The 72,089-nt window shown below is 37.6% G+C and overlaps 3 protein-coding genes across 3 annotated transcripts; 2 read left to right on the forward strand and 1 right to left on the reverse strand.

Annotated features, from left to right (window-relative positions):
• Positions 1-31,168: 31,168 nt before the first annotated feature.
• LOC142180784 (uncharacterized) lies at positions 31,169-36,089 on the reverse strand. The gene is made up of 11 exons (XM_075252855.1): positions 35,826-36,089; positions 34,658-35,332; positions 33,863-34,243; positions 33,637-33,780; positions 33,044-33,287; positions 32,814-32,958; positions 32,601-32,733; positions 32,309-32,376; positions 32,091-32,103; positions 31,490-32,019; positions 31,169-31,400 (listed from the first exon to the last, which is right to left on the reverse strand). Exons 1-11 carry the CDS (start codon positions 36,087-36,089, stop codon positions 31,169-31,171), a joined length of 2,829 nt encoding a protein of 942 aa, XP_075108956.1.
• A 1,077-nt stretch (positions 36,090-37,166) lies between these two features.
• On the forward strand, positions 37,167-40,019 carry LOC107784562 (small ribosomal subunit protein uS10y). The gene is made up of 3 exons (XM_016605709.2): positions 37,167-37,381; positions 38,094-38,207; positions 39,695-40,019. Exons 1-3 carry the CDS (start codon positions 37,270-37,272, stop codon positions 39,835-39,837), a joined length of 369 nt encoding a protein of 122 aa, XP_016461195.1. The 5' UTR covers positions 37,167-37,269; the 3' UTR covers positions 39,838-40,019.
• A 13,181-nt stretch (positions 40,020-53,200) lies between these two features.
• On the forward strand, positions 53,201-54,110 carry LOC107784561 (protein MIZU-KUSSEI 1-like). The gene has a single exon (XM_016605708.2). The coding sequence runs from the start codon at positions 53,209-53,211 to the stop codon at positions 53,926-53,928; it is 720 nt and encodes a 239-aa protein (XP_016461194.1). The 5' UTR covers positions 53,201-53,208; the 3' UTR covers positions 53,929-54,110.
• The last annotated feature ends 17,979 nt before the right edge of the window (positions 54,111-72,089 follow it).

The raw sequence follows: 72,089 nt of genomic DNA on the forward strand, positions 1-72,089 counted from the left end.
AAAGAGAGTGAATTATGAAAATAAAGCAAGTAGGGCACAGTTATGTTTTCTTTCACATTTTTGTTAAGAAAAGACAAGAAAAAAAATTGAAAAATTGAAAAAAAAAATTTGCACTTTTTCATCATTTTCCAAAAATCAAAAGATCAAAAAAAAGGGGAAAGAAAAATCCAAAAAGAGTTTACATGTTTCATCATTTTTCAAAAAAAAAAAAGACAGGCATATTTTTCTCTAAATTAGTTTTTTTTTTAATTCTCGCCCGTATCCAATCTGCCCAAACTATGCATGCCTGATTCTCGTCTTTCGGGGCATGATACGTAGGCAATCCACATAGGGTCCGGTCTTCCTAGTGAGTCTTAGGTTCTTGGCTTCGCGGGGTCTTAGCCAAATCTTGCATTTTTAGCCACTTTTAGACACATAGGTTAATTTTAGAAAAATAGTCACAATCATGTCTTGCATGTGTCTAGTAGGGAATGTTATTGTCTCACATAGTGTTGGTTTCAGTTTTCTCATATAGGTGTGGATCTACCTACCGAAGTTTGAGCATGACAGATACCCCAGACCCACTACATTCAGGGGCTGCCTGAGGAGCCTTTATGTTTTTGAGTCTATTGTTCATGTTTTACTTTCTAGTCTTGTATAGTAGTATTCAGTCATTTAGTTGATGCTAGAATCTGTCATAGTCTAGTTAAGTTCGTCGAGTCTTTTGTTATTATTTCATATTTTGTATTTGAAAAAATGTGTTATAAATCAAAAATTCAAAAAAAAAGAAGAGATGTTGCATGTTATATTTCCGTTAGAAGTTTTCTTTAGAATACTATTTCTAGGAATAAAAAAATCATTTGAGGTGGTTTTCCTTTATTGAATTAATATCTAGAAATAAAAAAATTGCTTTTATATTTCCTTTTAGTACATTAAGACTAAAATTTCAAAAAAAAGAAAGAGAATTTTCTTTTGATATCTCTTTACAAGTTTTCTTTAAGATATTAATTCCAAAAGCCAAAAAGATTTTCCTTTGAGGTTCTTCTTTCGAAAATTAATAAAACAAAAACAAAAAATATTCTTTCTATTTTCACTAGAACTTTAGGACATTGCACATAGAAGGGAAAAAAACATACTTTATCTTTTGTTTATCATTAGAATTTCTCCTTTAGGCAATCAAATTGAAATCCAAAAATATTTTGTTTTATCTTTTTCATTGCTTGTTTCGAAATCTTACGTCAGGATATCAAATGAAAATTCAAAATATTTTCTTTGGTTTATTGTTTAGATTTCCTTCCTAAAAAAAAGAATCAAAAATATTTTTTCTCTTCTAGGGGTTTTTTCCTTAATAATTTCTCATCAGAGTATTCATTAAGGTAAAAACAAAAAGAAAAAAAATAGAGAACGTTAGTTTGTTTACTTTATTCTTGATCTTCCCGAACTACGCAAAGATCTGATTCATGCGGCATCATGATACGTAGGCAACCTACATAGGGTTCGATCGAATTTTTATTTTATTTTATTAAAAGTAAAAGGAAAAGAAGGAAATAAAAAAAGTGTGAAGTTATGGGATGTGAGAAATGAGAAGAAAGAAAAGAATGATAATTAGAAAAAAGGGGGAAGAAAAATGAGCAAGCCAAGAAGTGCCAGAAAAGAAAAGAAAGGAGAGGATTGAAATGAACAAAATGGGATGATGCTAACTGACCTCTGTACCCTCGAAGTCATTTTATAACCGATAACTGTGGCTAGGTGTATTGCACATAAAGTGAGATTATCTTATGTTAAATTCCCTAACGCTAACGTGATGACTTCATCATCATAGCATAAAGGTGGTTGGTTTGTAGTTCTTAAAGTGGTAACTCTTCTCTAAAGGTCGAAAGGCAATGGCAGACGGCAATGGAATCGAGTCGCTTGTTACTGGTGCCCAAAAGCAATTGGTTGAACAGGGAAATGGGTTGATTGAAGAGGTAAGGATATTAAGACAACACATAGCAAACATGTATCATGCTTGGATTACTGGGAAGGCACCACCCCCGCCACCACCTAGCTTCTTAGATGTTACCCTTACCCAAACTCCGGTCATAGTGCTAGATGATTTCCCATACTCTCCAGATCCACCCACTTATCACAGTTTTCCCAACTACCTTAGTAGCTCCGTCACTCATCCTCCAATTACCTCTCCCCAAAATTGCGTTGTTGTCATATCCACTACCCCCGTGATCACAACTTATCAACAATCTTCCCTTCATAGATCCAACAATGAACACCCACTCAAAGCTCATGATGCCCAATATTACCCCTTAGAGGTTGCCCACAAGGTTCCTGACTCATACAAGCAGAGCTCTCGGGATGAGCCTCATGTTGAAAATGAAAAGTTCACAGAAAAAAAAGGGCGAGATGAGATGTCCAGGAAGCTGAAAGGTATAGAACAGTCCTTAAGGAGCATGCAAGGGATGGAAAATTAGATTAACATGTTCCCTGATGTTCGTCTGCCTGCGGGGTTTAAAATGCCAAAGTTTAACTTGTATGATGGGCGTGGAGATCCAGTTGCCCATCTAAGGGGTTATTACAGTGAAATAAGAAGTGTTGGCGGGAAAGATGAGTTGCTGAGGACATATTTCAGTGAGAGCCTGACTGGGCAACTTTGGAATAGCATACTCATCCAGATGTCGGTAAGTGGCAAACATGGGATGACATGGCTCAAGATTTTGTGCGACACTTTCAATACAATATAGTCATTATCCCAGACCGTTCCTCCTTATCTAATATGGAAAAGAAATCGGAGGAAGGTTTTAGGGAGCTTTAGTTCATATGGAACAAACAAATTGCTCGGGACAGTCTTCCCGTTGATAGAAAAGATGTTGCTGAGCCTCGCCAACGACAGGATCCAGTGGGCATTCCCGCTCAACGCTTTCAGCCTCAATATCGACCTCATGGATATCCTTGTGCTCCAAATATTTCTCCCCAATGCTACTTCTCTCCACAAAATCCCCAAAGTCATACCTTACCTACCCAGTACCCTATCCACAATGCGCCGCCATATGCTCCACACCCACGAGACCTGTCGATGCCCCCTTTCTCTATGGGTCGAAATCGGGTATACGACATTGGGAGGACAACTCTATTCCCTTTTGAGAATTGGGTTTTGGAATTTTGAAGAGTCGCCACCTAATGATTATAGTGCATTAGGACACTTTAAGAAAGGTTTGAGTTGGAAAAACCAGAGTTAGGGTAAGGGCTAGAAATTGTCTCTAGGGGAAGGTGTTAGGCACCCCTCAAGATCCACTAGTGTGGTCTCGGCCATGTTACAATTGTGACTTTACAAGTAAACATCAAGGCTAAAATAAGGACTTGCATACAACATTGCAATTAGGTTGAAAACTTTTAAAGGTAAGTAGAGAGGACAGAAATTTATGAAAAAAAGATTTGAATGGTTTCACGAGAAGAGATAAAAGCAAATAAGAGGAGGGGGATCCTAGGTTTACGATTAATATGGATCACTTCAATGCAATACCCAGCAATCACTCCTCAAAAAAGAGGGATCGCACGTGATATTAGCGCATCGGTCATCATCTCCATATCTACCCTTCCCACCCCGTTAAGGTATTAAAGCGTGGAATAGTATCGTTACTTATTACATGCTATTACCCGTACCAATCCTATCAGTCCCAGAGGCATATGGGACTACTAATCCTAAAGGGGAGGGAGCTGGGGCTTTTGCAGTTTTTTAAAAAGGATAAAATTCTAAGGCGACATTCAAAACATATACAGCAAGTATTGGGAAAGCAAGCAAGCAGATATGGCTCAAATAAACCTCCTTAAATCAGAGAAAATCATATAGTTTAGCATGTCTTACACGTACTGATTAGGTCTGAATTAAACTTAAACATTAAGGCAGGCTGATTTATCACATATTTTCAGATAAGAAGTCTGAATTAGGCCTGCCTGCTGGTTGTAATTATCAAAGACTGATGCAATTATAGTTTTTACCCTAAAGCTTGCCTAGGTGTTAAACGGAACCTATAGGCATGATATTTATTAGTTTCAGAAATAAAGAAGTAAACTGATTGCAGAAAAGAGAATTGTCAATTACAGGGACATAAGATCTGCAGGCGTTAAACATTATTGCTACTGATTTTGGGCTTATAAGCGAGTTGACGATTCAGGTTTGGTTGACAGCTCCTATAGGCATGCTTTCTAGGCGTTACTGATTTTAAGCGTTGTTATTGTCATGCAGAAATCCTATAGGCAGGTCATCTATATGCAGTTAGTTATTTAAATCTTATAAACAGGTTTGCCTAGTGACAGATGCATATGCAAAATGCAGGAAGTCCTATAGGCATATTACCTATATGATATGCAGAATTTCAAAAATGACTTATAGACATGGTATCTATATGAAGTGCAGAATTTCAAAAGTATAGTAATTCCCTATGAACATGGTATGTACATGAGATGCAGAATTTCAGAAGTATAGTAATTCCCTATGAACATGGTATCTACATGAGATGCAGAATTTCAGAAGTATAGTAATTCCCTATGAACATGGTATCTACCCCTTTGCATGCAAGACTGACCCTCCCTTTTTCACAAACACCCCAGCAATTTATTACAAGATTATTACAGACCAGAATGAATAAGAAAAAGATAAAAATATATCAGAAATTAAAAATTCCAACCAAGGAGAGCCTAATTCAGACCCCAGGTCTGAAATATGAAATAAACCAACTTCCAAAGATCAGATTTCCAAAGCCTTTGTCTTATTTGGGATGTGTCAAAGTTCCAAGGAGCTTCAAGAACTCCAGGCAATGCTTACACCCCCAAATATCATTGCGGAATCAGATTATAGTGTAGTGTGGAAGGGTCAGCCCTCAAATGTCCAAGCTTAGAGGGAACTCAAAGTCCCAAGGCAAGGCTCATATGAGGGGCAGAACTTAGAGGCTAGGAGTAAGTGCAAGTGCAATAGAGGGGAATTAGGGGAATTCCAGGGTAGCTGGTGGTCATACCCAACAATAAAGAGTGTTGGAACACCCTAACCAGTCTACTAGGCCACATTTTGGGAGTTAAGATCCATTGAGTATCAGGTTCAGAACTGAGTAGCAATTTGGATACTGCCAGGCCATAAACCTTAACTCAAACACATAGAAGGGAGTAGGGGTATGGGGAATTCACAACAAATAGCAGATGCAAAGAAAGAGTAACATATTCAATACAGAACATGAACAGGAAAGTAGCCAAGAGTGTAGCAACTGTAAAGTAGACACATAGGGATGATGATGGAATCAAAATTAGGACATACCAGTTTCAGGGAAACAAATAAGTGAAAGCAGAAGTCTTGTAAGCCAAATTGCAAGCAAGCAGTACAAAAGATCTCAGAAGAGAGTAGAGAATTGAAAGAGTATTGTAATTGAGAGTGTGTGTGTAAGAGTATGCAATTCAAAGTGTGTTCAAGTGCAGAAGGGTAGTCCCCTTTTATAGTGCAGAAAACAAGTAAGAAAAGGTAAGGAAATAGTTTGCAATCAATCACATAAAGTCTCCCTTTGGTTAAGGGATTCTGATTTCGAACGGGCATAAGACAATTAAGGAAAGAATTTTATTAAAACCTTTTCCAAAGTAACATAATAAGGGTAAAAACACAGGGTTTATTTAAGGCAAAAGTCCAATGGTACATGGTTTGTGAAAAATAAGGAAAGGGAATCAATCAAACAGCCAGTAAAATCAAAGGTGCAAGCTTTGTTCAAATGAACCAAGTCAGAAAAAGGGTAAAGAAAGGTTCAATTAGGGAAAATCAGTAACAATCAAGTAAACACCATTAAAGAAATTCGGAATCAATTAGTAGTTGGCAAAACCTTTTGAAAGAAGAGTTCTCATATATAAAGCACACAAATATGTGAATCAAGAAGAGGTTGTCAAATTATTTAGAAGAGAGTTTAATCGAAAAGAAGTTCAGAATCATAAGCAAAAAGATACAGGTTCAATTTGCAGACTCATAGTGAGTCTGAGAGTTCAGGGTCCCAAAGTGGAGCCTTAACTCGAACATAAAAATCAAAATCGTCAAAGGAAACCCCCCAAATCCTAGGGTTTCAAAATTGAATCAGACATGGAAGTGAGAAAGCAAGTCATTTGTTTTAGAGTCACAACAAAACAGATATGATAGCATGTTTGAATGACAAAGGAAGAAAAATCATGAAGAACATATTTGAGAAAACTCGGAAGCTAAACAAGTTCAAAAGAAGGAGATAATACGAACGTGAACACAAGTAGATGAAGCATGTAAGAACATGAAAAGATTCTAATAAATAAGGTCAAATAACTTAACGGTAAACACACATAGTAAAAGAGTAAAGAAAACTAAGCAGGGATTAACATGCATAGCAGAAAAGAAAAGGAAGAAGACAGTACATGTGTAATAAAGAGTAATCACACTAGCAGGGTATGAACAAACACACATAAAGTAAAGAAGAAGAAAAATCAGAAAGATTTTTCCCAAAAAATCCTTTCAGAAACCCTAAAATCGAAGAGGAACGATTTTGAAAAGAAACTTTTGGGTAAAATACTTTAGATGGCAAGAAAAGCATAGATACAGTATAGATCTAAGCAAATAACAGTGAAAGGACCTTGAATAGCTTAGGGTTTCGGAGAAAACCTAGAAATGAGAAAGGCTTGGAAACATGTCCGATCTTAAGTCGGAGAGGTCAAGAATCAGGCTCCTAAGTCTTGAATATGCCGGAGCGAGGAGCCATGAAATCAAAGGTCTGAGAAGATCGGAGAGGGAATCATCGAGGTCAGGCCTCGAAGCTTCGAACAACCCTGGCTTACTAGTGAAGATAGGTGAGTACCAACTATCCATGGCCTGAGAAGCCATGGATTCCGGTGACCGGTGGTTGAAAAAAGGGGGGTAGGAGGAGGCTAGGGTTTCGGAGAGTTTTTGAGAGGATTTAAGAGAGTTTGGGATTCAAAGGCGGCGGGCCAGGTGAGAATGAGGGATTAGGGTAGTCACCTGTGTTTAATTATGGTAGGGCGAATAGTGGTCGTTGATCCGAATGATCAACGGCCTAGATTTAAGTAGGTAGGTGGGGAACCGGGTTGGGTCGTTTGAGTTGGGTTAGGGGTTGGGTCAAAAGGAATTGGGCTGGTCCGAATTTGAGTTTGAAATTGGGTCAATTTTAGGCTAAAATCGAAATGTAATGGGGCTACAATTGAAACGAACTGAGGCCAAAATTTAAATAGCCAGTTTTCCCTTTTTATTTTATAAAAATAGTAAAATATGATTTTGAAAGCAAATTAAAAGCACTGGATCCGTTAATAGTATATAAATATTAATTTAAAAATATTGGAACCAGTTTCATAATTATAAAATGCTATTAAATCTTAAAGCAGGCTAAAATTACAATTATATGCAATTTAGCTTTTAAAATACCAAATTAATTTGTAAAAATATATGAAAAGTAACCTACCTATATTTTGGTATAAATATGAGAATAAAATAAGTTATTCACCAAAGAGATAATTTTGGGAATAATTATTGAGCAATAAATCAATTTAAAAATCTTTTAAAAATTTGGAAAAATACTAAAACACTTGGGCATACTTATATATGTATGTATATGATATTTGAAAGTATTTGCATGTAAAAGAAATACATAGGGAAAAATTGGGTATCAACAGCTGCCCCTCTTTACCTGGGAAGGATGAAAGAGTTGTCGGGTAAAGATATGATGGCCAATTTTGACCGAAAGAGATGATTTGCAAAGAATTCTGATCGAGCTCTGGCTCTTGAGCTGCCAACATATCCCTAGTCTTACAGGAATCAGGCCATATGTAGTTCAGGATCCATCAACGGAGTATCTCGATAGAGTTATTGAAATGAACGGACGTGATGCCTTAGTTGAGAAGGATAGATGAAGTCTGATAGGCTGCGAGAACCGGAGCGGGATCGCTACTACTGAGACGGTCGTTTGCTAGCCGGTGTACCTGCAAGTGGGCAATACAGCATAGATTGTACATAAATTTAAACGTGATGCAAGTTCCCATTGGACCATGAATGCTGTCTTTGGACGGTTAGGATAACGTCCTTGGACCATGACGTCCTGGGCTATGAAGAGCGTAAATAAAAATTCGCAGGCCATGAAATGATGTTCTCGGGCCATGTAGATGGTGCCTCCGAACTATGATGCCTTTGAATAGGTTGGCGATCTTTCAACCCATGAAATGCAAAAGTTGGCGATCTTTCAACCGGTACAGAACTTAAATAAAGGTGGCGATGTTGCAGCCGTGCGAGAAAAGTAAAGAGGCGATATTTCAGCCATGTAGGATGAAGACAATGCTTAGTCTCGAAAGGCAGATAGAGTAGCCTTATGCAGATGGAGACAGGGCTTAGTCTCGAAAGGCAGATAATTAGCCTTATGGAGATGATGATGGAGGTAGAGCTTAACCTCGGAAGGCAGAAAAGTAGCCTTATGCAAAATGCAGATGGAGGTAGAGCTTAACCTCGGAAGGCAGAAAAGTAGCCTTATGCAAAATGCAGATGGAGACAGGGCTTAGTCTCGAAAGGCAGAAAAGTAGCCTTATGCAAAATGCAAATGGAGACATGGCTTAGTCTCGAAAGGCATATAAGTAGCCTTATGCAGATGATGATGGAGGTAGATCTTAACCTCAGAAGGCAGAAAAGTAGCCTTATGCAAAATGCAGATGGAGACAGGGCTTAGTCTCGAAAAGCAGATAAGTAGCCTTATGCAGATGATGATGGAGGTAGAGCTTAACCTCGGAAGGCAAAAAAGTAGCCTTATGCAAAATGCAGATGGAGACAGAGCTTAGTCTCGAAAGGCAGATAAGTAGCCTTCTGCAGATGATGATGGAGGTAGAGCTTAACCTCGGAAGGCAGAAAAGTAGCCTTATGCAAAATGCAGATGGAGACAGAGCTTAGTCTCGAAAGGCAGATAAGTAGCCTTATGCAGTGCAAGAATGAAAAGGACGATTAGTAGTAAGATCTCTTAGCTGATAGCCGATTACGACAATATGACTGTTGGGGAGATTGTGTACGGATAGCAATTGCGGGCCAGTGATGATTCTAAGAAGTTGCATTCTTGGGAAAGTATGCATACATAAATATACTTAACGATACTGCAAGTCGAGTGCCTGCATCCAAAGAAAAATTATGAGTTCTGTAAGGGGAAAAGGTTAGTTCATCTTCCCCGGGCTCTTGACATTGTGTGTCATTGGGGTAGCGTCACTAAACAACAACAATTCGGATAATAGTTATGCATGATTTAGTAAATATAACATAAGTATATAATCGAAAATAGTTTTCTTTAGATGAACCAACGACTGCGACGTGGTTCAAGACATTGCAACCTCTTTCGCTCCGGAATTTTGATGGTCCTCCTCAAAATTCTGCCCTGGTTTGCTGAGCGGACATTTCTGACTGCTGTGCTGAATGACTAAAAAAATTGTCTTCGGAATTTTGAGGGTCCTCCTCAAAATTCTGTCCCAATTTACTGGGCTGGCGCTTCTGGCGATGCATGGACTAAAATCAACTTCGGAATTTTGAGGGTCCTCCTCAAAATTCTACCCCAGTTCCAATAGCGGGGAAAATGGAATTTTTATTAAATTGTGACCGAACCCATAGGGCTGCCCACGTATCCCCTCTTAAACGGGAATCAGGTCAGGCGTAGTTCAAATTACATTATAGAGGGAATCATAAGTGGTTACACATAATATAGTTTTACTGCATCTGAATTGATCGACTTTGGCCAGACTTCTCCGTCCATTTCTGCAAGAATAAGGGCTCCTTCAGTTAGAACCCGGTGAACCATGTACAGACCCTGCCAATTGGGAAAGAACTTCCCCTTGGCTTCATCTTGATGTGGGAATATTTTCTTCAATACCAGCTGCCCCGGTGTAAACTTCCTTGGCTTAACTCTTTTGTTGAAGGCTCTGGACTCGGCTGGTCAACTTTTTGAGTTTTGCTGCCAAGTTTCTGATAAGAGAGTCCTTGTCATCAGACTCAAGTGCACTTGAGATTGGTTGAGTGTAGTGGGGTACGGTATCTACGTAGATGGGAGTGTTGTGGAGGTGGTCGTTTATGGTGTTCCGTGGTTCAGGAATGAGTAGTGGAGTGTTGTTTGGAGTGTGGCATGTGTTGCAGTGTTGAGCATGAGTGGGTTGCATCTGTGGTTGTGGGGTGTTCTGTGGAGGTGCGGGATTTTGAGCATTTGGAAAGTTGACATCAGGAGCGGTGAGAGAGAATGATAAATTTGCCAAGTTCCGAACTTGGTCTAGTTCTTCTCGAAACTTCAATAATTTCTGCTCAAGTTGGGCAGCAGTTTCCTTAGAAATCGGAGTACCCTGAGGAATCTCAATTCTTTCAATTTCCTTTCTGGCTCTTGAATATCCCATTCTACCTTTGTTCTTGTTCCGGATAGGACTCGGAGGAGGAGGTTGTGGAGGGCCCTTGGATCTTGTACTGTATGATGATGGTGCCAGAATGCACAAACTAACCTTTGGGGAGGGGAATAATAAAAGAAAAGAAAAACAAAAAAAGGTAACAAGTTAGTGCGGATTATGAGGAAAAAATGTTGCAATATTTAAACATATTGTGCAAGAATATAAATCGTTTCCTAATTTGAGTGCCTTGTTGTGCCCGAGGTAGGCCTAGAGACAAGTTAATTTGGAGAACTTATAATGCTAAATGCCTCATTTTATTGACAAAAATAAGACGAATCCCAAAATAACACTAAAATAGTGGAAAGTAAAAATGTCACTAATGGCCATTGGCCTTATTACATTAAAAGCGAAAAGAAAGACTCCTAACTACTTGGTCCCAGAAGGACCTTCTTCAGGTTGAATGTTCTTGTTGATCAAGTCCTCCAGCTCGCGCAGATTTTCCAGTAAAAATGCTATCGCCAGATGTTCTCGCCTTCCTCAGCATTTTGACAGTCGATGACTCTTTTCCTCACTTTCCCTTCCAATTCCAGCAAGTTGTACTCCAGGTATTCTAGCTTCTCACTAGCCTTGGTGACTCTCTCTTTCCATTCGTTGATTTGGTTGCTCGATGGGAGGTTTCTCCACCAAGGCTGCAAGAGTGAAGGTATGTTTACCATACCGAAGTCAGGAACTTTGTCATTCATTTTCTGCAAAACAAAAGGGTTAAGACCTCACCCCCACCAGACTCGACTATTTAATACCAATAATCAGCATAAAAAGCATTTAGTTCTCCAAATAAATGTATAGAATATGGTGGTGTCCGTTTGGGTTTCAAGAAAACCCAGTGGACTTCGGACAAGGCTGTCTTAATGAGTCATTATGTGGACAACATAACTGACTCGGCTAGGTTTGACCATGATGCATGCACAGTTAAACAGAGTAAGGTTTCTATTGGGGTATTAGACAGGTACCCTTGAGCAGACAACTCAAGAGGGAAAGGCACGGAACCGTCGACTGCACCGCTGATCGACTGGTTTTACCGCAAATACGCCTTTGCCAACTTTAAAGGGTGATAATATTGGAAGAGCGCAACCACTCATTATAAGCGTCGCTATGGTATTTGTTTGGCATGAGTGGAATATGATGTTGAAGATGCCGTTTACAAGAATGAAACAAATTGACATGTATTTCCACGTTCATAAGATAAAATGATTACAATAATTGTAGTAATCACAACAGTATTGAAATAACGCAGTAAAGAAAAGCAGTTAAAGGAAAGAAAAGACATGAAGAGCCAAGTCAGTTTCGTAGTGAAAGAATAAAAGACAGTAAATAAAGCAATTAATGAGATAGTAAAGTCACAAGCAACATGCAATGGTAAAAGCCTAAAGAAGTTCCCCAGTAGAGTCGCCATGCTGTCGGCGCCCCCTTTTTCTATCGGTCGAAATCGGGTATACGACATTGGGAGGACAACTCTATTCCCTTTCGAGAATTGGGTTTTGGAATTTTGAAGAGTCGCCACCTAATGATTATAGTGCATTAGGACACTTTAAGAAAGGTTTGTGTTGGAAAAACCAGAGTTCGGGTAAGGGCTAGAAATTATCTCGAGGGGAAGGTGTTAGGCACCCCTCAAGATCCACTAGTGTGGTCCCGACCATGTTACAATTGTGACTTTACAAGTAAACAATCAAGGCTCAAATAAGGACTTGCATACAACATTGCAATTAGGTTGAAAACTTTTGAAGGTAAGTAGAGAGGACAGAAATTTATGAAAAAAAGATTTGAATGGTTTCACGAGAAGAGATGAAAGCAAATAAGAGGAGGGGGTCCTAGGTTTACGATTAATATGGATCACTTCAATGCAATACCCAGCAATCACTCCTCAAAAAAGAGGGGTCGTACGTGATATTAACGCATCGGTCATCATCTTTATATCTACCTTTCCCACCCCGTTAAGGTATTAAAGCGTGGAATAGTATCGTTACTTATTGCATGCTATTACCCGTCCCAATCCTATCAGTCCCGGAGGCATATGGGACTACTAATCCTAAAGGGGAGGGAGCTGGGGCTTTTGCAGTTTTTTAAAAAGGATAAAATTCTAAGGCGACATTCAAAACATATACAGCAAGTATTGGGAAAGCAAGTAAGCAGATATGGCTCAAATAAACCTCCTTAAATCAGAGAAAATCATATAGTTTAGCATGTCTTACACGTACTGATTAGGTCTGAATTAAACTTAAACATTAAGGCAGGCTGGTTTATCACATATTTTTAGATAAGAAGTCCGAATTAGACCTGCATGCTGGTTGTAATTATCAAAGACTGATGCAATTATAGTTTTTACCCTAAAGCTTGCCTAGGCGTTAAACGGAACCTATAGGCATGATATCTATTAGTTTCAGAAATAAAGAAGTAAACTGATTGCAGAAAAAAGAATTGTCAATTACAGGGACATAAGATCTGCAGGCGTTAAACATTATTGCTACTGATTTTGGGCTTATAAGCGAGTTGATGATTCAGGTTTGGTTGACAGCTCCTATAGGCATGCTTTCTAGGCGTTACTGATTTTAAGCGCTTTTATTGTCATGCAAAAATCCTATAGGCAGGTCATCTATATACAGTTAGTTATTTAAATCTTATAAACAGGTTTGCCTAGTGACAGATGCATATGCAAAATGCAGGAAGTCCTATAGGCATATTACCTATATGATATGTAGAATTTAAAAAACGACTTATAGACATGGTATCTATATGAAGTGCAGAATTTCAGAAGTATAGTAATTCCCTATGAACATGGTATCTACATGAGATGCAGAATTTCAAAAGTATAGTAATTCCCTATGAACATGGTATCTACCCCTTTGCATGTAGGACTGACCCTCCCTTTTTCACAAACACTCCAGCAGTTTATTACAAGATTATTACCGACCGGAATGAATAAGAAAAAGATAAAAATATATCAGAAATTAAAAATTCCAACCAAGGAGAGCCTAATTCAGACCCCAGGTCTGAAATATGAAATAAACCAACTTCCAAAGATCAGATTTCCAAAGCCTTTGTCTTATTTGGGATGTGTCAAAGTTCCAAGGAGCTTCAAGAACTCCAGGCAATGCTTACACCCCCAAATATCATTGCGGAATCAGATTATAGTGTAGTGTGGAAGGGTCAGCCCTCAAATGTCCAAGCTTAGAGGGAACTCAAAGTCCCAAGCCAAGGCTTATAGGAGGGGCAGAACTTAGAGGCTAGGAGTAAGTGCAAGTGCAATAGAGGGGAATTAGGGGAAGTCCAGGGTAGACTGGTGGTCATACCCAACAATAAAGAGTGCTGGCACATCCTAACTAGTCTACTAGGCCACATTTTGGGAGTTAAGATCCATTGAGGATCAGGTTCAGACCTGAGTAGCAATTTGGATACTGCCAGGCCATAAACCTTAACTCAAACACATAGAAGGGAGTAGGGGTATGGGGAATTCACAACAAATAGCAGATGCAAAGAAAGAGTAACATATTCAATACAGAACATGAACAGGAAAGTAGCCAAGAGTGTAGCAACTGTAAAGTAGACACATAGGGATGATGATGGAATCAAAATTAGGACATACCAGTTTCAGGGAAACAAATAAGTGAAAGCAGAAGTCTTGTAAGCCAAATTGCAAGCAAGCAGTACAAAAGATCTCAGAAGAAAGTAGAGAATTGAAAGAGTATTATAATTGAGAGTGTGTGTGTAAGAGTATGCTATTCAAAGTGTGTTCAAGTGCAGAAGGGTAGTCCCCTTTTATAGTGCAGAAAACAAGTAAGAAAAGGTAAGGAAATAGTTTGCAATCAATCACATAAAGTCTCCCTTTGGTTAAGGGATTCTGATTTCGAACGGGCATAAGACAATTAAGGAAAGAATTTGATTAAAACCTTTTCCAAAGTAACATAATAAGGGTAAATACACAGGGTTTATTTAAGGCAAAAGTCCAATGGTACATGGTTTGTGAAAAATAAGGAAATGGAATCAATCAAACAGCCAGTAAAATCAAAGTTGCAAGCTTTGTTCGAATGAACCAAGTCAGAAAAAGGGTAAAGAAAGGTTCAATTGGGGAAAATCAGTAACAATCAAGTAAACACCATTAAAGAAATTCAGAATCAATTAGTAGTTGGCAAAACCTTTTGAAAGAAGAGTTCTCATATATAAAGCACACAAATATGTGAATCAAAAAGAGGCTGTCAAATTATTTAGAAGAGAGTTTAATCGAAGAGAAGTTCAGAATCATAAGCAAAAAGATACAGGTTCAATTTGCAAACTCATAGTGAGTCTGAGAGTTCAGGGTCCCAAAGTAGAGCCTTAACTCAAACACAAAAATCAAAATCGTCAAAGGAAACCCCCCAAATCCTAGGGTTTCAAAATTGAATCAGACATGGAAATGAGAAAGCAAGTCATTTGTTTTAGAGTCTCAACAAAACAGATATGATAGCATGTTTGAATGACAAAGGAAGAAAAATCATGAAGAACATATTTGAGAAAACTCGGAAGCTAAACAAGTTCAGAAGAAGGAGATAATACGAACGTGAACACAAATAGATGAAGCAAGTAAGAGCATGAATAGAGTCCAGTAAACAAGATCAAATAACTTAACGGTAAACACACATAATAAAAGAGTAAAGAAAACTAAGCAGGGATTAACATGCATAGCAGAAAAGAAAAGGTAGAAGACAGTACATGCGTAATAAAGAGTAATCACACCAGCAGGGTATGGAGAAACACACATAAAGTAAAGAAGAAGAAAAATCAGAAAGATTTTTCCCAAAAAATCCTTTCAGAAACCCTAAAATCGAAGAGGAACGATTTTGAAAAGAAACTTTTGGGGAAAACGCTTTAGATGGCAAGAAAAACATAGATACAGTATAGATCTAAGCAAATAACGGTGAAAGGACCTTGAATAGCTTAGGGTTTCAGAGAAACCCTAGAAATGAGAAAGGCTTGGAAACAGGTCCGATCTTGAGTCGGAGAGGTCAAGAATCAGGCTCCTGAGTCTTGAATATGCCGGAGCATGGCTGGAGGAGCCATGAAATCAAAGGTCTGAGAAGATCGGAGAGGGAATCATCGAGGTCAGGCCTCGAAGCTTCGAACAACCCTGGCTTACTAGTGAAGATAGGTGAGTACCAACTATCCATGGCCTGAGAAGCCATGGATTCCGGTGACCGGTGGTTGAAAAAAGGGGGGGTAGGAGGAGGCTAGGGTTTCGGAGAGTTTTTCAGAGGATTTGAGAGAGTTTGGGATTCAAAGGCGGCGGGTCAGGTGAGAATGAAGGATTAGGGTAGTCACCTGTGTTTAATTATGGTAGGGCGAATAGTGGTCGTTGATCCGAATGATCAATGGCCTAGATTTAAGAAGGTAGGTGGGGAACCAGGTTGGGTCGTTTGAGTTGGGTTAGGGGTTGGGTCAAAAGGAATTGGGCTGGTCCGAATTTGAGTTTGAAATTTGGTCAATTTTAGGCTAAAATCGAAATGTAATGGGGCTACAATTGAAACGAACTGAGACCAAAATTTAAATAGCCAGTTTTCCCTTTTTATTTTATAAAAATAGTAAAAAATGATTTTGAAAGCAAATTAAAAGCACTGGATCCGTTAATAGTATATAAATATTAATTTAAAAATATTGGAACCAGTTTCATAATCATAAAATGCTATTAAATCTTAAAGCAGGCTAAAATTGCAATTATATGCAATTTAGCTTTTAAAATACCAAATTAATTTGTAAAAATATATGAAAAGTAACCTACCTATATTTTGGTATAATATGAGAATAAAATAAGTTATTCACCAAAGTGATAATTTTGGGAATAATTATTGAGCAATAAATCAATTTAAAAATCTTTTAAAAAATTGGAAAAATACTAAAACACTTGGGCATACTTATATATGTATGTATATGATATTTGAAAGTATTTGCATGTAAAAGAAATACATAGGGAAAAATTGGGTATCAACAAGACCTGCGATGGCCTGCACCATTTCCGCAAATATCTTACCCGCCTCCTCAAGCATATCAACCACCTACCCGCAAAAGGTTTCAACCGAGGTCAAAGTACAAAATGAGAAGGCAAGCAAAGGAAAAAGTCTTTCACTCCTATTGGAGAATCATATGCCAGTCTGTTCCAAAGGCTGAGGCAATTGGACATGTTGAAGCCGATTCAGATAAAAATACCAAACCCTCTTCCAAAGAATTTTGATTTTTCTCAAATGTACGCATATTGCTCTAATGCCCCGGGGTATGACATAGAAAAGTGTTGGCATCTGAAAGGAGCAGTCCAGAAGCTTATTGATGCAGGTGACATTACCGTGCAAAATTCAAATGCAACAGATACTAGCCAAAGTCCATTGCTTGTTCATAATGAGACGCATATGGTGGACATGATTTGTGTGGAAAAGGAATATGAGAACTCTTCTGAGATCCTCGGAGGGCCACTTGCCGCAAAGCTTTCAGCGTTATCACTCTTGGTTCCGGAAGTTGATCCTAAGAACGAGCCTGCCAAAGGGACCCAAAAGCAATTTGCTAAGGACAATTCGATGAAGACTTGTGAAGTTTCTAGTAATGTTGATGCAGAACACAGTGGCTAAGATGTTGTGCTTGGTAGTTGGAAAGACGCTCCATCTCTTGGCTAGCCGGAGAGGAGTCTTGGTGGTTTATTTTGTTGTCATTTTTGTTGTCCGGGTTATTTTCAGGGTTGTAATCCGGATATTGTCTTGTGACTCAAACTCTTCTGTCCTTTTATTTTGCTTAGTTTGTTTAGTCGTAGTAGCTCATTTAGTGTTGTCTAGTTTTGTTCCAGGGTTGTGATCCCAGCTTATTTTACTTGTTTTATTGTCCAAACTCTTTTAACATCTGTCTAATGCAATTTCTTATTTTCTGTTATTCCTAGTCAGTGTCGGTTATAGTTCTCTTCTCCTTCTATAGTTCTTTTCCTGCTGACTCTAGTAACATTACATGCACACATAATTCTAGACCTAGTCTTAAAAGTTAGTTTAATCATGAATCAATAAAACAATTTTGAAGATGATAGGGACATTTGAGGGAAATAAGTAAAGGCATTTTGAGATCATTTGAAGCCCGAACTGTGTGAAACTGGGGCAAATAGTTCGGAAAGTTAATAGAGTGACAAGAATTCGTTAAAGGAAAGTGCATCCCAGACAATTTGAAGTGAGCAGTTTTGAGTTCAAGTGCACCTCAAGTAGCAAGATAAATCCAAGGGAGTTTGCTTTGAACTGAAGGAAGGTATCCATTGTGAAAAGAAAATCACCCAACGAGGGTTTTGTACTTGACAAGGCACTAAACAAAAGTGGAAGGCATATCAGTGATACCAATGTCGATGCTGCAAAAGAAATATTGTGCATGATTTGTATTTTTCATTTTTAAGTTGCATGTATTGTACTTGGCATTTTTAGGTATGAGGAGGCCCTCTTTCAGCTACCCAAATACTTATACCATTTGATACCCTTTTGAGCATGTACTAATTTCTTTGACCTCCCCTCTTTTAGAATCAAGTTAGAGTCATGCGGAAAAAAAGTTTATGTCCCCATAGGTTTATTTTGAAAGGTTCATTCCAAAAGGGAAATTCAAAAAAAGAAGAAGAGAAAAATAGAGATAAAAAAAAAGAAAAAAAGGAAAAAAGGGAAAAATAAAGAAAGAAAAAGAAAAAGGAAAATAGTAACAAAAAGTAGTTTTGTGAACTACGTCTGACCTGATTCTTGTCACCATAAGATACGTAGGCAGCCTTACGGTTCAGTCGCACCAAATAAAATATTTCATAATCCCACGAAGTCGTGAGTGGGACAGTCTTTCGTAGAAATACCATCTCAAAAAGAAAAAGAAAAAGGAAAAAAAGAGAGAATCAAATTCTCTTGTTTTAGAAATTGGGGCAAAGTTTTTAGAATGGATTCCAAAAGTTGTAAATAAATTGACCCCATTGTCTTAGTTATTTTGAGCCTTTATGATATTATTTCCTTTTAACCCTGTCCAAAAGCCATATTACAGTCCAAAAAAAGACCTCCTAAATAATCTTTGAGAGTGCTGAGTTTAGACATACCAAGAGTATATGATGTTTTTACCATGATTACTTCTTATTTCATCTGATTCTGTAGATGACAAGGCATTAATCATGGTAAAAACATCATATACTCTTGGTATGTCTAAACTTTCACAGGCACCGTAAGGCGATGGTAAGTTGAGAGAAAGAACAAAATGAGAGAGGCTTGATAATGAAAACACTTGGGGCACTATAAGTCGAATAGGGATCGTGAATCAGATTGGATAGTCAGAGCATTGAAGCCCAGTTTCATGGTTTAGGGGTATAACAAGAGTTGAGCATCAGACTTGCTTGACAGATGAGGCCACAGGTGCATGTCATGGTCATTAGAGTTGGTATCCACATATGATAAGTTTCTACTTTGTAGTTTTCTTGTTAGGAATCATCTCTTTCCATTGTTCTTTACTCTGTTCCTTTTATCTTGTTTACTTCCTCTTCCTGAGTCTGTTTGGTCAGAACAAGTGAGAAATACCTTCAAAATTTGCATCCAGTTTTCCAACTGCACAAAACGGGATCTGGCTAGCACATCAAAATGGCATAAGTCAGGAAAGAACAACATGTACACTGAGTTGGTAACAATCCACATGCTTTAGGATTCATGTGAAATACAAAAGTTCGGTATATGTCAATTCATGAACAATACAACCGATAAGAGGGTGTTGGGTTTGAACGGGTCAAAGGCATTTTCTATGATAAGGTTGACCGAGAAAGTGGTTGACCAACGACAAGCAAGGTCTCACAAGTGGAAGTCAAAGTTATCATGGCAAGTGAAGGAGCAACAGACCTCAAAGCCAAGACCAGTAGCATACGTAAGGAAAGAACAACAAGCGCACTGAGTGGGTGGCAATTGACGCGATTTGGGATTTGTGTGAAATACAAAGGTTCAGTTATGTCAATGCATGAGCACAATGCAACAGATGAATGATATTGGGTTTGAACAGTTCAGAGGTATTTTCTGTGATAAGGGTAACAGAGAAATGGTCAGTCAATGAACAAGCAAGGTCTTTTGAGTTGAAATCGAAGTTATCATGGGAAGTGAAGGAGCAATCGCCGCAAAGTCAAGGCCACAAACCAACCACCATGTTTAAACTGACAAGTTTCTGTGTTTGAAATAGGGATGAAGACTATGTTCAAATCAAAGCTTGGAAGCTTGAATTTTTCAAGTATCGTGCCCAAATTTTGTCAGCATAAAGGCGGTTTGAGAAGGGGAAAGAAAAATTTGTTCGATCTGCAGGAACCCTCCATGAGGAAAGGCGTGGTTCAGGAGCAAGGAATTGTGTTCGTCCTGCAGAGATCCTCCAGGAAGAAAGCATGGCTCAGGTAAGTTCATTCTCAGCTTTTTAGGACCCTCCTGGATAATGGGATTTAGTTTTAAGTGTTCAGGACCCTCCTGGATAATGGGATGTAGTTTTAAGTTGTTAGAACCTTCCTGAATAATGAGATTTAATTTTAAGTTTTTAGGACCCTCATAGGTAATAAGATTTAGCGTAAGTTTTAATTTAGCTTTCAAGTTTTCACTCTTTAGATAAGATTTAATTTTCAGGACCCTCCTGGATAATGGGAGTTGACTTTTAAATTCTTAGAGATATTGGGTAATATGATTCGATTAACACTCACAGATGTTCCCAATATCAAACTGGGGCAGAAAAAATTTCTTTTGTTTTGTCTATTTTTTTTGTAATCAGGTTCAAAGGAAAAGTAGTTTCAAGAAGAGGACAATTCAAGTTCGGCAATCAAGCACCCACCTGGATAACAAAGGGAGAGCAGCAGTTTCAGAGAAGACAATTCAAGTGTTGGTAATCAGGAGCCTCCCCTGGAGAACAAAGGGAAAGCAATTCAAGTGTTGGTAATCAAGAGCCCACCTGAAGAACAAAGGGAAGCAATTCAAGTTTCAAGGAAAAACAGTGCAAATGTTGGTAATCAGGAGCCCACCCCGAGAACAAAGAGAAGACAATTCAAGTGTTGGTAATCAGGAGCCCACCTGGAGAACAAAGGGAAAGCAATTTTAACAAAGGAAAATAAATTCAAGTGTTGGTAATCAGGAGCCCACCTGGAGAACAAAGGGAAAGCAATTCGAGTGTTGGTAATCAGGAGCCCACCTGGAGAACAAAGGGAAAACAATTCAAGTGTTGGTAATTAGGAGTCCACCTGGAGAACAAAGGGAAAGTAATTCAAGTGTTGGAAATCAGGAGCCCACCTGGAGAACAAAGGGAAAGCAATTCAAGTATTGGTAATCAGGAGCCCACCTGGAGAACAAAGGAAAAGCAATTCAAGTGTTGGTAATGAGGAGCCCACCTGGAGAACAAAGGGAAAACAATTCAAGTGTTGGTAATCAGGAGCCCACCTGGAGAACAAAGGGAAACAGTTCAAGTTTAGAGGAAAAATAGTGTAAATGTTGGTAATCAAGAGCCCACCTGGAGAACAAAGGGAAAGCAGCAATGTTCAAAGGAAGACGGTTCAAGTTCAGCAATCAGGAACCCACCTGGAGAACAAAGGGAAAACAATTCAAGTTTCAGAGGGAAGGAATACAATTCAAATATTGGTAATCAGGTGCCCACCTAGAGAACAAAGGGAAAGCAACAATGTTCAAAGGAAGACGCTTCAAGTTCAGCAATCAGGCGCCCACATGGAAAACAAAGGGCAAACAATTCACGTTTCAAGGAAAAACAGTTCGAATATTGGCAATCAGGCGCCTACCTGGAGAATAAGAGAATTCACTTCAGAATGCAATTCAAGTTAACAATGAAAGAAGCTCGCGGCAAGAATGTGAGTCAACAGTCCGAGATGATCAACGAAAGTTAGTCACAATCTAGAATAAAAAAGGGGAAAGGCAGAAAGTGAATCCAGATGCAAAAGTTGATGAAAATGTGAGCTGCTCAAGACATGACTGAAGTCACAAGCATGGTATGTCCGGTTTTCGTCCGAAAAGCTGAAGAAGAATGAACTAACACCTGCAACTAGCAAGCGTCAAGGTTCAAATCTAAAGTCTGCATGAAGAACCATTCAAGACTCAAGATCAAGCTTCAGAAGACTTATAGATAGGAATCTTGTAACTCATAGTTGACAGGCTTAGTTAGTCTTTTTCATTTTTTGATTTTGATGTAATAATAGGACCGCGGACCGGAACCTCGACGGAATGGCACCTCGATCGGCTCTCCACCTCAGTATACTCTATCATCTCACTCACTTCTGAACTACACGTGGCCTAATTCCTTTATAGCCAAGGATATGTAGGCAGTTCAGATACCAGGGCTCGGTCACATTCTCCTTTCTTTTAGCTTTTGGTCTCTTTAAATAAGGGTCGGGTAAAAAAACCTATCTAGTCATTCTTTGTCTGAAAACTCTTCGCGTTTTCAGTCAAAGAAGGGTAGTTGTAGACAAGTGATTTTTGACCCTCCCCAAGATTTTTTATATTTAGCATGTAAATATTTAATTTAGGTTTAATATCGGTATTTCAACTAATTTTGACTCTTTTACTTTATTTTATTACAAGAAAATAAAAATTACAAAAAAAATAGTTTCATGTTTTGTAGTCATTTTTAATATTAAAAATACCAAAAATAATTTTGTTTTAATGGTCCGTCTTATTTTAACAGCTATTTTACTTAAGTAAGACTAATTAATAAATGAGGTCGTATTTTAGTCATGTTCACGGAGAAAGAATAAAATTTGGGCTCGAACAACCCATTTTTAGGCCTAATTTTGAACCTAACCCATAATTCCCAAGCCTATAACTCCTAGGCCCATACCCCTTAACCTAAATATAACCCTAAAACCCTAAACCTATAAAAAGAAGCTAACACCTAACGCCTAAAATCTATTAGAAAAAGAGGCTAAAAACAAACCTAAGACTCTAGATCCTAGGGACCTAAAAGACCTGACATCCGCCGCAGAGAACTCAGAAGAGTCCCCTCCCCCATCGGTTTTGCTTTCTTCTTCAACCAAACACCCACCCCTTTCACCATTGACAAAAAACAATATAACTCCTCATCTCCTCCACACCCCAAGCAACCAAGACCTCATCTTCATCTCCATACACGCACCCACATAGCAGCAACCAAACAGACACGAACCGGACCCCATCTTCACCTTCCTCTCTTCAACTTAAAGCAGTCATATACACGAAACAGAGGAAAACAGCCAAAGAAGAATGAAACAGAGAAAAAGCGGACTGAAATTTGGGGGAAACGGACGGAGATTTTCAGATTTGTGCTTACCCCCTTAGTTTGGGATTTCATTCTATCTAAAGTCCATTAAAACACATAACAGCAAACTCAGATCCTTCTTGTTTCATCTCTGCCGCAAATCCGAAAATACAAAAAAATAATATAGGTTTCGTCTCTTCTTTTCAAATTATATTTTGGTTACAGAAGATGGAGATTGCTTGAGGTGTTCAAGTTCGAGTCGAGTGACTGCTACTCGAGGTTAGAGTCTGAGTTTCCGTGTGAATGCGTCGTAGTTTCCGGTCGAGGCTTTCGTCTTCTCTTTAGTGATTCCGTTTGAAGACCTTCATTTCTGATTCGTTCAATTTGACTCGAGTTACTTGTTGTAACTGTCAAAAATAATATTCATTGGAAAGCTAATTTCAGGTTACTTCTAATCTCTTTTATTTCACTTTAGATCTAAACATGATTTGAGCTAGTGTTTGGGGTTGTATTGCTCTTGTGGTTGTCTGCAATTTGCTTGGCCTTGTAGCTGTTAGTAAATCATGAATTGGCTACGGATTTTGTATGATTCCTTGACGGTGTTCTCTGATTTTCAAATACGAGCAATGTGTGTTGTCGAAGAATTAAAGTTTGGGAGGAAAGAACTGCCCTATTCATGAGTATTTGCCCATTCAGTTTAGAGATTTCTGATGCTTTTAGCATGTCAAGTATGTTGTATAATGGAAAATCCAATCGAGAGTTGCTTCGCACAAAATTGTGTTATGATCTGTTGTGAGTTTTTCAGTGATTTGGTTAAAGAACTTCGGAATTTGGGGAGTGTTTTGAGGTATTGTAATATGCTGTGAAAAGTCAGATTTGTTTAAAAGATAATTGAATGTGCCTGTTAAGTTAGAATTAAGAATGTGATTGTTATTTGAAAGGGTTAACAGATTAGTTCTATAAGCCTAATTAGGAATAACCTTTTAATTGTATTGGGGTTTGCCATCCTAATTAAATCATTTATGACCCTCTTATTAATCTTATAACTTAGATACTAAAATAAATTTCGTAGTTTGCTTTAGGCGTGTTAATTAAATAATTATCATGGCTACGAGTATGGTTCCCGTGATGTAGTTGTGATTTGTAATTACTAAAATCCGGGGGTGCATTTCATGTGACCCGATTCTAATTTCCAACAAGGTTAAATAAAGCGTATCGTGAACTGCGAGTGCATTTCATGTAGCGTGACTTACGATGTGTTTTAAATAACCTTGAAATAATTCCTTAAATAAACAAAAGCAGTTTTAAAGTTAAAAATGCACATAGGTTTAAAAATATTCTAAAATCAGATAATTACGCCAATAATAATAGTTGAGCGACCGTGCTAGAACCACGAAACTCGGGAATGCCTAACACCTTCTCCCGGGTTAATAGAATTCCTTACCCGAATTTCTGTGTTCGCGGACTATAAATAGAATTAATCTTTCCTTGATTCGGGATTTAAAACCGGTGACTTGGGACACCATAAATTATCCCAAGTGGCGATTCTGAATAAATAATAATCCCGTTTCAAATTATGTCACTTAAATTGGAAAAAACTCCCTTATACCCTCTCGGGGGTAGGAAAAAGGAGGTGTGACACTACCCTTCGAAGATTTCTCTCCAAATTCATATCAAATATCGATTTAGATATGAATTCTTAATGTGAGTCCAAGCGTGCGGGGTCGAGCGCGTTGGGATTGCACCACTCCTTGTATTGTAAAAGACTCAAGTGTTAATATGTAATTTTTCTTATAAAATGTGAAGTAAAATTATTTAAAAATTCTTTACACATTGAGGTAGCACTTGTTGAATAGAGTGATAATTTTTCATTTGTTAATTACTATTACAAAAAATTGAGAAAGGACTTTTACGTGATTTTATTCAAAAAGTTGGATCGGTTATGAACTCCCATGATTTGTAAAATAGGTCCTTTAAGAATTTTAGGCTATGAATCTATTTGTAATATCAGATATTTTCGGAGTTACTAGTAGAGATCACCGAGATTGACTCGAATGTTGAGTTCGTTACTATGGAACTATATGTACCGGTGTAGGGACGCACTTCAAGGCTAAGCTGAGATTTGTGGGATAAAGTTCCCCCATTATGAGGGCAATTGATCATTACTTAAAGTGATGACATTAAACTAACTTGTATAGTACTGTGGGAAGTCGCCTAGTCAAGCAGAGTCAAATACCTGTTGCTAGGTTGATCACCTAGTGTTGTTCTATTATGTTGGTGTCAGTATAGTGCTCCCGGTTAAAGATAAATTACACTTGATTTTATTAAAGCTTGATATTAAATGAAGACCTTGAAACATGTTTCAAATTATTGCCTTATTTCATTGTCCGAATTATTAATTGATATAAATATTTCCTTCTTAATTATATCAATTGCTATGCATATCTAATATTTCTCGAATCTTGTCCCACTTTCTTTATTCGGGAAAACGATTTATTATTCATACTAGGCTTGTGGAGCTTAGGCCCATTGGTCAAATTTCTATCTAATTGTGTTCAGGGACCGGACTGAGCAGCTTGAGCACTATGGTAGGGTTGCTTCACATTTCTTGTTGTTACCTTTTGGTGAAACTCCACACTTTTACTCGTGGAGGATTTTATTTTTATTCTTTTGAGTCACTGGAGTATGCATCGGATGACTATTTCATTTCTTGTCATAGAGATTCCAAAGACAATAGTAGTATTTTATTTTATGTTGTAATTATATGGATACTCATGTTGCACACAATAATGAAACTCTTTACCTTTATGAATTTTTTTTAAATGAAGAAGGTTGGACTTAAAGGCGGTATTCATGCTTTGTTTTATTTATTGAAATGATGATACTTTAAAAAGGCTTTCGCATTCATCTATTAGGCATATAGGTGAGTATTATTATATGGGTTGGTCCGCTCAGATCAGGTAAAATATTGAGTGTCAGTCACTCGATTTTAGGGTGTGGCATCAAGACATATTACGAAGTTAAATGAATGACAATCAAAAACATGATCTTTCTATATGGTGTAGTTTCGGATGATTTATGAAAGAAATGTCGAACAATATCCTAAACTTCTCACTCTCACCGACTGGCTGGATGGATTATACAAACTTGTAGTTAACATGTACTTAATTTTTGAAGGTCAAAAACCACTAGAAGAATATTTCTAAATGTACCTAGTGGCACTACACATGGCAATGTATTTTTTAGTCAAAATTAAACTTCTATCAAAGTCAATACACACAAATTGAATAAGCTAGTTAAAAGTAAAAAAAAAAATAACCAAAAATAAAAATTAGAGAAGGGTCGGTAGTTGGTTTTGCCATAAAATTTGAAAAATACTAGTTCTTTTGCTACTTCGTTCCCGTTGAAATTAGGGATTGATAGATGTTATGTTTTAGAATTTTAATTAAGGTTTCTTCTTTCAAAAAATAGTGATTTCCTAGGTTTGATGCTGATTATCTGTTTTTACATAAAATACTATCTTTCATCCTCAAGAAAGTGTTTGCTTTTCCAAAAAAGATTGAATGAAATCAAAAAAGGGTATTTGACGAAGATATAATTTTAATAATATGGGAAAAAACTTGAAGGAGAAAAGGTTATTAAAGAAATAAATAAGAGAAAAAATATTAGAATTGAAAAAAACAATTTTTTTTTACTTAATTACATGTTAAAAAGTCCAACGTGATATCTCACACACCATTCAAAAAGTCATCACTAACTCTTTGGGGAAAGGGGAGGAGGGGGAGGGGGTTAATCTTCTAAAATTATAATTCGGGAGGTAAGAGAAACACTCGATAGTTTAAGTATGAAACTTGCAAAATAGTGATAGTTTGGATTTTTAAAGTCATTAACTCTTTAATTATAGTACAGATAAATATTTTGGAATATATATGCGATTAAATATATAGTTTTTGAATAATAATACAGGTACACTGCAACATGAAAAGTGACTAGAAATTAAATAAGTCCTTGTTAACAAACCTATTAGTATGTTTTAGAATTTAATTAACTTTTGATACGGATTCGAGCATAAAATGTTTAATGAGAATTTTTTACAATATATTACGTCCTATAGATATCTTTTATGCAATTCTATAATGTATTTAATGTATTTAAGGTAGTGTATTTAATAATACAACAAAAATTAGCGGCGTACAAAAAGGAAATCCAGCTAATCCTGATATGTATTTACTTGTATTCAAACGTATGTAGCGCTAAATACGTAACGTATCTGCGCAATATCTGGGTCGACGAAGATGTTAAAAACGGAAGGAAATCAAATCAATTCTGATTTCCCTAATTTTACTCAACAAACTTAAAAGTTATCCCATCAATCTGTATTCTTCTCAAACTCAGAAATACAGAAACGTGAAAGAAGCGAAGAAATAGAGCAACATGCTTCTATATCGTGCGATTTTCTTCTCCTCCTTATCGATTGATACAAATTATATACAAAATAAAGTATAACTCTTCTATATATATGGCAAGCTTGACAGTTTTGTTGCGTCATTCTGGAAAGTGGAACGATGAGGGCAATTATATCGACTTTTCCATTGAGGGAATACTGATTAAGGAGTATGCTTCCTTTAATGATCTAGTTGGTTCAATTTCTAATCAACTGGGTATAGATTTGAGCACAAATACCATTAAAATACAATACAATGTTGAAGGCAATCGCACGCCAATGGAAATACACAATGATATGGGTTACAGAGTGTATGTAGAATTGAAAAAAGAGAACAGAGAATTTGGGATGTATCCTCTGTGCATTACAACTATGGAAAAAGAGCTTATCTCCGGAGATGGTTTAAATCAAGGCGACATTGTGCAGATAGACGAAGCAGTTCAAATGTACGATTCTGATACAGATGATACACTAGCTATAGAACTTGCCAATTCAGGAGAAGCAATTGGAGTGTTCGAACTCCACAAGGATTTGATAATTTCAAAAACTAATCAAAAGGAGGTTATGGCTGGACAAGTTTATAAGGATAAGGCTACATTGAAAGAGGTGATGGAGAATTATGCTATAGCTCAAAGGTTTCAATTCCGTGTTGATCGGTCTAATGCTGTCAGGTTTGATGTTTGTTTAACTTTGTTGTATTTAGTTGTATTTGTGTGTTTCCTCCAGATGATGAACACCTTTGAAAATTTATATTTGTTTAGTATTCTTAATAATATGTATTCAGGTGTATTTTACTATTGAAAAAATACAACAGTGGCTATGATTATTTTCATATTATGTCTATAATGTTATTAAGTGTTTGATTATTCATACGAATGTATTTAGTTGTATTTATTGTATTTAATCACATCTAACAATATTGGAATTCGTTAGTATACAAAATTACATATACACAGATATCAATTTGGTACTTTATGAATATGAAGTATATATGTCAGATTCGTTAAGTTGTCTGATGTATGAACTTTTTTTTCCAGCTATGCATTAATATGTATTTCAGAAGATTGTGATTGGAGGTTTAAGGCTTCAAGCATTAACAAATCGGAATTATTCAAGGTGAGAGAATTCAATGACAACCATACATGTCCGCTGAAGGATAAAGTGTACGAGCAGCGGCAGGCTAGTAGCAGCCTTATAAGCGGTATTATAAGGACAAAGCTTACAAACCATAAGAGGAAATACACTCCGAGGGACATTATTGATGATGTGAAATCAGATCTAGGTGTTGATGTTAGCTACATGTTGGCGTGGAGGGCTAAAGAAAAGGCAATGAATTTTCTTAGAGGTGAACCGGCTGATTCATACAAAAAATTACCAGGATACTTATATACAATGGATAAGACATATCCAGGTTCTCACATAAGAATGGAAAAATCGTCAAAGAATGAATTCATGTACGTGTATATATCATTGTATGCATTTATAAGGGGGTTTGATCATTATAGACCAATTGTTGTAGTGGACGAAAGTCATCTAAAATCCTATTACACCGGGACATTCGTTTCTGCAAGTACGTTGGATGGTGCAGGTGAGTACCTCAATAATAATACAATTTGTTAATATTTAAAGCATTGGAAAACATGTATTTAAAAACAATTATATTCAATTGTATTAAACAGGTCATATATTGCCACTAGCATACGGTGTTATTGATTCAGAGAACGATGCTGCTTGGACGTGGTTCTTTGAGCAATTCAAGATAGCATACGGTGTAAGGGAAAACATGTGCATTTTTTCGGATAGAAATGAGAGCATCATTAAATCTGTATCGAGAGTGTATCCGGATGTACCGCATTGTGCTTGCATATGACATCTATGGAATAACTTATACAAGAAATTCAAAAGGAGCCATGCCAAGTTGAGTGAGATATACTTCTCGATGGCAAAAGCATACACACAAACTGAATTTGATAGTCTGATGGAGAAGGTTGAGAAGGTAGATATTAGGGTGAAAGAATACTTAGAGTTAGCTGGTTACGAAAAGTGGGCTAGGTTGTATGCACCTGTTAACATGGGATGGACAATGACGTCAAATATCGCTGAGTCAATCAATGCAACACTAGTTTCAGCAAGGGAATTGCCAATATATGACTTCCTCGAAGAAGTTAGGAAGATGTTTGGTCGTTGGAATTGTAGTAACCGTAAAGAAGCTACTCAGACATACAAGACGCTTGGGAAAAAATACCAGGAAATGCTGGAGTTGAATGAGACCATGTCTACCCATATGACTGTATGTTAATTTTTTATGGCATTGTTGTATACAACTGAATACAATTTTTTTTAGGCAGAACTACCCGTTATTTTTTATGAATATTTGCTTGAACTAGTAAATAATATAGATGAATACAGGTAAATACATATGATTATTAAGACTGTATGCACGTGATAATGATTACAATGGAATTCAGGTGATTGATACAGTTTAAATTGATTGGAAATACCTGAATACAGTTGCTCAAAAAAGGTTGAATACAAATGCATACAAATGCAGACTGTAGATCAATACACAGTAATACAGTTGACTACAGTTGCTGGAATCAACTGAATTTAACTGAAATTGGATGAAGTTTCAATTTTCGAAGTTGATAGTAACCATTTAACTCAGTAGTATATATTTGTTAATTCATGTAAATGTGTTCAAAACTTATATTTCTGTTTTTAAATGTAGGTGGTACCCTCAACTGAATACTTACATACTGTTAACGATGGTGGGAGGAATTACACAGTCTGCCTGCTCGAGAGAAAATGTGTTTGTGGGAGGTTCCAAATTGATGAATTGTCATGCCCACATGCCTGGGCTGTATTGAAGAGCAAGTTTTTAATGCCTGAAGAATATTGCTCTAGCTATTACAAGCCAAGTATAATTGTAATGACATACGATGTGCCAGTGTACCCGCTACCGGACAAAAATGACTGGAATATACCAGAGCATGTTGCAGAGGAGGTTGTACTACCACCCAAATGGAAAAGACCTCCTGGAAGGCCAAAGAAGAAGCGCGACAAAAATTTAAGTGAATTGCTGTTGCCGAAAAATCAACATTCATGTAGCATATGTGGGCAGGGAGGACATAACAAACGAACTTGTAGGAATGCTCCACGTAATAAATAGTTGTATTCTGACATGTATTGGTGATTCGACAATTTCTCAACACATATTATGACATTATCAGCTATAATAAATTCTTTTTTCGAAGTAATATATTTTGGAATGACTTTCGTTAATATTTTCTGAATTTATTTAGTTGAAGTATTTTTATATATATAAATATATATGAAGTGGCTGTGAGAGTATCTTAGTATAGTTGAATACAACTATATCAATTCCTTAATACAGGTGAATACAACATGTTGAATATAGTTGAATATAGGTTAATAATACAGTTTAATTCAATTGACTTTGGAGGAATACACTGTAATACAGTTGAATACAGATCTGGACAGCTGGTTGAAACAGTTGAATTTAACTAACATTGGATGAATATAGGTAATTCAATTGTTCAATACATTCGAATACAACATGTTCAATAATGTTGACTATAGGTTAATCATACAGTTCAATGAAATTGACTATAGCTGAATACATATGAAATCAGAGAAAAATACATCTGAATAATACAACTAAATACAAGTTAATAAATCTAACTTGTATTGTTTCAAGTCAATTCAAAGTTATATCTGAATGGATGCAGCTGAATATACTTGCATACCAACTGTAGACAACTGATAAATACACTTTAATACAACTGAATTGAACTGAATAATATAGATTAATACAATCAGCTAAACAGAATAATACAACTAAATACAACTACTTAATACTGAAAGATAAAGCTGATCTTATGCAGCTGAATACAATTCAAAAATTGGCATTAACAAAAATCATTCAGCATACATAAAGTTTCAGAAATTGTAACTAACATGTGCGTTAACTAAAACCTGTTCAAGCAAACTTAACCAAATTTCAGCATGTAAGTAAATAGCATCTGCGACCAAAACCACTACAATCAGTATCATTGTTCAAGCTAAACTAAAAAAAAACTAAAGCTATTCTAAAACTATCTGCTTCTTTGCCTCCGACTCAGAGATTTGCCTTTCAATCTTTGAAGGTGCTTCACTCTCGCTTATTGCATCAGCATCTATCTTGCGCATAGCATAGTCCCATAACAGAGCACCATATCTTTGACGGAGAAGAGTGGCATCAAATGGTGTTTTTTGTGTAATCTCTTCAATAGTGCTCAGAAACTCCGCGAAGGCTGCAACATGCACTCCACAATCCCTAAACAATAATTGATTGAAACAGAATATAAAAAAATTAATACAATTAGATTTGTATAAAACATATAAGAATGATGATTGGATACTTACATGCTGCCCGCTTTCTGTTGAGGCAAATTTGGAACGAAGATAACTTCAAAAGGTTCGTTATGATCCTTGTTTGTGTATGCGGGATAAGCATACCAGTCAATGCCTTGACTATCTCTGTAAAAGCCACTAATTGGCAGATACAGAGGTAGTAGCTTAGCTAGCTTTACAATCTCAGAGACTACATATGCATCATGACCGGAAGACGTGTACGAGTCGTACACTTTGATACATCTATCTTTGAAAGTCACAACAACCAACACCCAATGAAGTTTTTCCTTCAAGTTCACTGGTATCAAGACATTATCCACTGTATGCCATGGTACATTAGCATGCAATCTGTAGCCCCTAATATACTCATATACAACGTCTTCTTGTTTGGCTACATTAGCATCACTATCTGTATCTTCATACCTGTCATATATTTCAGCTATTCTTGTCTTGAATATACAATCAACAGTAGTAAACATGAAGTCCCTATGCTGATTGTACTTGCCCATCTTTCGCAAATAGTAGAATATGACATCCATATGCTATAAACAAAAGAGGTTGGTAGATAGTGTGAGTTTATTTGCTTGAACTAAGAAATAATATATATGAATACCTCAATACAGATGCTAAAAAAAGTTGAATACAAATGAATACAGAAAATAGAGGAATACACTGTAATACAGGTGAATACAACTGTATACAGATTATGGACTACAGTTGAATTCAACTGACATTGAATGAATACAACTAATTCAATTCCTTAATATAAGTGAATACAACATGTAGAATATAGTTGAATATAGGTTAATAATACAGTTCAATTCAACTGACTTTGGTGGAATACACTGTAATATAGTTGAATACGGATCTGGACAGTTGGTTGAAACAGTTGAATTTAACTGCCATTGGATGAATACAGGTAATTCAATTGTTCAATACAGTTGAATACAACAGTTTCAATAAAGTTGACTATAGGTTAATAATACAGTTCAATTCAATTGACTATAGCTGAATACATAGGAAATCAGAGAAAAATACAGCTGAATAATACAACTAAATACAAGTTAATAAAACAACATGTTATTATTTAAAGATAAGATTATCAGTTTTGGGAAAGACTCACATTGTCATCCCATAACTTCCCGTCAATGGATAGAAGGTAAAACCAGTTTTTGGAATCAACTTGATCAACTCCAAAATCCAATGGAATGTGAAGTATAGACTTGTTTTTCTTGTAATGGTCGTCGAGATTACCTCTACAAGTATGATATAAAACTCATTATGTACATACCTTAAAAAAATGAAAACATAATACAATGAACGGGGGAAAACTCACTTCTGATCATGTCTTGCTAGAAGACCTTCACGAACCCACTTGTCATATTCTTGAATGAGTAACATAGGATGTGGCCCCGTTATTGGATCTTCCTCAAACGGGTGTCTTTTCTCAAAGATGGGTGTCAACTTTACAGAGGAACATGCTGTAAATTGAATTTGTGTTTATGGACTACTATAAATGATTCAATCACGATGAATGCTGAATATTACGTTTGTAAAATCACTTACCTCCTGAGTCGAAGTTAGACTGATAAGGCGAAGAGTTCCATCTACTTGGTCGCCTATTTCGTTGAGGTTGCACTGGTGTGGCTTCATCTTTTTTTGCACTTGCGTGAACAACTATTCTAGTTTCTGGAATTTGACTGGGTAGAAATTTGTCGTCCAGTTCAAATTGAGAAACATAGAATTCTTTAGATACATCCTCTTGGTTTGTGGTAGATGGTATGATGGACGGTACCTCTGAAGTAGTTTTCTGGTAGTTGTATGTATCATTGTTAGCATGGTAACTTAATGTTAGAAAAAAGATTAAATACATATAAGTAGCTAGTATACATTACAGAAAATGCAGATTAACCAAGCAGAATACATGTAAATACAGTTGAAATAAAAATAAATACGGCAGTTTAAAGTGATATTACAGATTAAGTGTAACACAGTTATGAATACATCTAAAAAAATATGCTCAATATGTTAAGATTTAAAAGTCAGAATACATATATATAGAGCTGAATAACAGTTAAATACATCAGTAAAATGGCTAGATTAAAACATATATGAATACAGCTAAATACATATGTTCAATATGATAACTGCTTTTATACCTCATGATTATCTCCGACATCTGTGTCAATGCCACCATCATGTCTCAATATGGGTTCAGTTTGCTGATTTTGTTGAAGATGGTCTGAAAGCATCTTGAAGTTATCATTGATCAATGTCCTTAGAGACTTGAACTCTCCAACAACCTTAACAGTACAAAATAGTTAGAAAAATACTAAAACACATAGCTATCAAACTTTATTGATTAATCGGTGGGTAAATACTCACGTATTCTTTGAATGATTTTAGGTCTTTCCTCAAAGAAGATACTTCCTCATTTTGGCCTTCTGGGAGCTGATGGTCATGCACAAGTTTATGTCCAATGTCAGAAACACAAACAGGAGGGACTTTGGGCTGATATTCTGGTTCTTTTGTAGGAATCTTGGGCTGTTCCTTGACCTTCTTATGTGGCGGTGATGAAGATGGACCAACACTTTCAACATGTTTCTTCTTAGATTGAAGATTGGGTGTAGGAGAAAAGTCATCCGTATCCTGTCCCGATTTGTCTGAATGCGCAGGAGTAGGTATTTTCTCAATATCGGCGCACACTTGAGGAATCTGAATAACAGCAAGCTCTATATCTAGAGGAGTGATGTCCTTGAACACAATCTGTGAACAAAAATAAGATATGACTGACAAAAAACATATTAATGCATAACTGTATAATGATATATTCAGGTGTATTTAACTCTGTTGTATTTAGAATGTATTAAAATGTATTAATATGTATGCAAGTATTCATGTATATAAGCTTATGAATCCAATGTATATTACAGTAGGCTTCCCCTCTAACTGAATGCAAATGTATGCAAATTATAGATGTATTTGTGTTCAATTATCTTCAGAATATTGATAACATTTGTATATTACCGTATTTCCGGTGTCTTTGAACATGTCGTTCGTCAGATAAGAAAATGTTGGCTGATTTCCGGTGGTTCTCCAATTGAGTATTCTGGGGACCACGTCGCAGACTCGAACTGCAATTTTAGAATCAACAGAAGAACAACACTCATAAAACTACACCTGCATAGCTAGGGGCATCCCAGCTATCATGTAATACTTCTTCAAAGCATCCATCTTCTTGCTAATCGAGTTTATCAACAGCTCAAATGCTTTAATACCCCAATGATATTCAGAATAGCGCCCACTCTCTACTAAGTCAAAATCTAGCCTCGGTATAGTTGCACTATTCTTCTCAGATGAAAATATAAAGGTATGGATGAAATACAACAAATATATCTTCAAAGCATCCTCATCATTGTCGGGGCCCCATGCCTTGTCATTGAAGCATTGTCTCAAGTGTTTCTTCTTTACAGTATTAGCACTTCCAAAATAAGTCGCAATAAGCCGGTTAGGAGGAGTTTCACTAAACTCAAAATCTTCATCTTTACCTACACATTTGAGGCCAGTCACAAGCGCAAACTCCCTTAATGTGAAATGTAATTCAGTACCATTGACGTATACTGCAAATACATTGTTTGGAGTGCCGTTTAACTGTCGAGCCATGAAGCATCTGAAGAGTTGATGTTGAACATCAAATCGCTTCATTTGAAGAAATGAGCCAAAGCATGTATTGCCGAATTGTTGGAACTGATCGAGAGTAAGCTTATCTTTTAGCTGGGATACTATATCAGTGTTAGTGTAACTACTAATATGGGGTGCTAATTTTGGCTGGTGTTTCACAAACAAATCAATTCCCTGCAATGAACATTGAAAGATACATGTTAATACAGATGAATACATTGCAAAAATACATATTAAGTTTTTTTGGAATACATGTAAGACATGATACCGTGACAAGGCTAAATGCATGTTAGACAACTACAAACACTTACAGAAGACTAGATACAGTGACAAGGCTAAATATATGCTAACATACTTTGTAACATACAGATATAATACAAAATATTTAAGATGAATACACCTGAATACATATGAATGCATATGAATACATTTGAGGTCAAACTGGACAATTGAATTATCGCAAATATACATTAGCAAATGCTAAATACATATGAATACATATGAATATAGGTAAAATTACATTAAAAATGAACTGTTGGAAACAACCAAATACACATGAATACATAAACATACTATAGAAGAAACAAAATACACTATACAAAAAGGTACGAAAATACAAGAAGATACATATGAATACAACAGAATACATGTAACAAATACCAATTACCTTTTGGTTTCTTGAATCTTTCATAGGTTTTTTCCTCTTTGAGCCAACTTGATTTTTGGTTTCTTTTGAAGCTTCATCAACTTGGACTTCTTTCAACTTGTCATTGTGTAATTTACTTCTTCTTTCATCAACTTTGGATGCTGATAAACCTGCAAAATCTTTCTCCGCTTGAGTCAGTTGCAACGAGAAAGAGGGCCCATCAAAATTGAGAATTTTGGTGGGTATACCTCTAGGTAGTCTGTTGAGTGGCGTTGCATCCGACATTAGAGAGAAAACTCAAAGAATCCTAGTGATTAACAATACAAATGGAAGATATATCAGAAAATTGTGTAAATTCGCTAAAAAAACTTATAGAAACAAACTAATGAAAAAGCAATTTCGAAGTAGTTGAATTACCTACGGGGAGAAGCTTTTCAAAATACAACTGTGAAGCTCTAAAAAACACTTGAGAACCAACATGCCCGTAAAAATACGCTTGAAAACAATTGCGAAGAAGAATGGCGTGTGGGGTGATAATGGCGGAGAAGTATAGGCGATAATGGCGGAGGAGAGTTTTTGAAGTGTATGGAACGTGTGTTTGTGGGAGAAGAGGGAAAAGTGTATTGAAGAAGAGAGAGAAAAGCTGATGAGAGGAGATATACGCTAATTAGGTGAGAGAAAATAAAAAAAATGAGATAGAAAAATATTTTGTAGCATATATTAAGCCTTAATTTTAGGATGGAACTAAATTTAAATTTTTTGCTATAAACTAAAAAGGGTATTTATAGAATGTAATATTTTAAAAGGGTATTTATAGAATATAAATAGGGTATTAACCTATTCTATAGGTGGTAAAATTTCCATGTTTAATCTTATTAAAATAAAATATTAAATATTTTAAATAAATAAAAATACTATAAGTCACAATAACTAATATTTTAAACTACCAAAAAATTATTTAAGAAAAAATAGTAAAAGAAAAATTTATCTAACTTATCAAATAGTAATGTTGTATTAATAAAAATTAAAATATAATGGCATCAAAGGTGTGACCTAATAGTCAATGAAGTGAGTTGAAAATTATGAGGTATTAAGTTCAAATTCGAGCAGAGGCAAACATACTATATCTGTCCAAATTTTAGTGGACAGAGTTAACCGTTACCTATGTTGGTGAGATGTAGCAGGTACCAATAAAATTAGTTGAATTGTGTGCTTGTAATGAGGAAAATAAAATTAAATGTAAAACAAATGAAATACTTTTCTTTAATGAATGAATGAAAAGGTAAACTAAGCAATACATTGGGGACTAACGTGTAATAAACCATGGAAGAGAAACCCTAATCTTATACATATAAACTGGTACACTCAAAATCAACTACCCCATTATCCTCCTTAAAGAAAATCGAAGCTGCGGCTACGTCCATTGCATCTTCGTCGCATCACTCTCAACAAATCAAATCAAATTATGGCGTATGCAGCAATGAAGGCAACAAAACCAGGGCTAGAGGAGCCCCAGGAGCAGATTCACAAGATTAGAATCACTCTTTCTTCCAAAAACGTTAAGAATCTTGAGAAAGGTTTCTCTCTTTTGCCTATCTTTTTTGAATAGTATTTAGGACTAAGGTTTTGAGTCTTACAGATCTTGCCGTGTGCTTATGTTTTCTGCATTCAAGACCCTTGAGAAATGTATGGGAAGATCTTGTCTATCGAGGAAAGTAGAGTGTGACTTTGGCTTTCAACCTTATAATAGTGAAAATCAATATCTAGTTTTGTAGTAAAATGCAGGATTTTGAACATCTTAGATGAGGATTTTAAGTTCTTAACCCATACCTCATTGAGATGGTATGAGATAATTGGTTGTCTTTGTTTTAAAACTGATTTTTGCTTGCGAGCCTCCATATTGGGAATATTTTACATTGCAAATAGTTTATGAAATCAGTAGGAGAATTTCCACAGGGGAGAGATTTGTGAGGCAGACATGTTGAAATACAACGAAGATAAGTCATCTTAAGTAATCAGAAAATTTTCCGCATAATTTAGGGTTCTACTACTAGTAGTACTATTTGGCCCAGGTCTTAGTTCAGGTGGCAAAGGTTGATGGTCACAAGTTCAAGACCTATGCCATTTTAAGTGGAGAAGGGCAGACAGGTGTACCCATTGTCCCCTAGTACTACTATTTTTGGGTTTTCGAACATTGAATTTTTAATTGGTATAAAGTGGCTATTTGCTTGTATCTTGCATCAATAACTGACTTGTAGTTTTCTTGTTTGTATTGACTTATAAATGTAGTGTGTGCTGATCTGGTTCGTGGTGCCAAGGACAAGAGGCTCAGGGTAAAAGGACCTGTGCGAATGCCCACAAAGGTTCTCAACATTACCACTAGAAAGTCTCCTTGTGGAGAAGGTACTATTGCTAGTAGGGGTGTACATGGACCGGGTTGGTTCGGTTTTTATCAAAACCAAACCAAACCAAACCAACTATATTGGTTTGGATTGGTTCGGTTTTGTCGGTTTTTTCGGGTTTTTTTGTTACATGAATATTATTTCAATCTTACTTTGTTAAAATTATAGATAAAGCTTTGATAAGTGAATATATGTTTAGTAAATATGGAAAAAATTGACAAATATATGATCTATTAAAATATTCTAATGGGAGAATCTTTTTAGTAACACATGATAGTTATTTTCTTAGTCGTCTAACAATAATTTTTCGTTAATTTATGCTTTCAAGGTTAATACATGAGAGGATCCCAAATATTTCTACGTTTTCTAAAGAAAAATCACTATAAAGTCTTAAAAATATAAATGAAATTTATATATTTATATGTTGGTTTGATTCAGATTTTTTTACTCAATACCAAACCAAGTCAAACCAAACTTAGTCGGGTTTTTTAATCGGTTTGGTTTGGTTTGGTTTTTCGGTTTGGTGCCGTTTTCCGGTTCGGTTTGAACACCCCTAATTGCTAGTATCAAATTATCAACATGATTTTATGATATGTCTAGGTTCAAGTATTTCTGTTTTCTGTTTGAGTTGTTTAGTATTTGGCTGGATTCAGTTTCTTATTAGTCCAATTTGTGAAGCTTAGCATGGTTGAGATTGGTCAGTCACAAACATATTGTTGTGCGTCAAACAAAATAACAATGATATTACTGCATGAAATTATCAGACCCCCTTTTCTCAGTTTAGAACATTTGTCAGTCTGAAGGGCCCTGTCTATGCAGATGTGAGATGCCCACAAAGTTTCTTCACATTACTAGTAGAGAGTCTCCCTGTCGATAAGGTGCTATTGTTTGTATCAATTATTTGAATCTAGACATTATTAAATCACAAAAACAAGCTCACCCACAGAATCCCTGTCGATAAGGTGCTATTGCTTGTATCAGTTCTGTGGGTGAGCTTGTTTTTGTGATTTTATGATATGTCTAGATTCAAATAATTGCTGGTTCTTGTTTGAATTGCTTAGTATTTTCCAGGGCTTAATTGGTTCTTAGTTCAATTTTGTGAAGCTTAACATGGTTGAAGTTGGTTGTCACAAACATTTTATTGTGTGTGCCAAACAAAGTAAAAATGGTACTACTAGGTGAATTTTTTTGATCCCCTTTGCCTAGTTTAGAGCATTGGTTAGTCTTAAGGACATTGTCTCCACTGTCAGTTGCGGAGGTTGTCTGAGACTCCGAGTGAGTGAGGTTCATCCTTGTTTGTTGATATATTCAGTGTCAACTTCTTTGTAACGATATTTTTGGTGCTTACTGTTGGACAACAGTGTAGAGTTTCCTACTTGGAATAGTTTAAAATATAGGTATATATAGTAGATCTGATTTTTTCTTTTGTTTCTTGTATGGAACTCCTTGTTTACAGTATTAATTACTAATATTTTATTTTTCTTGCAGGCACAAATACATGGGACAGGTTTGAGCTGCGGGTGCACAAGCGTGTGATTGACCTTTTCAGTTCTGCAGATGTTGTCAAGCAGATCACCTCAATCACCATTGAACCCGGTGTTGAGGTTGAGGTCACCATTGCTGATTCTTAGATTTCTCTGTTTTCGTTAGGTTGTTGAATTACTCATTATCTGTTCAAGTACTAGTGGTTTGGAGTTTCTTTCTTGGCCGTCTAAATTATGGGCTTAAGGTTTTCTTTATTCCAATTAAAATTTTGCAGCTAAACCAGATACTAAGTACTATATTTGATATTGGGAAGAGGATTTGTCCGTTATTGTGTGGTTTTCTAGATGAATTATCAGTGACTACTTGTTTTTGGGCTAGCAGAAAAACACCAACCTGAGAATATAAAGAGCACGAAAAGAAAAAAGTTGATCTGGTTTTGCCTTGGGGCCTCTAGAAAATACTACTGTTGCTATCGTAACTTCAAATACATGGCAGAAGTTTCATATTAGTTACGAAAGTTCATTCTGGCTATAAATCTGTGGTTGCATCATTTCATTTTGGCAAATAAATTAATCAAATTTATGATTATCTACGAGCTTTGGGTAACTATGGCTACGATACTTAGCTATTATAGACTTTATAGTAAAAATGAGGAATTTGCTTTCAACATTGGCTTGATTTTCTACAAGAAAATTGCCTTGAGTTTCAAATGAAAATTCGTAATCGGCTATAAGCTTTAAACATATGGTGCACATTTAAATTTGTTGTCACTGAAATTGATATTCTACGACTTGTATGGTAGAAGGACCATCACAATACTTGGGTCGGAGAAGGTGGTTCTCCTCAGGGTCCAAACATAGGCGGATAGAGCTTTTGTGATGCGGAGTTCAAGTTCAACAATACTCAATACTTTAATACTATGAAATGTAATTATATATGTGAAAAATCACTAAAATTGTAACAAACATTGTATTAGTTGCAAAAGTTCAATAAGTTCAGGCTAAAATTGATCGAGTTTTTAAATTTTCAATCCGGATAAGTTGTCACAGTATATGACTTTCTATATTTTTCGTTGGTTTAGAATCTTAGGTAGATATTTACCCTCAAATGTAGGGGATTGTAGAAACTTAGAGGGAACAAATAATTTCTGCAGAGTTTAGGGATAGCAATAAAAAAGATTAGAGATATCTCTTGCCGTCCAAATAAGCCCGCACCATACAAAAGTGATAGAGCATGTTAATTTTAGTTCAACCAAACCAGCCTATTAAACAAGTCACGAGTTTAATAGTAGAGCACCATAGCATAACATCTAAATATACATGGTTGCAAGTCAATCTTGTAAAAGGAATTAAGGTTTAAGTCTCCATCCTCGTTTTCATAGAGTAATAACAAAAAGTTTCATCTGACAGTATTGAGGTAATCAAGTTTGATAAAACATGACCACCCGACTTATAGGGCTATAAGTGAGCAGGGCTTTTGAAAATAGAGAGGTAGAGCACCTAGGAGCTAAGTATTAGAAGAGCGCCCTCTCTTTTCTTCGGGAAATCGAGTTCATTGGGCTAGTTCCTGTCCCCAATATATAACGAAAAGATTGATTGGTTTACTGCATTCATGAAAGCACTTGCCTCTCTGGTGGTCCTTTACCTTTCTAAAAGAGAAGAGAGGTAGTCGCAATAGTAGAAAGTTTTTCTTGATAAATTCGTTGTTTATGCAACAGTTACTTCTTTACCTGGAAAAATTTCGGTTTGTAATATTAACCAAATGGGACATAATGATGTACTAAATAGGAGTAATGCTCCACCAACTTTGTAGTTCTTACAATATTTTTGGTGATATATTAATATATCATGTTTACCCTAAAAATTGGATAACAATTAAGCTTATAATGTGGTTTTAAGGACACGTGATTTCAACTAATACCAGTTGGTAAATATGAATATTAGTAATATAAATTATTAATGATATAAAGCAAACCAACATTGAAACGTAATTCAGCCCTCGAACTGGTCGGTACCAAATAGTTAAGAAATAAACAAGAATATAAGCTAAAAAGAAAGTATTGTATTACTTTGATATGCGTGAATGTAAGGTGGATACAAAATTATTAGAACCCTCTTTATATAGTAGAGGAATCCTATATATGGTACAATTCTAATTACGGAAGTAAATCCCATGATTAGCTAAACAACCGCCCTTGATTTGATTTGTTCCGAGATTTTCGCCATGATCTTCGACCAGTCATGGATATCTCGCATTTTTGTTATTGTGCTTTGCTCGATGTCTATCTCATTTGGTCTCGATCGCTACTGACCTCGATCTTGATAGGTACCTCGATCCTCGAACTCGGTACCTTATCCTTGTGCTTTGGTTTGATCCACTACGAGGCCGATCTTTGATGCAACTCCTTGGTCTCGATCAAATAGTAGAATATGGCAGGCCCGATTTTAACCGTAGACAGATGGTCCCCTCGTTTCATGGAGTACAATGAGAAGAAACGAATTGAGCCTTCGATTTTGTACTTCGACCTGTCATGACGTCATCCTCGTGACGTAAGCGACGGAAGCAACTGAAACGTCCCGTTAGTACAGTTTACTAAGTCATTAATGAGCGTCAGTTGGTGGTCGGCCACCAGTGCCTTTGAACCATCGCCGCGAATCCCTTAAATAGACCTCTTTTCCAAAAAAAAATTAACTTTACCTTCAATCTCTTCTGCTCTAACCTTCAAAAATCTTTGCATTTTTCAAGTTCTTCTTCTACAAATCATCAAGTTTCATTGCTAACCTCTTCTTAAGACGCCAGATCTCTTACTCCCGGTTCTTACCCGCTCTTAAAAATGGCTAAGACCTCAAAAACTGTCCCTTACAAAGAAACTGCCTCTTCATCAAAGTCCACCGGTGCCACCGCCGCGGTGAAACATCCTTTTGCTGACTTCGTTCCGACGAAGTGTGCAACTTCCTCCGATTTCAAGGTGGAGAACACACCCTCAACACCGGGATGATGTGAACCCATGTCGAGGTATATGTGTACGATTACCGAACACCTCTTTGAGAAGGTAAAAGAGGAGTGCAACTGGGTAGGCAAGGGCATCGTAGTGCCTAGCTCTGAAAAATCCATCACTACTTACAAGGAGGGGTATTTGACTGTCTACACCTATCCCTTCACAATAAGTCCCTTGGACCCCATCATCGTTGCCTTTTGCAAGAGGTACGATGTCATCGTGGGCTAGATCCACATATCGTTTTGGAGGATCGTGCTCCTTCTTCGATTCTTTGTAAGTAAGATTGAAGGACATCCTTTTACCCTCGATCATCTCATGCGCCTCTATGACCCTCGGCTTTATCGAGGAGGTATGATCAAGCTTTATCGTCGAGCTACCAAACCCCCATTCTCAATTATAGATGAGACTCGAGACAGAGGTTGGATGGGCAGGTTCTTGCGAGTAAGGACTTTGGACCTAATCCCTGCCGAAGATATGCCGTTCCCCGAAAGGTGAAACATGAAATGTAAGTGTTTGCTTGGCCTTTCGAGTACCTACTATTGCCATTCCGCTTTCTTGTTTGCCCCTCATCTAAACTTTTTGTGTTGCAGCCAAGGCCGTTATGCCGGAAGTGATCCCTAACCTGAGGCAATGGGTTGAGGGATTGGTGTCTCAAAAAGCGTACTCCGAGCATGCCTGGATGGAGTTGTCAAGGGGCAGATGGGAGGCTCGAAACCATAGTAATTTTTTTTCTTTGCAAGGTTTCCATTCATACGTTGTTCTTATAATTATTCATTTTTTTATTTTGCAGGCCTTGGGAAGGACGTGCCAATGAGGCCCCCCTCTGCTGAAGAAGTGGCACTCCTTTCCTCGTCTGCCCCGAAGCAGGGCAAGGAGAAGAAAAGGAAAGAGGCTTTGAGTTCCTCAACCCCAAAGAAGAAAAGGCCGGCTAGAAGGCCCTGTAAACCAAAGGGGGATGTCATCCCCGTAACTCTGGAGTCCGTCCACCAGCTATCAGATGAGACCGAAGATGAGGATGTAGAAGAAAATTCTGGTTTGGTGCTTCGTGTGCGGGCTGGCACCGAAGTTCAAAGAACCTCTGAACAGGCAGGGGTCGAAACTGCTTTGCCCGGTCTAATGAGCCTGAGTCAACAAGAGTTGAATATGCCTCACCCCAGGATGTAGAGGCCATCGAGGAGACGGTCGAGACTGGAGTAGAAATCAAGCTCGAGGCTCCCAGAATGAAGATGATGCCTCCAAAGATCTACTTGGGGCAATAGTGATCGGGGATTCCTCCTCATTCCCTCCAATTCTAGATTCAATGATACGTGACACCCATGTTGCAGAGACTTATCATGGAGAGGGGACCCAAGGGGAGGAAGATTTGTTTTGTGGCTATTTTGCCAATGTGGAAGACGTCATCGGTTTGGGTGACTTGGTCTTACCAAGGAAGAGCTCGAATAAGGCTTCCTCGAGCTATACATTGACCAATCAGTTACCGGCTCCTAGCGTTGATCCCGATTGGAAGCGGCCTCTTATCATCTCGATTCTGGAAGATACACAAGTTTTTTCAGCCCCTAGAGGGGTAGCAAGTAATCTCCGATGCTTGGTCACTAAGGGGGACCAAGCCAAAATGGACGCAGTAGATGTTGCCTGCTTGTTCAACGAGGCCCAGCATGCTCTGAATCGGGTAAGTTCAAGGGCTATTGCCTTTTCATGATTTTTGTCTTGTAGATATTTCTAACATCTCTTCTTCTCTTGCAGGCTTCGGTGTTGCACCACGAGGCCTTTCTTCGACTCCGAGAGGAACGCAAGGTCGAGGTCTAGGGTCTTACTAAGAAGTGCAACACTTATAAGATTCTCAGTGAGAAACTTCAGGTGTACCCGTTGGAGGCTCGAAACGCGCATGAAGAGATGGCCGAGAAGGTATTCTGAATTCTTCATGATAGTGAGGACGATTCGGAGATAACGACTAACAATCCCATTTTGCAGGCTCGATAGAAGCTCAAACAAATCAAAGGCTTTCAAGGGCAAATAAACGAAGTGCGAGCTGAGGCCGAGCGGTTCAAGGGATGTATGGACATTCTAGCTGCACAAAATGAGACGTTCAGGAAGAGCTGGATTCCACTAAGTCGCAGCTTCGACAGGCAAGGGACAATGCATCGGTCCAGGTGAAGAAGGTTGAGGAACTCGAAGCCAATCTAGCCAATTTGGCCAAGGAGCTCGAGGTTGCCAGATCCGAAGTGGTTGCGTCCAATATTAAGGCCCATGCTACTGGTAATCAATACAAAGTCTATGTCGAAGCCACCCTCGAGCAGGCCAAGGGCATGGTTGATCATTCGAAGTGGCAGGCTCGAAGGGAGGTTCTCGAGGAAATCCTTGCTCAAAGTGTCGATATATCCGCTGAGCTCGAGATTTCCAAGGCTGAGGAAGCAGCGACTCGGAAGTTAGGGTTCCCCGATGAAGATTTCGAGGATGTAAGCAGAACTGGTGGAGAAAACTCTGAGGGTGAAGAAACTGCCCCCGAAGAAGAATAGGCCCTTAGGATTAGTAGTATTTCTTTTAAGGCTGTTTTTGGCCTTTGTAAAAAGTTTTTGATCGGGCCATGTGGTCTTTGTAAGAAAATATTTGGTATATAAAAATTTTCCTTTCTGAACTTGTCTTCTTTTCTATTATTTTGTCTTTACTTGTTTTATCGATGCCTTATGGGATTGCATTCATAGGTTCAAGATTTGGACCGAAACCGAACTATTGTTGAGTGAATGTTTCTTCGAACTCGAAGTAGAGTAACCCTTGGGTTTGAATTGAGTGATGATCCCTCGAACTCAAAAAAGGTGGCCCTTAGGCTCTTGTATTAGGCCGATATGGCCTCAAAAGAATGGCTCTTTTCCCTTTTCGACTTAAAAAAGTTAATCACATAAAAAATTTGTTATGCCTTAGCATGAAATAAGGTTGTTCGAGAGTTCGAATGATCCGGTACCCCTTAGGGTTTTAGGGTGTTGATATTATCGAAACCCTTTATAATTTTGCCGAGGGTAACCTTTTTAATTGGTTTTGTGAAGATATTAGAATGCCTATTTTTGTTACGGAATTCGGACGTCTCTAAGCCGTGTTAGTTTGACCGTTGCCTTTAACTTAGGATTTGCCTCTTGGGCTTGTTTCCCGATTACACTTCAAACTTGTTCGAAGTGTCAGTCCCCGAGTGGGGTGGCCGTGGCTTATAAAAATGAGGGTGGCCTTTTAAGGTCTTATAATCTCTAGATTTTAATAATTTGATTACATCGATTTTTCGGACGGCAGTCTCCGAGTACAGGGTAAGTTGTTTGAACTTCAGTTGTGATCGACCCTTAAGCATGTTTCCACAACAGACCAAAGTATGAAATTGTAAGGTAAAATTTTCTCTAAGGCATGAAATTTTTGGCAAGTTAAAAATACTTCTCTCAATAGATTATACATGCATACACATTTGCCTTTAGGGCTCGAGTAATCTACATGGGGATGATTTGTTTGACCGTTACAATGTTTTACCTATCGAGACCCGGTCGACACAAAATATCTTCGTTCTAACAAAGTCAATATACAAGGGTGATGCCACCCAGTATTCGAGGTTGATTGTAATGAAGCCTCGGATACTGTTGAATTTCTCTAAGTTAGCACGAACAATGGTTGCCTCATTAAAAACCTTGCCAGAAAAAACCCACTTCGAACAAAAATCTGTCTAAGGGAAAAAGAGTGCAATGCGTGCTTTCAGACCTAAGGACTTTGTGATGAAGAATCCTTTAATGTCTTCTATTGAACACCTACAATTGATTAGTATAAAATGTAAATGAAAAAGGAGAAGATCGTACCTTAGCAGTAGTATCGTTTGAGGAGTGATACGTTCCAATTATTTGGTAATTTCTCGCCGTCCATCGTGCCAAGTTTGTAGGATCCTTTTCCGACGATAATGAGGACCTGATACGGACCCTCCCAGTTTGGGCGAAGTTTTCCTTTGTTTGGGTCTCGAGTATTGAGTGTGACCTTTCTCAGAACTAAGTCTCCGATTTTAAAATGTCAAAGATTGGCTCTTCGGTTGTTATACCATTTGATCTACTATTTTTTCGCGGCTATTTGAACGAGGGCTGCTTCTCGTCTTTCAACTAGAAATTTGAGGCTCGTACTCATAGCCTCGTGATTTGACTATTCTGTTGCATACCGAAACCTAAAGCTAGGTTCCTCGACTTCGACCAGGATCAGGGCTTTGGCACCATAGACTAAAGAGAATGGTGTTGCCCCCGTACTGGATTTCAATGTTGTTTGATATGCCCAAAGGACCTCGGGCAATATTTCTCTCTATTTTCTTTTAGCTTTAGTCAATCTTTTCTTCAGATTTTGGATGACGGTCTTGTTTGTCGACTCGGTCTGTCCGTTCCCACTAGGATGATACGACGTTGAGAGGATCCTTTTTATTTTGTGGTCTTCGAAAATTTTTGTCACTTTGTTGCCGACGAATTGCTTTCCATTGTCGCATACGATCTCGCCAGGCATTCCGAATCGGCATATAAGGTGGTCCCAAATGAAGTCTATGACTTCTTTTTCTCTGACTTTCTCTCGAAGGCCTATGCTTCAACCCACTTACAGAAATAGTCAGTCATAAACAAAATGGATTTAGCTTTACCCAGGGCTGATGATAGAGGGCCGACGATATCCATCCCCAATTTCATGAACGGCCATGGGAATAGGGCCGAGTGGAGTTGCTCTCCGGGTTGGTGGATCATCGGTGCATACCTTTGACATTTGTCGCACTTTCGAACAAACTCTTTAGTGTCCTTTTCCATATCGGCCCAATAGTATCCTGCTCCGATGACTTTGTGAACCTATGACTCGGCTCTATCTATGGTACAATTATAATTACGGAAGTAAATCCCATGATTAACTAAACAACCGCCCTTGATTTGATTTGTTCCGAGCTTCCCACTTGATCTTCGAACAATCACGGATACCTTGCTTTGCTGTTATTGTGCTTTGCTCGATGTCTGTCTCATTTGGCCTCGATCGCTACTGGCCTCGATCACTACTAGAAATCCGGTAAAAAGCAACCACAAAAAGCAACCAAAGTTGGTCGCTTATAGGCCTAAAAGCGACCAAACATGTCTGGTCGTAATATTGCTGGTCTCTAAGGTAAAAGGATCAAATATTCCGGGTAAAGACTATAGCGACCAACTTTGGTCGCTTTATTATTTTAATAATATAATTTTGGCGATCAAAGTTGGTCTCTAAATGTAAAATACATTTTTTTTATTTATTATTAATCATAAAAAATCGACCAACTTTGGTCTCTAATCCAAATATTATATTTTAAAATCTGAAAAATAGAGACCAAGGTTGGTCGCTTTTTTATTAATTTTTTTTTAAAAATAAGAGACCAACTTTAGTCGCTAATTTCAAGAATTTAATTTTGTTTTAAATATAAACGACCAAAGTTGGTCGCTATATTTCCAGAAAATATTTTTTTAATGGAATAACGGCCAAGGTTGGTTGCTTTTGGGGAATTTTGGGTAAAAAGCGACCAACTTTGGTCGCTATTGCCCAGAAAATTATTTTTTTAATAGAAAAGAGACCAAAAAGAGACCAAAGTTAGTCGCTTTTCTGGGTATTATTTTGGCAGAAATTGCCTGTTTTGGTAGCTACACCACCTGCCAGTCATACCAAATCCCTATTACAAGCAACAACAACAACAATATTACAAGCAACAACAACAACACAAAAACAACATTAAAACTAACATTAAAACTAACAAAGTTTAAAGTTCAATAGAACTACCACATTAAGCTAACCAAACTAAGTTAACTCTTATTACAAGCCCATTCGAAAACCGATTCTAATTGTCTAGTTCAAAGTTTATAAAAGTCAATGAGTGTTGTGTACATCATTATCATCACCGTCTGATGAACTTTCATCACCATGACGGTATTTAGAAGGGTCTACTTGTCAAGGACGGGAAGAACAATCACGGGGAGGACGAGAGGAATGAGCACTTGGAGGACGGGAGGAACGAGCATGGGGAAGGCGAGCCTCTGGCGATGACTCACGAGACCGGGGAATCGGAAAACCTCCAGAAGCTAGGAGAGATTTGAGTTGCTCTTGCATGCCCTGACACTGAGCGACCACGCCAATGTACTGAGCATCTCTAAGCTTTTCTCTTTCCTTAGCCGCTTCTAGCTCGGATATGAGCTTTGTCACAGTCTCACGCATAGCGGAGAGGCTCTCCCCATCAAGTTGCTCGGCTTGCGAGGAAGTCCCTATTCCTTCCATTTCCACACTTATAGTGATGAAATTTCTTAGTAGGAAGCCTGTATACCTTCCCCCATTTTGGACCGCCTGCAGCCTCCGTCCACATTCTTTCAGCATCCTCGTCCGAAGGTTGGATTGGCTCGCCCGACTCATTAGGTGGCTGACTGCGTATGAATTCCTCCACTTCAGCTGTGAAGCGACCCTATAAAATAAATTACATTGAATTAGTATTTCAAAATTTATATAAAAGTAAATCAAAATACTTAATGAAAAGTGAAAACTTACATGTACAGTCGAGGCTCGTCCCTCGACCCACCTGTCTTGATCCGTCTCTTTCTTCTTCTTCACAATATGAATCTCCTTGATTAACTCATCTTGGTTCATCGGACGCCCCAACTTCTTTTCCTAAAAACACATAAATTTTAGCTAATAAATAGAATAGATACACTTTGAAAATTAAAATAAATGAAGCAATTACATACCATTCTTCTTTTTATTGTCCCTAGGCTGATCGCACCTCCAGTGTGCAAGGATCCTCCCTTATCAGATGCGTGCACTTTCTTTCCTTTTTCGCTCTTCTCTAAGAATGTTGCAGTAAGCCATTGCCTTTGCAAATCATCCCATAAATTTTGAAGCAACCAGCCAGGCTTCTGGTTCAACTTTCTAGCTTTGGAGAAAGTATGTGACAACCGCTTGCGAGCTTTGAGATGAAAATTTCCATGTCTAATAAAGTCATCAATCCCTTCTACAAAATCCTCCCGCAATCCCCGCCGATTAGGATAATTCCTATTGTACATCCAAGTACGATATTCCATCTATACAAATAAAACAAGAACAAATTAATTTAGTTAATTCATATCCTAATCTTTTTTAATTAATTAATTTCATATCCTAAAATTTCAACGCATATCCTAAATTTTCAATTTACTAACTGAAAGTTCAATTTATAAACTAAAAGTTCAATTCATAAACTAAAAGTTCAATTCATATCCAAAAAATTCGATTCATACACTAAAATTTCAATTCATATCCAAAAAGTTCAATTCATAAACTAAAAGTCCAATTCATATCCTAAAATACTCAATTTATAAACTAAAAGTTCAATTCATATCCTAAAAGTTCAATTCATATCCTAAAATTTCAATTTATAAACTAAAATTCCAATTCATATCCAAAAAGTTCAATTTATAAACTAAAAGTTCGATTCATAAACTAAAAGTTCAATACATATCCAAAAAATTCGATTCACACTAAAATTTCAATTCATATCCAAAAAGTTCAATTAATAAACTAAAAGTCCAATTCATATCCTAAAATACTCAATTTATAAACTAAAAGTTCAATTCATATCCTAAAATTTTAATTTATAAACTAAAAGTCCAATTCATATCCAAAAAGTTTAAATTCATACAGTAAAAGTTCAAATCATATCCTAAAATTACAATTTATAAACTACAAGTCCAATTCATAAACTAAAAATCCAATTCATATCCTAAAATACTCAATTTATAAATTAAAAGTTCAATTCATAAACTAAAAGTCCAATTCATATCCTAAACCCTAGATTCTAACTAAACTATCAAGACAATACAAAGTATAATTGAAACAAAAACTAGAAATAACAAAGATTCAACCCATTCCCTAAAAGTTCGATTCACAAGAACAAATCATAAACCCTAGATTATAACTAAACTATTCAAGACAACACATAACAAATTTAATAGAAATTAGTAGGGTTTAGGGTTTCTTCTCTTCAAACCATTTCTTCCCCAAATTAGTAGGTAAAACTAAATATTTTAGTTACTAACAATTATCATAGATTTAATTTAGCTAAGAATAATTAATTTTTACAAATCAAACTAGGAGAAATTAAACAAAATCATTGTATTTCAAAAAAAACAAAGAAAGGAGAGAGAAACATACCTGGGTAGTGGAGGACGTCGGCGGTGGAGCTGCTGCCGTCGGTGGGCGTCGGTGGCACCACAGCTGCTAGGAGTGGGGGGAGGGGGAGGTTTGAGTGTGAGAGAGAAAAGAGAGAGTTTGGGGAAATAGTTTGGGGAAATATTTTGAAGAAAATAAGAGAATGAGAGGGGAAACCCCATTTTGACACTGTTTTTAGGTAGCAAAATAAGTTTTGACTATTTTGACCAAAATAGCGACCAAAGTTGGTCGCTAATTTCTGACCGTTTGACCAGAATAGCGACCAACGTTGGTCGCTATTTCTAAAAAAAAATTAAATTACTTTTAATTCAATTTAAAATTATGTACATATGTATATATATAAGCTATATTCGATATAATATTAGCTAATGCACTGATACTTAGTGCATAGTATCGTGTAAGTGTATATATATATATATAAGCTATATTCGATATAATATTAGCTAATGCACTGATACTTAGTGCATAGTATAATGTAAGTATATATATTATACATATATAAGCTATATTCGATATAATATTAGATAATGCACTAATACTTAGTGCATAGTATAGTATAAGTATGTGTGTGTGTATCAATTAATATATGTATATATATATATTCGATATAATATTAGCTAATGCACTAATACTTAGTGCATAGTATAGTGTAAGTATGTATATATATATATATATACACGCACACTTCGTAGTACTGCTTAACTGCATATATAACATGTTAGAGTATATTTTAGTCTATTCATCCTTTGTATTACAAAAGTGTTAATGAGTTACATTTATATTATTTAGATAGTACATACAAAAGTGATTTTTAATTTTAACCATTGTTGAACTGAAAAGAGACCAACCTTGGTCGCTAAATATACATAAATTTAAATTAGCGATCAAAGTTGGTCGCTAAATTTAAATCAGATTTATTTATATTTTATATAATATTTAAAATAATAATATAATTGTTAAACGTTAGAACTGGGTCCCAGATTAGCGACCAAAGTTGGTCTCTATTTTTGTAAGCGACCAACTTTGGTCGCTAAATTTGGTCGCTAAATTTGAATTATATTTTTTAAAATAAAAATATAATTATTAAAATTTTATAACTGGGTCCCATTTTAGCAACCAAAGTTGGTCGCTATCTGCTTACCCCTTAATTAGCGACCAACTTTGGTCGCTAATTTTAAATTATATTTATTTATATTTTATAATTTTTTTAAAATAATATTATAATTATTATAATTATATATAAGTGGGTCCCCCTGTAGCGACCAACGTTGGTCGCTAATCTCAGTATACCTTTGACCAAGCAAGTCTGACCAGTCCGGTCAATATTTTGACGAAATTAGCGACCAACCTTGGTCGCTAATGTATATCAAATAATTATTTTATTATTTTCGCCAATTTAGCGACCAACTTTGGCCACTTTTCTTGACAGACCAACTTTGGTCGCTAAAGTTTGGTCGCTTTTTTCCGGAATTCTAGTAGTGGATCTCGACAGGTACCTCGATTCTCGAACCTGATACCTTATCCTCGTGCTTTGGCCTGATTCACTGCGGGGCCGACCTTTGATGCAACTCCCTGGTCTCGATCAAATAGTAGAATCGGGCAGGCCTGCCGGTTTTAACCGTATACATATCCACTTAACCAAAAAAAAAATCATAGTTTCTATAATATGAGCAGAGCTAATGTATTTCTAGAAAGTAAAATACTTTTGATCTTGTCAGATTGAATATCGAATCATGTCTCCAGTATTTCAACCTTGCGGAGCAGTTCTAATTAGCCAAGCTTCGAATACTACTCCCTTTTTCCACGTATTGATTTATTCTTTTTAAAAGAATATTATCTTTCTATATTTAAGAATACTTTGATTTAATTTTCTTGCTTTATCTTTAATATTATGCTCTTATAACCACATAAATGACATAATATGTTTAACACCACAATTCAAGATGAGAATATTTTTGAAGCGTGTCAAAAAAAAATTCCTCTTAAATTTGGTATTTAGTCAAAACTATCATTTAATTGGAAGGAAAGGAGTAATTACTCGATTTTAATCCATTTTGTAACTATACTCATACTAAATACATTTTTAATAAAATAAGCTACCTAACCAAAGTCAAAAAGGTCCTTTAAAGCCTCAAACAAAACAAAATCAGCACGATGATATATCCGAGTAAACACAAACGTGCTTTCCACTTCATCTTCTTCATATCACATTCCACGTCTACAATCATGGCATATCATATATTTCCCTTCTTGTATTGAACCCTCGAAGTCGAAGCTCTTTCAAGAAAATTAACAAATAATAATGCCATCACCAAAAACACTGCCGATGGGCCGTCTTCAACCAGGAAATGTTGTCGCTCCCGACAGGTCACCCTCCCGGTTACCTGCCGCCCCGGTTCTCTTGCCACAATCATCTCACAAGAAAGGTCAATGGAAATCCACAAAACTTTTCCGACGTGCAGTTAAGTCAGTTTTCCGGTCATTTCCAGTGATAAACCCTCCGTGCAAGATGCCGGTTTCTCTCCATGGAAACCGGATGCACGAAGGACACATACATGGTGGAAAACAAATGACAGGAACCCTATTTGGGTACCGAAAAGCTAGGGTTAATCTTGCCATTCAAGAAACCCCTAGAAGCGTTCCTTTGCTTGTGCTGGAACTGTCCATACATACAGGTAAGCTGCTCCAAGACATGGGTTCCGGACTTGTTAGAATTGCTCTTGAGTGTGAAAAGAACCCCTCCGAGAAACTCAAACTTATCGATGAACCCATATGGACCATGTACTGCAACGGACGGAAAGCTGGCTATGCTGTGAAGAGAGGACCCACTGAGGATGATTTGAAGGTCATGCAGAACCTGCATGCAGTGTCCATGGGAGCCGGGGTTCTGCCCAGTCAGAAGGCCGACTCCCCAGAGGGGGAGCTTACTTACATGAGAGCATTCTTTGAACGGGCAATTGGATCTAAAGATTCGGAGACTTATTACATGATGAACCCCAATGGCACCAGTGGCCCTGAGCTGAGCATCTTTTTCGTTAGGGTTTGATCTCAATACATATTCAAATGCAAATAGAAAGAAAGGGTGAAATAGCAAAGAGAATTGTCTTTTTAATTCTGTTTTTCCTTTTCATTTGTCCCCCTTTTGAATTTTCGTTTAGATAGCTCGGTTATATACATCGGAGCAATCTTTCTTATTGTCAAAGCAACATGAAGGGATCAAAGCGCACCTTATATGAAGCATGTCAATTACATCAACATATGTTTAGTTCAATGAAAATCATTATTAATGTTTGTTAGATAATATTTTATTTGGTTGGTGAGTGAAAAATATTTTTAAAATATATATTAAAAATTAATAAAAATATTAGCAAATTAGATAGTGTTTTAATAAAATTTTAAGTATAAACGATTAATAATAACATAGTGTTGGTTTGAGAAAATGATAGTATCACTACAAAAAAGTGCCTAATTGCAGGGGCTAATTAAGAAGAGAAACTTTCAAAAACCACTACGTTTTAGGGTGTGTTTGGTGTAACAGAAAATGTTTTCCGTGGAAAATATTTTCCAAGAAAATGTTTTCTTGGAAAACAAGTAGTAATCTTATTTATTTTTCCGGTGTTTGGTACCCAAATTAAGGAAAATGACTTCTCAAAAGTATTCATAAATAATTTAGATATAATAAACATGAAGCCATAAACTTTCAAACCAACAACCTTCCGGACCCACAAATTTCATAAACTTTCGAACCGCTAAACTTTCAAAATCGCGGAATTTCGAACCCGTAAACTTTATAATTTCTAAACCTGTAAACTTCCAAACACATAAACATCCGAACTCATAATTTTGGAACTTATAAAATTTTGAGCCTTTAAACTGATAAATAATAAAATTAAAACTGAAAAATATATTTAAATTTTTTGGAAGGGGGGGGGGGGGCAGAGGGTGGGGGGAGGGGGGGGACAGTAAAACAAAAAAAATAGAAATTTAAATTACAAAAAAAAAGTAAAATTTTTTTTTGTGGGGCAGGTTGGGGGGTTGGGGTGGGTGGTGTAGAAAAATGAAAAAACAGAAATTTAAAATTGCAAAAAAAAAAATTAAGGTAAATTTTTTTTTTTTTTTGTGGGGGGGGGGAAGGGGTGAAGGGGTAGTAGGGTGGGTGGTAACGGAAAAACTGAAATTTGAAAAAAAAAACCTTTTTTTGGAGAGGGGTGGGGTGGGTTGGTGAGGGTGGGGAAGGAGCTTTGGAAAATGTTTTCCCTTCTCTTGATAAGGAAAATATTTTCCTCCAGGAGGAAAATGAATTGATAAGGAAAATGTTTTCCAAAACGTTTTAGCCAACCAAACACGGGAAAATCGGAAAAAATTTCCTGAAAAGAGAAACTTTCAGAAACCACTATGTTTTAGTGGTTATTAGCTAGTTGTAGCTACCATTTACTATATTACTTCCTATAACTATGTTTTCAGATTTTTTAGAGTATATTCGATGTATTTAAGCTACCGTATTCATGAATACAGTAACATTTCTAGGCGTGAAATAGGGGATTACAACTAGACAGATTTTTGTATTCGAATGTATTCGACTGTATTCATGGCGTGAAACATGGGATTATAACTGGACAGATTATTGTATTCGACTATATTCATGGCGTGAAACAGGGGATTACACTATTTTTAAACGGAAAGTGAATCAATTAACATAATGGACTCCTAATATAGCTCAACAAACTCAATTATAACACACAAATTTTGTATTTCCAACTAGAAAAAAGATTCTCGGCCGAAAAATACCCCAAAAATATAACAATCTTCAGAGAAATTATATAATACATCTGAATAAATAAATTATATTAATTAAAAAAAACATATGAATACATTCATGGAATATAGCGAGATAGTGAATACAATAAAATACATAGAATACATAAGGATACATTGAAATACAATAAAAAAGACAACGAATACAATGAAATACATAGAATACAACGATATACATTGAAATACAATGAAAAAAAACAATGAATACAATAAAATACAGCGAGATACATTGAAATATATTAACAGAAAATACAAGTTCCATTACAACGAGAAAATATCTATCAAAATTTTTCCTTCTTCCATTGCTTTTTCAAGAGCAACTGTCTGTAAATGACGACAATTTCATTGTCTTTTGTTTGGCTGTATAGGCTTTGTGTACTCTTTTAGCAAATAAAAACATTAGACTTGAGAGAGAAATTTCATGACTTCTTCTCCTTCTCCAGCGAGATTGAAATTTGACTGTGAATGATATTGGGAGGCTGAGGGCGGCAGTATCAATGAATAACGGCCACGGTCAAAAAGGTGACGGTGGCAATTGCTCCAGCGTCCAGCGGAGGAGAAGACATCGGGAAGTAAAGAGAGAGAGAGAGAGGGAGAATAGATATGGGGCAGGGGATAGGAGAAATTTGAGGAGATATGAGAGAAAAAAATAATACAAAGCTTATTTTATGGCTTAAAGGTAGGAGGTGACCATAAATAGATATTTGGCTATAAAAAATAAAAGGTATCTATGGAATATAATTTTTTAAAAGGGTATTTATTTAAAATAACTAAGGTATCAACCTTTGCTATTGGAGGTAACTAATCTAGTTAAGAACAATTTTGCTAAAAATAAAGAACAATTTGGAATTCTACTTTGCTTAATGGACTTGGATAACAAACTATAGCTAACATGAGCGATGCCCAACAGCCATCTCTGAAAGGCGAGTAAAAGCACTACTAGAAATTGGCGGAAAACCGTCCACAGCCTACGGACCGAAATCGGACGGAAGAGGAAACCAACCGAAATTGGTCGGAAAGAATATAAATTGATTGCAAAAGACAAATAACCAATTTCAAATAAACATACCGATCACCATCTGTCGGTAAATGTGGTCCCATAATATCGAAATATTATTTTATCTGACACATTTCACATTATCGATCGATGTAGGTCGAAATGAACATTGACCAAAAGTTGGTCAAACTTGCACATTATGTACGAAAAAAATATTTAAATAAAAAAAGATCCTCATTTTCTGCCGATATCGAACGGAATATTTAATTCATTTTTTCCCACCCAATGTATGTTTTATTTTTCTGTAACTAATATAATTTTTTCAAAAGAATTGATGTAAATACCGACCGATATTGGCCGATATTAGTGGTCAAACATGGTCAGCCATTTATAGATTATTTTTATCTACAATCCACATATATTAAACATCCTAAATTGTAATATTATATACACACACACGCAAAACTTACATTAACTTGTACCAGCTAATTAATTTTGTTGAAATGTTATTAATCAGGTATCCGAGCAAAGTACTAATTAATTTTGTTGAATTGTTATTAATCAGGTATTCGAGCAACATACTAATCAGGTGATGTAAGGCACTCACATAGAACGTCGATTGTATAATCTAGTTATTCTCGATCACCTGATTAGTACTTTGCTCAGATACTTGACCAGTGGATCAATTGGAAATTCAATTATATTTAATTGACCTAGGATATTTTTTTAATCAATTTATTGTCACGCCCTGACCTTGGGGAGCGCGACCGGCACTCAACAGAGATACCCCGGTCGAGCAAGCCTGCGCAATGCCGTCAACCCAACTCACCCATGAATAAAGAGAAGAATACATTTCATTAATTAGACAGTAAGAGGTCATGTGAACAACACCAGTTCGTAGCCATAAGTTACATCATTAACAAGTCTCCAAAATAGTACACTATACAATCATAGTTGAAGTGGAACAGGTGATACGATTACAACATTTTTAGTTTAACCTTCCCAAAACAAGATAAGACACACACAATGTCTATAGAGCCTCTAACAGAAACAAAAGAGTGTTATAACAATACCGACAACAAGGGTCCAACTATACCTCAAAATGTTATATACAAAGACAAGAGATACAGGACCTGTTGATACCCAATTTTTCCCTATATATTTTTTAATATGCAAATACCTTCAAAATAGCATATGTGTGAATATATAAGTATGTCCAAATGCTTTATTATTTTTTCTTAATTTTTAAAGATTTTTTAACCAATTTATTTCCATATTTTGTTCATAAAAAAAATCCAATAATAATTCCCAAAATTATCATTTTGGTGATTCATTTATTGGATTTTCATTTTTATGCCAAAATATAGCTAATATAATTTTTGCATATTTTTACGAATTTATTTAGTATTTTTAAAACCAAATTGCATATAATTGCAATATTAGCCTCTTTTAAGATTTAGTTGCATTTACATTTATAAAAATTAAGTCCAGTATTTTTAAATTGATAATTATATGTTATAAAATATTTTAGTACTTTCAATTTATTTCCAGAAATAAATTTTACTATTTTTATAATTTTAAAAGAGGAAAATTGGCTATTTAAATGATAGCCCAATTTCATTCCAATTATAGCCTAATTTGACCCCAATTTGAACCCAATTTTTTCGGACCAATTCCCACTCAAACCCGAACCCTTAACCCAATTTACATGACCCAACCCGGTCTCCCACCTAACCCCTTTAATCTTGGTCGTTGATCATTTAGATCAACGACCACCATTCCCCCTTTCCTTTTTAAACCCCAAACGATCCCTAAACCTATATCATTTCTCACCTACCACCGCCCTTGAATCCTCTTCTCTCTCAACTCTCTTTGAAACTCTCATGAACTCTAGCCGTCGTTGTGAGCACGTGATTTTTGCCTCACACAAATTACTCCCAAAAATTCAAAATAAAATAGTTTTTCTTTTGTGTGCAATTTTGTGAATTTTTCGAGATATTTTCAGCTATTGATTGCATTTGTGTGTACACGTTTATTTGTGTAAATTAATGGAAAAGTACAAAAATATAGCATTTTAAATTTAGGATTTTATTTTTAGTAAAATTGTATTTTTACAAGAAAAGCATAAAAAATAATGCACTTTGCATTTTAGTATTTAATGATGTGATTTGGTATTTAATTATTCTGTGATAATTACTACTTAGAGTTAATTAACATTTTTAGGATAAATTAATCAAGTTTAAATTTAGGTTGGATTTTTTTTATATATATTTATTTTATTAGAATTCTAGAATAATAAAAGGAAAAGAATAATAAATAGTTTATCAGAATTTTGGGCCAAATTCAGTTTAAATTGAAAAGCCCAAATCAAATTCGCCCCAACCCGGTCCGCCCCCAGCGTCGACCAAACGACGACGTTTTGGTCATGTCAATCTGGACCGTTGAATCAGCTTGATCAAACGGTCCAGAAGTTAACCCATTCACAAACCCTGACCCGACCCACCTTGTACCCAGTCCGGTCCAGCACCCATATGGTTGAAACGACTCCGTTTTGATTATTGACTCGATTAGGACCGTTGGATTTCATTCATCCAGCGGCCCTGATTAAATCAACAATTTTAATATACCACAACCCCCCCAAGCCAAACCCCCCCTCACCTCTTTGTCTCTGAGCTTCAGAGACCAAACAGACCCTCCGCCTCTTACCACCGTGCTCCGCCCACCGGAAATCGCCTCACGGTGGTTCCGGTGGTCCAAATGACCCCATCTTTTCACCACTGATTCCCCTCGACCTCCCCATTCCGAATCCCTAACTCTTATCCCTCGAATCCCAGCCGTGTGCTTCGAATATTAGATCGAAAATCAGGCCGGAACCCTATCTCGTCCAATGGCCTCCAATTTGACACTACAGCTTCCCCAAGACTTCCTCGTTCCAGTCCCATACTCATTTCCCTTCGAATCATCCCCCAACTTCTCGAATCTTCAATTGAAGATTCGAGCAAACCACAAACCAAAACCAATCCACCCCAAATTCATACCCTGGTACCCCCTGACCTCCCTCGTGCCTAAACCACCTTTGGTTTGGGTCGAATCTGGCTAGAAACACCCGAACCCCAAATCGAAACGTAAGAATCCTAGAAAACCAAAACTGGTTTCTGTCCGAAATTGAAGGGAATTTGGGTGTTTAACTGACCTTAGTCGAAGTGTTCTCAGTTGAAAACACTCGATTAAGGTCTGTTTGACCTCAAAAAGTTCAAGTCCGAGTCAATTCAAGTCCGTCTGTTCTTTGTTCCATTTAAGGTATTTTTCCTTCTTTCCTTTTATTCTATTTTTGATGTTTTAAATGTCTGTTTATTTGTTTAGTATTGTTATATTAATTTTTCAGTTTTTTGTCGATTGTTCTGTTCTTCTCCCTCAGACCTTTTATTTGGTCGAATTTGTTTCTGCTCGTTGTTGTGTATAATTATAGGCTGTGTAATCGATTCGAATAAGTTTCGTCGATTAGTTAAGTCTTATTATAAATCCCTGTTCTTGTCAATGCGCTTGAATTGCCTGATTATCTATTTCTGATTGATTGTTGTCAATTGTTGTAGGCAATCGGTTAATTAGTTATCGTCGATTAATTCAGTTTTACTAGTAGTTTTCGTCAGATGGTTTGAGGTCGAATGTTGTATGTACTGATCTTTAGGCAATTAGCTTTAGGGCATTGTCAATATACTGACAATGGTCCTGCATTCTTGTATAGGTTTGACTTAGAATTGTGTTAGTTTAATCCCTGCATTCAGGTGATTTTGATTCAGTTTCAGCTTCAGCTTTAATGATTCTGTTGAGTTCTGTGTTGTGTTAGTTTTTGATTTAAATTCAGTTCATTTGTTTTAATTAGAATTCAACCTTAGTCATTCAGTTGTCAGGAGGATTGGTTATAGCTGTTAATCAGAATTAGTTTTAGATAATTGTTAGCTTGAACTGATTTTAGAGTTAAAGGTTTTAATGCAGATGAATAGATTGTATTAGGGCAGTAATATTAAGGGGTTTCAGGGGTGATTTGGGAATGGAACAGTTAGGATAATATTTTAATGTTAGTATCTTGTTAGTGGGGTATTAAATGTCTTTAAATTAATAAGTTAATGAGGAACAAGAGGAATTGGGGCGGAAAATAAGGAAAAGCATTCCTTAGTGGGTTTTAAGTGGAAATATGCAGATTTTAGTGGTCAAAAGGGTCTGGTAGTTAAGTTTTAAAGAGGGGGCAGGTCTGTAATGGCTATAAAAGGGAAGACATTTGGACTAATTAATAGGGGAAATTTTGGAGATCAGAATTTCAGTATTAGAAATATAAAAAATAAGCTGGCTTTTAATGTTGAAGAGGTCAGTTTAGTTTGAGAGTGAAAGTGGCTAAATTTTAACACAAAATTTCAGTTAGTTAGAGAGTGAAAACAGGTCGGATTTCAATACTAAGAATTCAATATTGAGATGAAGGAAGTCTAGTCTTCTTTGATTGCTGAAAATCAGTTAAAAGAGTAGAGTTTCTTGAAATTGTTCTTCTTTGAGAATTAAAGAATAGATAATCAGAAAGTACTGTTTCATTTCATTTCTGAGTTAATTTCTGCCCTCTGTTTGTTTCTGGGAGTTCTCTGGTTCAGTTTGATATTGCTGGGGTTGTCAACTGGTTTTTCTGATTTTGTTGTGGGTTTCTCGTTACTGTTCCATTGGTTACTGCTGGGATTTTTCTGATTTTAATCTGTTATTGGGCTGTTGCTGTTTGTTGCTGTTGCTGTGTTGCTACTGCATCTGCTGTTTCTCATCTTCATCTTCTTTTATTTCCGATACCAGGTACACGACTGTAACACTGGCTATTGTAAGCTGAAATATGTGGAAGCATGAATATATATAAAAATGGAAGTCTGAAGTTTGATTCAGCTTTTTCTTTTTTTTACTGATTGTAGTTAGAACATTTTGTATACTACTGTTATGTAGATTTCTGCTGCTTTGTATAGCTGGACTGTTTTCAGTTGATTTGGATTAATTGAATATATTGTTATAATAAACTATTAGGTGGTATTTATAGTTGTAGTTAGTTTTATTTGTATGATAGCAGTTTTTTGTTTGAAGTTAAAAATTAGGAACAGTTTAAGCATGCTGTTAGATTGAAATCGGTAAGTCCATGCCTCCTTAGTAAATACAATAGTTAAAAATCAGTAGAGTAGGTTTCAATTGTCAAAATTAATATGCCTTTGAGTTCATTATTTTAGAGCAGACATTGGTAAGTTCAGTAGTTGGTGTTACGAGTCACTAGAACCAAACTTGCAATCTCGTATTTTTTTTATATATATAATTTCAATTTTAGCGATATTCGCTTATAGAATAAGGCACGAAACAATTTTTCATTTTTATGAATTCGAGTGCAATTTTCCGTTAAGCATCTTTTGTAATCTAATAATTAATAAGAGGCCCAAACTTGCGAAGCATATAATTTAATTAGAACTTTTTCTTCTTTCATTTTTACGAAAAAAAAAGAAAAAATGTAGTCATTTTAGGATTATCCTTTTAAAATAAACGAGATGAGCCTAGCCTAGTAAAACACATAGATTGTGGGGCCCTCACAAATGTACGTATTAATTACTTAGAACTCGGGATCGGCCGCTTAGCGAACTTCACGGCCTTTTTCCAAAAATAACCACGCGTTAATCTCTTTAGGCGCATACTTTAAATAACATTTCCTTCTCAAATTCGGGTGCACATGTATGTGACCCAAATCCAAATTTCAACGGAGTCGAAATGTGTCTCTAATCATGGGTACATTGATTGTGACGTGGTTCGAGATGCATTTTTACGACGTTGCAAATTCCTTTAAAAATAATGAATGAGACGAGCCTCGACAAACAAAAGTACACAAGCTACGGGGCCCTCTATACGTGTTGGTAAAATTACTTAGATTTCGGATGGGCCGTTTAGCAAAATTTCACGGCTTTACCCAAAAATAATAATACACTAGTCGTTTTAGGCGCGCCTTTAATAACATTACTTCCCTTAACTCGGGTGCGCATTTATGCAACCCAAATCCAAATCTCAACGATGTTAAAACGTGTCCAAAATTATGGGTGCATTGATGTGACGTGGTTCAAAACATGTTTTAATAACATTGCAATTCTCTTTTAAAATAATAATAATAATAATAATAAAAGCGGTAAAAAGTTAAAATTTGCACATAGGTTCAACATGTATTAAAATCAGATAAATAAGCCGAATATGACAGTTGAGCGACTGTGCTAGAACCACAGAACTCGGGAATACCTAACACCTTCTCCCGGGTTAACAGAATTCCTTATCCGGATTTCTGGTTCGCGGACTATAATACAGAGTCAATATTCTCCTCGATTCGGGATTCACCGGTGACTTGGGACACCATAAATCTCCCAAGTGACGACTCTGAATTAAATAATAAATCCCGTTTCGATTGTCCTTTAATTGGAAAAACTCCCCTAATCCCTCTGCGCCCCTACGGGGTGTAGGTAAAAAGGAGGCGTGACAGCTCTGGCGACTCTGCTGGGGAATGAACCCAGAATCTCTGGTTCAGGGTTCAGAATTCGAGCTTAGATGAATGGTTATATTTGGCTTTATTTATTATCTTATTTTATTACATGTTTTGTCCTAATGTGCTAAATGTTGCTTTTACCGCTTTGATATTATCTGAACTGTATACATAAACTGCTACAAAATACCTCTCTTCTCTCTCTTGAGGAGTGCACGCTGGTCGTGACTTCTTTCTGTTAGCGTCATATCCCAAAATATAATGAGGATTCGGAGGAGTTGCAAAACCGGATGATCTTTTGGTTACCGGTACGCAGTTCCCACCTTCGGCTCGAGTTGTTCGCTCGGGTAAGCCAGGTCTAGGATAAACACCTAGGATAAACCTAGTATAACAAAACCTCATGCCGGATCCCTAGTAGGAACGCTTATTTGCATCATGTGTACTTGACTTAGGGGACTCAACACAGGGGTTGGGTCCGTCTAGGACAAGCGACCTGAAATGAAAAAGACCATCCTGCTGCATCCTGTTTGTTTTACGCATTTATTTGCTGCAGACTTGCATGCTGACCAGCTTCTGAAAATACTGGAATATCGGGAAAAGAGAAAAAGAAAATGGCAGTGTGGAGAGATAATTACCTTTTAAAAAAATGTTGTCAAGTCTTGTTTTTTAGTAAAAAAATGAAAAAAATGTTTTTAGTGTAATTTATTTAAACAAGTCTTGTTTTCAGAATTAGGTTATTTTCGTTGTCCGAATTGCGCTGGTTTGATTCCCACCGGATGTGAGATACGTAGGCAACCCTTATCAGGTCCAACCTCCCTTTTTGCAAAAATAGCCAAAAATGTCAAAATTTCAAATCTTTCGTCATAAATAAGTCGGGTGATTCCATTCTTGTAAAAAATAGCCGAATGTCCCTGAAAAGACGTCGGAAGGCTGTTTTTGTGAGAACAGCCACTGTTGGTCATTTTCAAGGTTTTAGTCCGGTTGGTAAAACACAGCCTTTAAATCTTCTTCGAAGTGCTGAAAGGCCGTATTGACAAGACCATAGTTTTATTTAAATGTGTGTCAATTTTAATTTATTCTTTCTTTGAGTCCAATGAGTCTTAATCACCCCAAACAAACATGCAGAATGAGCACGAGTCCAAGTTTGCCGGTAACAGTTAGGAGCAAGATCCCTTTGGAGTTGTGCTTGTGGTGGGAAGATTTGGAAAAGTCAGAGCGAGATAAGACCAAACTACATCTGGGAGGTCTCACCAGTTTGTTGAACGTCAGACCCAGATGTGACATCATAAAGGCTTTGGTTACATTTTGGGACCCAGCCCACAACGTATTCCACTTCTCAGATTTTGAACTCACCCCCACCTTAGAAGAGGTAGTAGGTTATATGGACATTACTGAGGGGCTAAGGCACAAATATCTGATTGCTTCAAGAGCCGTCAATTCACACAAGTTCATGAATCTACTGAAGATAAGCAAGGGAGTCCTGTACTCTGAGTTGGATATGGGTTTTTATACTCTGCAGTTCATATACCAGAGGTATGGGCATATAGGAGGGTTCGACGATCTGGAAAGCGGGGTTTGCAGCAGAGGGAATCGGACAAAATGGGATGAACATAGGCGGTTCACCTTCATGGTGGCATTCTTGGGCATTGTGGTGTTTCCTCGGAAAGACAGAAATATTGATTTGAAGGTGGCTGGAGTCGTCAAGGTCTTGATTACCAACAACAAAAGCACGCTTGCCCCTATGATAGTGTCCGAGATATACCGAGCTCTCACAGCCTGTAAAGCCGGGGCAAATATTTTTGAAGGATGCAATTTTTTATTGCAGATGTGGATGATCGAGCACTTGTGTCATCATCCTTAGTATATGAGCTATATATCCACAAACGAAGGCTGCATTGAAGGATATAACACGAGGGTTTCAGGGCTCAAATTGCCAGAAGGGTCTGAAGATTGGGTATCTTGCCTTCGCGCCATCACTGCGGCACAAATAGGGTGGACATTGGGTTGGCTTCCTGTTGAAGAAATTGTGTATATGCCCGCCACAGGGCCTTACTTCCTCTTAATGGGACTCCGAGGTATTCAACCTTAAGCACCCTACCGGGTGATGAGACAATTAGGAAGGTGTCAGGTGGTACACCCAGATGAAGATCTCAGTGTTTATACAGTCAAGACAAGCACCGAAGGCCAATTTCATGAAGAAATCGTCCGTTATATATGGATGAATGCCAGTATTTGACGGTAAACACTCGAGTGCGCGACCTATCCAGAGGCGAAGTCTCACCGGCTTATCTCGCCTGGTACAGAAAGAAGGGCATTATAAGAGACGAACCAGAACAGCCAACCAAAAAACCTCACATTCAAGAGTTCGTTGAGGAGTCACAAGAACCGTGGGGCTGGTTAGCCAAAGAGCGTGAATACCGGACCGAAGTAGGCAAGCTGAAACAATAGATTAAGGATCTGAAATTTGAGAACAGGGTGCAAGTTGCTGCCGACGAAGGAGAGAAGAACAAATTAGCCCAAGAAAATGAGGCTCTCAAGGCTCAGATCCGACAAATGAGGATAGATGCTGACAACCAGCAAAGGAGTCGGTCGGATGAAAGATTGATTAACGGACTAAAGAAGGAAATCATTGAGCGTCGGGATGACTTGAAGAAATCCGAGGGTGCCGTAGCACAGCTCCGGGCACAATGGGTAAAAAGAACAAAAGAGCGCACACAGTACTTGCAGCAGGTGAAGAAGGAATATGAAAAAACCATTGCCAAACTAAAGGAAAAAATGACCACCCTTGAGGACAAGGCAGCTAAGCAAGCTGAAGCTTATGAAATCGAAAGTGGACAATGTTACGATTTATGGCTCGAATGGAAGATGAAATACAGCAGCTGCAAAGGCAGCATCTCCAGGATTCTCAGGTTTTGGGAGGCCGTAGTGATCAGATAAGGCGCCTGCTCATAGAAAAAGGTCGAACCAGGAACAAGATTTGGGCTATTGCCCATGCCATTATTAGGAGATGCCGAATGTGTGAAGACATGACCCGCACTACCTTCTTGTCAGCGGTAATGATTTTTGTCAAGCGGACAATGTACGAACTGGAGCAACTTGAAAGGGATCTCGCACCTAAGTCCGCGGCAGGGTCGAACGATGCCTCGCGGGCACCAACTTTTGGAGCTTTAATGCATTCATAGTTCGACTCAGTGTTCTTGTTTTTAGAGTCTGTTGTCTGTCTATATGTTCTCTTTTGCATCAAAATGTGTCAGTAGTTTTTTTTTAGTCCATACTTGGTTTTACTTCGGGTTTGTTCTCCTTTCCAAAAAATGTTTAGTTTGTATTATAATGTTTCAGTAAAATTCCCAAAATTTGCTCTCGTATTTATGAGTCACGGTCTGATATAAGATTCGACCACCACTAAAAAGGGAAAGGGAGAAGAGTAAAAAAAAAACAAATAAAGGAAAGTTTGGAGGCACTTAAAAGAAGCCGGAATGACGCATGCAGTCAGAACAAAGACATGATAGAAATGGTTAAACTGCTTAGGAACATTTCATCCCCAACATGTAATTGCAATATTTGTTAAACTCTAACGCTAACCAGTTTGTTGAATCCAGATTTCAAAACAGTTAGCTCGTTAGAACGTTCTGGCAGATTACCATTACCACACAAGATCTAAAGGGCCCATTTCGAAAAGCATGTCTGGTTCGGACAAAAGTGTTGAGGAGGAAAAGACGGAGATGCAAATGATGAAGAAGGAAGTAGACAGGTTGAGACAAGAGATAGCTGGGATGCACCTAGCCTGGGCTAGGGGACAAACATCACCAATCCCTCCCCCTACTCCTACCCTCTCACAAGCTTGGACTCCGGAACACCCTTCCACTGGTCCATCAACGAGCTTCCCCATTGCCCAATACTATCAGGGGGAAACTTCCTATAATCCCCAAGCTCCACTACCCAAACAAAACCCTCCTCCACCAACTGTTCCTGTTTTCGTGGCACCTCCACCCGCCACATTGCAAAAATCATCCGATGAACCAGTGTTTAAGGTTCATGACAACCAATACTGTCCTCCCGAACTCACCTTCAAAGCACCCGAGCCATAGATATACACCCCTCCCCTTCAGCTCCCGGCGGAAATTGAGAGGCCGGCTAAGAATCCGGAGCAGGACGAAGTTCTTCGCAAAGTGAAAAGCCTGGAGCAGTCCTTCAGGAATATGCATGGATTGGGCAGCCAAGTTAGTGTGGCCTATAAAGATCTGTGTCCCTTCCCCGATGTTCAATTGCCGGCAGGTTTTAAGATACCAAAGTTTGATCTATATGAGGGACATGGTGATCCCCTGGCACATCTACGAGGTTTCTGTAGTAAGATGAGAGGGGCAGGTAGAAAGGATGAGCTGCTGATAGCTTATTTTGGTCAAAGTTTAAGCGGGTCCGCACTGGAATGGTACACAAGACAAGATCCGAGCAGGTGGTACACCTGGGACGATCTAGCACAAGCATTCGCAGGTCACTTCCAGTACAACCTTGAGATCGTCCCTGACCGTCTCACATTGCTGAAACTTGAGAAGAAGCCGGGAGAGAGCTTTAGAGAATTTGGGTTCCAATGGAGAGAACATGCAGCAAGAGTTGATCCTCCGATGAGAGAGGGGGAAATGGTGGACTACTTTCTGCAGACTCTAGAGCCAACTTACTTTGGTCACTTGGTGACGTCAGTTGGCAAATCTTTCAACGAGGTGGTGAAAATGGGCGGTATGATTGAAGAGGGACTTAAGTCCAACAAAATCCTAAGCTATTTGGCAATCAAAGCAACAACTCATGACATTCAGAGAGGCACGGGAGGTGCACTCGGGAAGAAGAAAAGAGAAGAGGTCGCAACAATAGAGGCAGGTAATTGGTCCATATCGAGAGGTCCTTTACCCCGCTGCCAAGCCATACCCCATCACCCAAATTACCCACACACTCCAAATTACCCTCCACAGCCCTACTACCCACCACAAGAACCACATTTCTCCGTCCATAAAGCCCAGACATATACCCAGCCTCCGGCTCGCCCACAGTGGCGTGCGCCGGCTCCCCAAAATACCTATCCACCTCCACAGAATACATATCCACCTCCACAAAACACATATCCACCACCAAAGGCCTACAGGAATCCCGCAGGGCCAGGTTTCCGGGGGAATCAGACTTTCAGAAATGAATGGGTGCAGAGACAAAGAACATTCACTGAGTTGGGAGAAACCTATACTGCTTTGTTCCACAAATTAAGGCCGTTAGGTTTGTTGAGTCATGTTGAGCCCAGATTGCCGAATCCCCTTCCCCAAAATATGGACCACTCGATAAGCTGTGAGTATTGTTCGGGGGCTCCCAGACATGATACCGAGAAGTGTTAAAAGTTTAAATGTGCAGTGCAAGATCTTATTGACACCAACAAGATCGAGGTTCAGACACTAGAGGCACCCAATATCAATCAGAACTCGTTGCCAGCACACCACGAAACCCACATGATCGAGCTTGTGCACGAAGGAGGGGAACTAAAGAAACCCTCACAGACGGTGATAATGATCCGTGTCAGTCCAAAAGAAAAGTCAACAGGTGGAGAAAAGGTGGTACAGTTGGAAAAGGTAGATGTCAAGCCAGTAGTGGTGATGGGGAAGAGTTCACCTGTTGTTGCAAAGAATCCAGAGCCGGTCAAAGTAACGGTGCGAGGGGTACCAAGCAAGCCAGCATGCATAGGGCCAGTTGTCATCAGGACAGTAATGCAGATGCCGATAACCAGCGAGAAAGCCGTGCCATGGAGCTACAGTAAAGCGATGGTAATGTACAAAGGGAAGGAGGTTGTGGAAGAAGTATGTGAGGCCCAGGGCTTAACTCGTTCGGGAAGGTGTTTTGCTCCCGTAGAGTTAAGAAGGTCCAACCCAGCAGTAGTAAAGAAGCCAGTGACGGAGGAAGAGGCTGAGGAGTTTTTGAAGAAAATGAAGGCACAAGACTACTCCATTGTGGAGCAGTTAAGGAAGACCCCAGCGCAGATTTCGTTACTATCACTGCTGATCCATTCCAGCGATCATTGCCAGGCACTGATGAAAATCCTGAACGAGGCCTATGTTCCGGATAAAATCTCTGTAAATCACTTGGAGAGGATAGTGCATAAAATCTTTGAGGTAAACCGAGTGATGTTTTCCGATGATGAATTGCCAGCAGAGGGTACAGAACACAACAAAGCCCTATACTTGACCGTGAAATGCGAAGACTCGTTGGTCACCCGAGTATTGATTGATAATGGATCAAGCACCAACATCTGTACTTTGACTACTCTGAACAAGCTAAAAGTTGATCATGACCGGATTCACAAGAACATCGTCTGCGTCCGAGGTTTCGATGGAGGTGGTACCAACACGGTGGGTGATATCATACTGGGATTGACCATTGGTCTAGTGGAATTCACCATGGAATTCCAAGTGGTAGACGTGGCAGTATCATACAATCTTCTATTGGGGCGACCCTGGATCCATGCCGCCAAAGCAGCCTTCTACATTGCACCAGATGGTGAAATTTGAATGGGACAGGCAGGAGATAGTGGTGCACGGGGATGACGGTACAGGCATTGTGAGTGATGCCGTTGTGCCATTCATAGAAACTGATGACGACAAAGGTCCATGGGTGTACCAGGTTTTCGACGCGGTTTCAGTGGATAAAATTTCTGAAGGCGAGGACCTTCCACTTCCCAGGATTGCAGCTGCGACCTTCATGGTAGCCTCGGAAACGTTAACAGCGGGTTTGTACCAGGAAAAGGTTTGGGGGTTGATCTGCAAGGTATGGTCCAGCCAGTTTCTTTTCCCAAGAACCTGGACACTTTTGGGCTAGGATTCAAGCATACAGCAACAGATGTAAGGCGGGCCCGAAAGTTGAAGAAGAAAGTTTGGGTTCTTCCCAAGCCAGTTCCACGTCTTTCCAGATCCTTTGTCAGAGCAGGTATCAGAAGGTTGTCAGTCCCCAAAATTCTTGGACCTCTGATTGGGTCAGATGAAGATTTGAATTAGGGTTTTGAAAGGTTGTTCGCCGACGTCAACGTGATAGAAGCTGGAGAAGGTTCTAGTAGGACAGATATACAATTTGTGGGGCCTAGGGCCAATATCAACAATTGGACAGCTACTCCTCTTCTTACCCGGTGGGAGTCTTGGTAGTAGGCTATGGATTTTCTTTCTTGTTTTCTGGATTATTCCAGAGTTGTAATCTAGTTTTGTTTTATTTTTTATTTCGACAAAAGCGTGAAACTCTGTTATCCCGCATTTTAATAAAGTGAAAGTTTTCTCTCTTTATTTTGTTTTAATTCTGTTTTCTTTTTCTTTTCTTTTTCTGAACAGTTCTCTTTATACTGGTTCTAATGACATGGCATGCACAACGGATCTTCAACCTAGTCTAAAAAATCAATCTGATTCCGAACTAATTGTACAAGAGGTCGATTATGATGATGAATCGGAATATGATGAGGATGAAGCCTTTGAAGAGATAAACAGAGAATTAAGCCAGTTCGAAGAGAAACCCAAGCCCAATTTGAACGACACTGAAGCTGTCAATTTAGGGAATGCAGACGATGTCAGGGAAACCAAAATAAGCATCCACATTGAACCTAACATCAGGGAGGAACTAATCAAAGCACTCATTGAATTCAAAGATGTTTTTGCATGGTCGTACGATGACATGGCGGGCTTAAGCACCGATCTAGTGGTTCACAAATTGCCCACTGACCCGGCGTGCCCTCCCGTCAAGCAGAAATTGAGAAAGTTCAAGACAGATATGAGTGTGAAGATTAAAGAAGAAGTAACCAAGCAGCTGCAGGCAAAGGTTATTCGGGTCACTCGATATCCTGATTGGTTGGCTAATATGGTGCCAGTGCCGAAGAAAGATGGGAAGATCAGAGTGTATGTCGATTACCGCAATTTGAACAGGGCAAGCCCCAAGGACAACTTTCTATTATCTAACATCCATATCTTGATCGATAATTGTGCCGGACGTGAGATCGGGTCTTTTGTAGATTGCTATGCTGGGTATCATCAGATTCTGATGGATGAAGAAGATGCGGAAAAGACGACATTCATTACGCCGTAGGGGACTTATTGCTACCGGGTAATGCTTTTTGGCTTGAAGAACACTGGGGCAACGTACATGAGAGCAATGACTACAGTGTTTCATGACATGATACATAAAGAGATTGAGGTGTACATAGATGATGTGATCATAAAATCTAAGCGTCAGGAAGACCACGTGGCAGACCTAAGGAAGTTTTTCCAAAGACTTCGAAGGTACGACATTAAGCTCAACCTGGCCAAATGTGCATTTGGTGTTCCATCTGGAAAGCTGTTGGGATTCATCGTTAGTCGACGAGGCATTGATTTGGACCCGTCAAAAATTAAATCCATCCAGGAATTGCCATCGCCGAAGAACAAAACAGAAGTAATGAGTCTGTTGGGAAGGTTGAATTATATCAGCAGGTTCATCGCTCAACTCACGGTGACTTGTGAACCCATTTTTCGGCTACTAAAGAAAGATGCTGCGGTAGAATAAATGGCAGAATGTTAGGAAGCCTTCGACCAAATCAAAGGGTATCTATCAAACCCACCTGTGTTGGTCTCACCTGAACCAGGAAGACCGTTGATTCTCTATCTAACGGTACCGGAGAATTCATTTGGTTGCGTACTGGGGCAACATGATATCACGGGAAGGAAGGAGTAAGCCATCTATTATCTCAGTAAGAAGTTTACGATCTATGAGGTTAAGTACACTCAACTTGAGAAGACGTGTTGCTCTCTAACTTGGGTGGCACAGAAGTTTAAACATTATCTGTCATCATATACTACTTATCTCATTTCACGCTTGGATCCAC

The sequence above is a fragment of the Nicotiana tabacum genome, chromosome 5, assembly GCF_000715075.1.
Source record: "Nicotiana tabacum cultivar K326 chromosome 5, ASM71507v2, whole genome shotgun sequence".
NCBI lineage: Eukaryota > Viridiplantae > Streptophyta > Magnoliopsida > Solanales > Solanaceae > Nicotiana > Nicotiana tabacum.

What these genes read in the sequence shown, in the direction of transcription:
- LOC142180784 (XM_075252855.1), bottom strand. Translation starts at nt 36,089, where the DNA reads ATGTCGGATGCAACGCCACTCAACAGACTACCTAGAGGTATACCCACC. An exon ending in GGATGCCCCTAGCTATGCAG is followed by an intron (nt 34,244 to 34,657) that starts GTGTAGTTTTAT and finishes TTTTGTTCACAG; the next exon opens with ATTGTGTTCAAGGACATCAC. An exon ending in CTAGCAAGACATGATCAGAA is followed by an intron (nt 32,734 to 32,813) that starts GTGAGTTTTCCC and finishes TCATACTTGTAG; the next exon opens with AGGTAATCTCGACGACCATT.
- LOC107784562 (XM_016605709.2), top strand. Translation starts at nt 37,270, where the DNA reads ATGGCGTATGCAGCAATGAAGGCAACAAAACCAGGGCTAGAGGAGCCC. An exon ending in CGTTAAGAATCTTGAGAAAG is followed by an intron (nt 37,382 to 38,093) that starts GTTTCTCTCTTT and finishes TTATAAATGTAG; the next exon opens with TGTGTGCTGATCTGGTTCGT. An exon ending in AAAGTCTCCTTGTGGAGAAG is followed by an intron (nt 38,208 to 39,694) that starts GTACTATTGCTA and finishes TTTTTCTTGCAG; the next exon opens with GCACAAATACATGGGACAGG.
- LOC107784561 (XM_016605708.2), top strand. Translation starts at nt 53,209, where the DNA reads ATGGGCCGTCTTCAACCAGGAAATGTTGTCGCTCCCGACAGGTCACCC.